Source organism: Telopea speciosissima, chromosome 8 (genome assembly GCF_018873765.1).
Source record: "Telopea speciosissima isolate NSW1024214 ecotype Mountain lineage chromosome 8, Tspe_v1, whole genome shotgun sequence".
Classification (NCBI taxonomy): domain Eukaryota; kingdom Viridiplantae; phylum Streptophyta; class Magnoliopsida; order Proteales; family Proteaceae; genus Telopea; species Telopea speciosissima.
The window spans coordinates 48,602,773-48,661,411 of NC_057923.1; the positions used below are offsets into that span (position 1 = coordinate 48,602,773).

The window sequence follows — 58,639 nt, forward strand, 5'->3', positions numbered from 1 at the left end:
TTAATTCTAATGTTTTAGTACAAGGATAAAATAGTCCTTTCACACCAATAACTAACAACATACTAACATCGTTATTGTAGAGGGGGATGGATGAGTATTTAAAAAAACCAGGGGATGACGTGTAATTTACCCAAACACCATTCCGGCCGATACCTGATGCCTAAAACTTTCTTTTTTCCGATAGAACTGATGCCTAAAACCATGCAGATTTTTTTTTCGTAAGAAAGAGAAAGAGAGAATCAAGGGAGAAAAAAAGTGTGAGAAGACGCATAATAGACATGAACACTGTCTTCACGTTCTTTCCTCTTTCTCCGCATGGGGTTAAATTCGTAAATTCAGGTAATTAACCGTCTCGACAGCCGACTCTCGAATAGTCGAATCTCGATCTCTCTCCCAAATCCCCTACCTTTTCCTGGCGTCGATAAAGAAAAACCGATATATAAATAAGGCGAGTGAACTCGCTCGATTTTTCCATTCATTCTCTCCCAGGTTCAATGGAGCCAACGAGCTTTGTCCACATAGAAGCTCTCTTCTCTTCCCCGCTGCACTCGTTTCGAATCGAATGCCATTCCTCTGTTCTCCAAATTACGGAGCTCAACTACTCTTCCGAGGGCCCAAATGCTCCTGTATCGATAGCCATGCTTTTTGACTCTATGTAATCTACTGTAATCGGAGATTCTAGGGTTTCGGATTCCTGAAATCCGTTCCCGATCAACTATAGGTTAAAAAGTTTCAATCTTTTTGTATTAGTTTCAGTTTTCTTCTTTATATTTATTATATACTTGTAACGCAAAGGGGGTTAGGGTTAGGGTTTTTGAGAAATTTCCTTGTTTGCTACCCCCCACCCTCTTCGGGTTGTTTTGGAGATGGAAATGGAGGGTTCTCGTAGATCCATTGATAGGTCGAGGGAACCAGGTTTAAAGAAACCTAGATTGTCTGAGGAGATCGAACGAGATCGTAGTTTGAACGGCGTTGTCGATCGTGATCGAGCGTTTCAGCAGAGAGTCTCTACTGTTGGAAGCGGCCCCGGAGCTGGACCGTTACTTTCAAGGTTTAGAACGAACGAGAGGGACAGGAATGTGGAGAGAGATGAGTCTGTACGAGGATCTTATCAGCAGCAGCAAGAGCTTGTCAGTCAGTATAAGACAGCTCTTGCAGAACTGACCTTCAATTCAAAGCCCATCATCACTAACCTCACTATTATCGCGGGGGAGAATCTCCATGCTGCCAAGGGAATCGCTGCCACTGTCTCTGCGAATATTCTTGAGGTGAACTGGTTTATGCCGTTCTTGCTTACTGTATCGACTGTAGCTGTTTATGTATTGATTGTGAAATTGTCTTCTGGTTGTGGTTCATGGCGATGTTTGAGTTGTAAAAGATAATGGAAGAAAAAAAAGGAAGGAAAACGAGAAAAGAACTTTTATTTACAGAATATTTATTTGATATGTGTTTGTAACTAGAATTCAAAGCGATGGATTAATGCAGTTCCAAACTAAACTAATTTCAGTCCATTGGGAAGAAAACAGCTGAAGAACCTTTTAGTTATGACGCTGGAATTTTTTATTCCCTAGATTTTGGCAAACTATGGTCTACTTGCCTGAGTGTCTCCATTGCTGGTGTGCTTTGCAACAAGTTCCTGTCTCTGGTATTGATGTGATTAGCAATTCATTGAGATTTAAAATGTATAAATTAGTTACTTGGTGAGCTATGAGATGGCTTTTTGGGAGTTTATATTTTGAAGTTGGCACATCGCTGAATAACATCTACACTTGGAATCTGACCCATTATCTGGATGTCATGATTCTGTGAGCTCTAGTCCTCGTGGGACTCTCTTTACTTTCAGGGCTTCTGCTTGTCACTATCCTGGCACTGCCCCACTTGGTACGATGACTGATCCAGTGAGGTTGCCTATTTTAGTTGCTTAGTATGGATCTGATCAAACCTCACTTATGTTTCCATTTGATGTGTGGAATTGTATGAGCTAATTGGTGTGTTATTCATTGGTTTGGAGATGGAACTTTGGGCATGTTATGGCCTTACCATCCTTTCAGATTAGCTTTGTTTAAGTGATTATAGTTCTACAATCTGACAATTCCCCTATGAATATTTAACCAATGTTCACTGCAGAATATCTGAGTAGCAACTTCAATTTTTCTTTGCCATCATTAGTTAGCAGAAGCAGTCAGTTTTTGTCATTCTTGACACAACAGGATGTATTAAGCATTTAAGGGGGGGGGGGGGGTTTGCTAGAGCTCCAATTATTTACTAAATGTGAGAATAGTTCCAAAACAGAGATTCTAGAACTGTCTAGCAGAACCAGGATCATGAAAACAGAGAATAGGACAGATTATAGGGAGAGATCTGATAACTCAAAACAGGGAATTCGGAAAAGCCTAATACCCTGGCTGAGTAACCTTCCTTAATAGCAGAATAGGTTGGCAAAGTTTCACTGGATTCCAATGGCTAGATTTGCATGCGTGCGCAAGTCCTAGTATCACTAGGAATGCTTGTTAGCAGTACAAGAACTAACATTTCAGCAGCTCAACTCAAGTTTAGAATAGAATTTCAGAGAAGAACAAATTTCAGGTACTTGTTTAAAGTAGAAGATAACTTGAAACTAGATAGAAAACAGGGGTGATGCTGGTTTCTGAAAGAAGTGGAAAACTAACCTGAAAGTTGAGCTAATATGAACTATAAGATAGAAGATATAGAATAGGATAGGAATCCACTTTACCCGTGTAGAGAATTGACTTTCCACTAAGGAATCCACCTCAGCACTGCTGGAAGTCCATCCTAGCACACCATGAATCCACATTGAAAATCTTGAAGAATACTTAAAAAATATTACTTATAATTCTTCTATCAGAATGGGTGGCTGCATGGATATAAATAAAATCCGACTCTTAACATGACAAGAAATAGCCTAAACCAACTAGTAATGAGTCTAGCTACTTAATTGACCAATAAAAGACTTGAAACAATCCCTATTCTAACTCGGACTCCAACCTAAACTATCTAATAAAGTAATTCCCTTATTCCTAACTCGTACCTTTATTTTAGGCACGTTAAAGTGGCCAAATACTATGGAAACTCATTGGACCAAAGGCCGAACATATATAGAACCCAACCCAAGGTTATTTCGACTAAAATAGGCCCATTTATGTAATCATCTGCTTTATTGCTTCTATAGTAAATTTGTGTTTCTATTAGTGAGTTATATGGGTACCTTTTGTGGGAGTCCTTGTGGATTCACTTCTTGTATAATGATCTATTGCTGAGGCATCAACCCTTTTAGAGCTTTTAACTGTAAGGCTTTATTAATCTCCCAACAGCTCAGATTATATATCTCGAAAAGAAACATACCTTTTTACTAGGATTTTAATGGGCCTTTCTTGGCTGCCTTGATTATATATTATGATGGCATTAATCTTGTGGAGACCTTCAACTTCTAAAGCTTTATCAGTCTTCAATCTGGAAGTGTACTTAACAGTCGGTGTGTAAAGCTTGCCTCATTGCCATGCACGTGAATGTGCAGATGCCATAACATGAATTAGATTCACAAGTATGTATTTAAAAGTACTGCAACGTTATAATGCAGCTTGCAGTGGATTCCTCATGTAATTTTAATATTTAGTTGTGGATTCTTTTATGCTGTGTTGCTTGTAACCTTGGTCATGGAAATTGTCAGAGGCAGATGGAACAGAGAATTCCTTTTCATGTTGATCAATAGAAAGTAGTTAGGAGTTGGATTGGTAGGGTCAGCTGATGATGTGTTCAGTAATTTTCCCTTTGTCCAAGTTAGTTTCCTTTATATTTATCAATATGATTCATGTTGAAGATAGAAATTGTATATACTTATTCTGCTGAAAAATTATCTTTGTTTACCTAGGAACATTATTGAATTGTGATTTAAGAGTTTCTCCACCAAATTCTGTTGATGTGCTTTTGGTTCTCATCAAACCAGTTCAAAATCGGTTTAGGTTAATCATTCCTGGTCCTACAGGCAACGGTGATTCTAGGAAACTGTAAATTTGGGATAGCCTTCGGAGACTTACTAACATGATGTGGTTTGATTGTGAACTACTTTCTTTCCCATTTGGTAAGGAGAGCGACGAATGGCTGGTTTTTTCAATGAGATCAGCCCAAACTTGTATCTCTCCTTGGTACTGAAACTTCTGGCAAAACCATACATGCATGGTACGCTATCAAAAGTAAAATCTGAAATAATAGGCTGTCTAGACAAATTATACTTTTCTCATTGTCAAAAAAAGTATCTTAAGCATTATATTTTACTCTATGACTTTTCTGGTTGGCTATTGTTAAGAGGCTGGTAGACAATGAATGACTAAATAGTCTCTTTTCTATTTCTTAAGATTATTGCTTTCTGATCCTGTCATGATATCCATCATTATGAATATTTTGTCACGTTAGATGGTGTAAGTAGTTTGCTGATCTCCCATTTCATCCTCTGGTTATATAATTTTTTTGCAGGTACCCAGTGAGCAAAAGCTACCATCTCTTTACCTTTTAGATAGTATTGTAAAGAACATTGGGAGAGATTACATCAAACACTTTGCTGCCAGACTACCTGAGGTTAGATTCTTCAGTCTACCTATAATCTATCTTGGTTTGTTGAACAATTCCTTATTAGGGATATGCATTTTTTTTAGTATTTTCTAAAGGAATTATGGAATGGTTTGTGCTGGTCATCTGATTTTGTAGGCATAATGTTCTTACTAATAAAGAGCAAAGAATTAAAAATTTTCCTACGCCCATGGTACATTGAAGTTTTAACTGCTGCCGTGTTTTCCCTCTTAAGAAATCAAACAAAAGTTTTCAGCAATCTGTTGTCTTGAAGTATCAACTGATAGCAGTTTTTATCCTATACCATCATATAATTTTTCCGAAGTGGTTTTCTAATTTTATGCTGTTTCAATAATCATGTGAAATATTGAGGATCTATTATCAAAATGATCCCTCAGGGTTAGCTCAGTTGGCAAAGACCCACATCTCACAATTAAGAGGTCTTGAGTTCAACTCCCCTTGAGGCCTACCTATCCCCCCCACCCCCCCCCAAAAAAAATAAAATAAAATAAAATCATTTGAATTGGTACTAAATGCTTTGCCATTTATTGTCACAAAAAATTGCCAATCTTTTCATTATTTTTTATAGGTATTCTGCAAGGCCTATAGACAGGTTGATTCTTCAATTCATTCTGGTATGCGTCATCTTTTTGGGACTTGGAAAGGTGTATTTCCGCCTACAACTCTTCAGAAAATAGAGAAAGAACTTGGTTTCCCACCTGCCGTGAATGGCTCATCTTCTGGCATAACAGAATCCAGGCCTGGTTCACAATCACCACGCCCACCGCATAGCATTCATGTGAATCCCAAGTATTTAGAGGCGAGGCAGCGCCTGCAACAGTCAAACAAGGTGAGCTGAGGAACATTTAGATCTGCAGTCATGTTTCTTTTGTAATTATATATATTCTCATGCTTATCTTTTTTTTCACTGGGATTGGTCTCGCTATATTATTTAGAACCAAGATTACTGCTACAGGGTGTTTTCGTATGTTTCCAGATCTCTTCATGGTGCATTTTTTCTGAAAAATTGATCCTGTTGTGGCTTAATCTTCTCATTATTATGTCTAAAGTATGATACAAGGGAAACACAAGTGCATGTGCATACTTAAGTGTTTGTAACTATTATATACATATAAATGCTTACATGTATATAGATTATTGCACGAGAAGACGTCACTCCACTGGAGTACGGCAGTTGAGAGCTAGATTAGGTTTCTCGGCATTTCTCCCCTGCATTGCATAATGATATAACTTGGTCTTGATTTGCTGAGGAAAGGTAGATTTTTTTCCTGGGGATTGGTGTTGGGGAGGAGGGGGAGACTTTACTTCAACCAAGAGATGCTTTTTTCGATAATATTTCTCATGGTAGCTATTCTTGTAGAAGGACATGGATGAGACAACTGAAAGTTAGACATGTTGGTGCTTGTGAAGGGAGCTCCTTGATAATTGGTCTGTCCTGGTTTTTTTTTTTTATCATGACTAACCCCCACTGCTTGTGGGGTCCCCGTTGGTCGGGGGTGGGATAAGGGGGAATATCTGGGATACTAACCGAGTAGATGGGGTGGAGTCGAACACACGACCCTGTAGGACTTGCCTCCACCATGCCAAAGGCGCTTCCCCTGCCTTTAGATTAGAGTTTCTCCTTCTGTACATAACATAAAGCAAGTGTAATGTAGAACTAATTTTGGTTAAAGTTAGTCCCAAATAAACCTGGAATATTCAGCAATCTCAAAACTCAAACTAGGAACTGAACCAGAAAATAGAAGGTTAAGAATTTTGTCAAACCAGCCAATAGAAGAGGCCTGAGTTCAGATCGAGTGGTGCTTGTATAGGGAGTAACCTCTGCAGAAAATTCAGCCTATTCTGATGGTGTGATTGTGAGAGCCAGAGGTTGATCCAAAATTAGAAGGTTAAGGTGAAACCTTCCAAATTAGGTTGGGATGGTCTCCAGCAGCAACCGAATGTGAAACTTGATCTGTAGAATCTGTCCTGTAGCTTTGACCCAGTTTTGATGGTGAGAATGTAAGATGGAAGGTCGAAGATAAAATAGAAAGTAATGGGAGAATGGAAGTTTCAGGCCTGGATTGGGGATGGAAGTGTGGATCGAGTGCAGGGATGTTATAAGGGAATCGGAGTTCCAAAACTCAGCAGGGTTGGTGGATGTTGGATGAAGGTTTGGAAATTAGAAACACAGCAGCAGGTCCACTCGATAGAACACCAAGCAGAAACAACAGCAGTGATTGAGGGTGTCTTCAATCTCGAACAATGAACTTCAGCAACAGCAGCAGCAGTCTGGGAATCGATCAGGGTAGGGAGAAGAGGGGGGGGTAGGGGGAATGGGCCTCTCACCCTGGGTCTCTCACCCACAGCTATCTCAGCTGTTGCAGCATAGGAGGAGCTCCCATACACGATGGCTAAAGTGGCCTCAATATTCTTTTCTTTAATAATCTTATCATTCCTTACAATTGGGGGGCCTATTAATAGCTTAGGCAAGCTTTACAAAATAGAAGGTAGAAAGTAGAAACTTCCTAAAACCAAAATAGAAGGTAGTAAAATAGCAACCAATGAAAAATAGAAACTACTAAGGCTTTATAGATCCAGCCTTCTAAACAAGCAAGGAAACAAACTGAAATTAGAAGCTACCTAAATGAAATAAAATAAACTTTCTAAAACTGAAAATAGAAACTTAACTTTGGCAGCATTAGGATGGGATCTTTCTCCACTGGATGGGCCCACAAAATCTTCTAAAAGATATCTCCACACAAGGAAAATATGGGCTGTGACACTGTTCAGATGAACAGTAATATGAACAGTGTTTTGGCCTCTTTTTCTTGGCCCTTCTAGAAGACCTGCTGGGCTTTCTCGATCTGATCCAGTTCTGGTCCATCTGGAGCTGGTTCGATGGGCCTTGGTTCTTCTTCTTCTTCTGGTCAGCCGCTGGATCTACATCAAAGTGCTTTTGGTGAGTGTACTGTTTGATTAATATTAATAATAAGGGGAAGGGATTCATGCACGGGAGATTCCTCTCATCGATTTCGTTTTATAGGGGGGGGTTGTCGGGGTGTTTTGGTTTATTTCAGATGGGCATTTAAAAATGCCCATCTAACTGTATTTAATGGCACATGCATGGCCACACATGAAACCTTTTACCTAATAATATAAAGGATGGGCGTGCCTCTAGGGTGCTCAGCATGTGCCATCCTCTCTCCTCCCCCTTTGGAAAAGACCCCCTTGCGCTTCTGTGTCCAGTCCTGTGATTGGTGTATGCTGCGAGTTACCGAAAGCTGGTGGTGTGCCCAACCCTCTCCCTAACAAGTAACAATAAAATAATGGATTCATGCATGGAAGATGACTCTCATCGATTTCGTTTTATGGGGGGTTGTTTTGGTTATATTTTAGATGGGCATTACTGTATTTAATGCTGGCCATGAACATGCACGGCTGCACATGAATCCTTTTGCCTAATAATAATAACAAGGGTAAAGGCTGGGCACAACAACAATAATTTTAATTTATGGGTATTGACTGCTGATCATTTGGGAACATGATTTTAAGAAATGATGAGTAACTGAATTTCGACGGTGTTCAGAGAGGATCTTTCAGTCTTTTTGGAAATTCATACCCTTACCCCTTGTTTTCTAAAATGTACAAAAAACTGAGGGTTTAACTGCTAATTGAGACACGAAAAAATGATATTTGCTGACTATTGTTCATAGAGGTCAATTAGTCCAATTTATCAAAACTGTGAGCATGGTGTTCATAAAATATACTGCATTAACAATTTATTCAATCTGTCATTTGTTGAACTCATATGGCCACTGAGGGGGGTGAATCAGTGGTTTCGAAAATCAAAACCAACTCGTTCCCTTAGGACCCCACAAGTGCAAGTGATCACTTCTCTTGTACTCAGTCACACAATCACAATGTCTAGCAGCCCTCAATCATGTTGACACACAGATCTCTCAAGAACTGATTGGTTGGTGCTGGCATTTTTACCAATCAAACACATACAGTCGTGTGACAGGTATGTGCACACCCATCCTGCAGAAAATGCACTCCATGTATCCACACATGTAATCCACAAGCAATCACCACAAGACGGAAATGTACGTGGTTTGGCAGTGAGTCCACAACCACAGTGCAAATGGCCTAACCTGGCCTTTGTATATTGCACAATACGATGATTTGACCGCACCCACAGTCGAGAGCTACAACCCCTAGTTTATGCAGCTACAATTGCAAGGGAGCACCTACCCCCGCTATCAAGCATCACTCGGTAGCCAAAGATTACAAACAATAGACTTATATAAGTTTCCCCAATTACAACCTCATTAATATGTACAAATCCCACCCAATGGCTTACAAGTAATGACCAACGTAAAAACACAAACACCTAGCCTATAGTTAGTTACGATAAAAAGGATTTGCAAAGGGGTTACCTATATAACCGGGTAACCTACGGAGATGCCGTAGATTGAACTTCAATCAATGAAGCACTCTTCTTCTCAAAATTCTTCTTTCTCTACTCAAACCCTAGCCAAATCTTCAATGGTTTCTTCAATCACTTTCTTGGAACAATCAATAGAATAATAACCCTCTCAAGAATGATGAATAGCAATATGGTAAAGACATGGAAGCTCTCCCAAGTTCTCCTTCTCTTGCTCCTCTTCAAAATGAGCTGCTTTCCTTCTCTTCTCAAATCACAGCTGAATTTGGTGGAGCTTTTTAGCATTCAAGAATGGTTGATAGCTTAGGATTTTCCCATTGAAGCCTTTCCTTGCTTTCTTTCATCTCTCCTCTTCTTCCCTTACTTCTATTCTGTTCTCTGCATCTTTCTCATTCATTTTTTCTCAGGAAACCCGCTTTAAACATGACAAAAACGAGGCCCATTTCCACCCTAGTCTAACCACGTGTGATTGGACCAATTTCTGCGCATTGCTGGAAAAATGGTTATAACTCTTCCGATATCAGATTGAGCTGATTCTGGCGGCATTGGAAATAAGACACAAAGCTCTACAACTTTCATGTTCTGAGCTTCAACGCAAGTAGTGAGGAACATCTCGAAAAGTGTGCTGCAAGTTGCTGTATGTGCAAACAAATTATTCTGGTCACACTGCACCATTCACATTTGAGATCAATACTCCTTCGATCGGACTCGGATTGAGCCGATTCTTGAGGCATATGAAAAGAGACTTGAAGCTCCCCAATTTTCATGATTTAAGCTTCAGCCCAGGAGGAGAGAAAGACCTCAAAAAACGTGTTGCAAAGTCGGAAAACAAACCCAGATTTCCCCCAGCCTTTAACAAAACCCGAGAGCAACACATCCTTCAACATTGACCAACTTCTCCCCCATACAAACCTCCATATCTCTCACATATGATCTCCAATTGATTCGATTCTTTTTCCTACGTAAAGCTAACTCAAAGGACTACATTTCTCATGATATGACCTTCAACTTAGGTGCAATGCACGGGTTCCAGAATCGATCTTGAAATTGATGCATATGTTGAAATGCTACCTGTAGCATACGCGCAATGCCTGAAGAGCAAGTCATAACTTCCCACTCCGATATCAGATTGATATGATCAAAGTTTCTTGGAAATCCAACTAAAAGATCTTCATTTCACATGTTTTGAGGTCCCACATATTCTCAATGGAGGACAGCTCAAAAAATCCATGAAGTTAATGCTACAACAGAAAATTGCAGACTTCCCCATTCAATAACAACCTTTACCTTCGGCAACACCTTCTCACCCTCGGTAACATTACCTCGTGCACACTAGGACTTGAACCTGCCTCCACCTGATGCCAAAAACATTTCTCAATGGCCACCCCATGATTGATGGCAACTGCCAGCTATCAACCAACTCACCAGCTATGCCAACTGAGACACTTTGCACTGATATTGTTTCCATGCACATCCCCAACTCCTCACCTACCAACTCAACTCTGAAGACTGCTAATCATGCCAAACCAACTGTCCAGCAATCAAGACTATCTGCCACTGCCTGTTATCTAGTCATGGCAGCCATGTCAACCCAAATGCTAGCTGCTCACTGTAGTCTCCAATTGTAACTGATGACAATCAATGCTTCCATTGGCTTCCAGCTGTGCTAAGTCTGCTCATCTTCAAACTAACCATCCATATGCCTACATCTCAGTTCAATTGAGTTCCTAACTTACTGTGTTGACAACAATGAAAATAACAATGCAATGCAAGCTGTGGTCAACATCATTGAATATTGGATAGAGTTGGGAGTTTTTTGCCTCTGTCATTTGCATTTATTGATGTTTCCAAGAGAGTAATTAGCTTCTTATAGAGGATGATGTTGCACATAGATTAAAGTAGGATGGATGAAGTGGAGAGGTGCATCCGGAGTGTTGTATGATCGACATATTCCTTTGAAGCTTAAAGCAAAATTCTATAGAACAGTTGTACGACTGGCTATGATGTGTGGGGCGGAATGTTGGGCAGTTAAGATGCGTCATATAGATAAACTAAGTGTAGCAGAGATGAGGTGATGTAGTATCACTTGGTTGGATGGACCGGCATGATAGGCTTTGGAGACCCAACCCCAAACAGAACTGGTCCAACAAGGTTTGGAATTAGTTATTTAGTAGGTTATTTATTTGTCTTTTATTTTTTTAGAGTTACATACGTTGGAGTTAGATAGAGTTAGAATTTGAGTTCCAAGTTATTTCAGTTTCATAGTCTAACTAGGAGTTTTGTTATTTTTCCCTTCAAATACTTGCATGTAACCCAATATTGGGATAGTGAATTGAATAGAAGTTTATTGAGTTTACTCTTTGAGAGTGTGTGATTGTGTGATCTCTTTCCTCATCCCCAGCAACTTTTCACTTCTCCCATCCGGCCCTTCACCAATTTGGTATCAGAGCCGAAGGATCCATCCCCTTCCATGTTAATCTCTCTCATTCCATTCTTCTTCTTCTTCTTTTCTTCCTTCCATTCTCTCTTATCTGTTTCTGCTTTGCCATTCGACCAGCAGAATTGAAAAAAAGAAACTTCTGTTTGATTCTGTTGAAACGGAAGTCGAATCAAAACCCTAACCCCATCTCATACCCTTCCCGCATCTCCAGCTGAAACCTTACCCCAGCCCATCCTTTCGATTCCCAGTTTCCCACCCAACAATAGTTCTGTCCAAAAAAAAAAAAAAGATTAGACTCTGTTGGAAACAGAGGAGTCAAACGAAAAACCGAGACCTAACCCTCCCATCGACTTCCACTAAAACCCCATGCCCTTAGATTCCCAACAGAATACTCCCACCGTCTTCCCTTCCCCTCTTAGGGCACCACCTCAGTGAAAAAAAGAGAGAAGAAGAGCAGAGAGAGTGAGAGGTATTGAACCGAAAAAAAAGAGAGTGAAGAGAAGCGAGAGCAAGAGACAGAACAGACCAAAAAAAAAGTACATACCTGTTTCAGAAGCTTCGTGCCACGATTCAACTCCCCGCCATTCATCAGCTCCCTTGCACCGACGTCGTCGATCGAAGTTGTGAAGCCATTCTACTTCCTCACAACAGCTCTGTGTGTTTCCTTCTCTGGTTCAAATCCTTATAGGATACGGTAACCCCAACTCCACGAATTCTCTTTATTCTCCTCTTTTTTAATTTTCCTAACTGCCCCTCTCTTTCTCTTGTATTCCTTTTGTCATTAGTTTTTCTTTTATTCCAAGTGAGTCCTTATCCTTCAATGTTTATTACTCGTCATCATACCCTTTCTCTAGTCTACCTTAGTAACCCTTCCGAATTACTTTTAATTACAATTCTGCCATCATCTTATAAATCTATACTTAGTTACTGTTTTGCCATTATTCTTTGAGTGTTACTTGTTTAGCTTAACCATGGTAGGCAACAATGAAGTTCTCCAACAGTTCAATTCCTATAAAGCTGAAACCGATGCAAAATTTGATACTTCTGTTGTCAATTCCATTAAGACAATTATGGAATCTATGCAAACAACTATTGACTGACTGGTGGCTTTAGATAAAGGAAAGGGTCCCATGCTATCTAGGGATTCTTCCAACTCTGTCCCACAGGACCCGCCTCATGTTACGTCACCACCACCACCACCACTACCACCCACCTTATGGAGTTGGTCAATATGATGATTATGGAGCTGAAGGAGCAGCAAAGCTGGATGTTCTTAATTTTTATAGGGATAATAATCCAAAACAATACCTTCACTGGATTCACAGTTTGGAGACCTTTTCAGATGGTATGGTTTAACTGAGACTAGGAAAGTATTATTTGCAGAGGCTAAACTAAAAGGCACAGCTCGAATTTGGTGGATCAAGCAACAACAACAGAATCGGATCCGGGGCATTGGTTTAGTTACTACTTGGGCTGAAATGCATGAAGTCCTGAACAAGGATTCTTACCTATTGACTACAAGCAAAACATGCACCTCAGGTTTTTACAGATGAAACCGGACAACTTGACAGTTGAGGAATTTGTTGCTAGATTCTATTATTACGCTACTCGATCTGATTTTGAGTGGATGAAGTATTGGTGGCACAGTTCCGCTATGGTTTATACCCTCAAATTAGTGTTGCACTAGCATCTAGTCGATTGCCTACAATAGAAGATGATGTACTGGTTGCATAACAGGTAGAAGAAAGTTTGAAACGACCATACAATCGAAACCAGATACTATCTTCATGACGATTCCAATCCAAATTATTCCAATATTTTTTTTATTAGTTATTTTTATTAATAATTTTTTCTTTTAATTAATATTTTTCAAATTTCAGAAAAATCTATATTATCATACATATACATTTTTATTTTTGGGTAACAATTACAATCAACAATAGTCTTCCCCCCCCCCCCCCAAAAGAAAAGTCATTCAGCAAACCACAACTTACTGGTTTATCTATGGCATTTTCAAAGCCTAATTGGCCATATTCTCCACCTCGACGTGATTTTGACAGGGCATTTTCATGACCTACCCGACCATATTCTCCGCCTCGGCGTGGTTTCAACAACTCTTTTGTGATGCCAAAGGCTTCCATTCAGTGTTTTACATGCAAAGGATACAGACATGTCATTGCTCAGTGTCCCAACCGTATGGTGGCTTATATGGATATGGATTCTTTTATTCCTTGTGTTCTAGAAGAACACCTTGGTGTTGAGACAATTGATTTACCACCAGAGCGTGCACCAGGGGAAGCCAATGGCAATGATAGTGATGAGGAGTGACATCCTTTTTATGTTCTTCGTTCTGTTCTAACCACTCACGAAGTCACTGAGGATGAAGATTGGCGCCGCAGCAGTATCTTTCAGACGCGTGTGAAGTGCAACGACCAGTTATGTAGTCTGATGATTGATGGAGGTAGTTGCACTAATGTCTTCTCTGAAGAAGCTGTTCGTAAACTGGGATTATAGACAACCACATTCCACCCCCTACAAAGTCGCATGGATGAACAACACTAACCTCAAGGTTATAGACAAATGTTTATTCACCTACTCTATTGATGGATTCGTGGATACAGTACAATGTGATGTCCTCCCGTTGAAGGTATGTCATATTCTTCTTGGTCGACCATGGTTGTTTGATAAGAAGGCACAACATTGCGGGTATGCGAATACCTACTCCTTCAAGCATGGCAACAAAACTATGAAGTTTCTTTCCGTTAAGGATTTCTGGACATTAAACTCATGAAAGTAGCGGGTTCTTTCCTCCTCCAGCGTTTTGCTTCAGATGGCCTCCTTGGTCCTTTTCCAAACTCGACAGAATCGAGTTCACTTCAGAGGAAGATAGTTTATTTAAGTCTTTTATTTGTTTTGAGTTACATACATAGGAGTTAGATAGAGTTAGAGTTTGAGTTCCAAGTTATTTTAGTTTCATTGTCCAACTAGGACTCTTGTTATTTTTCCCTTTAAATAGTTGCATGCAACCAAGGTTTAAAGTATCAATATCGGGTATCGTATCGTTCGGGTGATTTTAAGAGATGTATCGTATTGGAGATACGAACACTACAGATACACATGGAAATGGTTAAGGTATACATGTAAATACACTTTTGTAACAAAAAACAATATAAATAAGCAATATATAACATGTATTATGCATAAACACTAAAATGGAGAATAATCTATAACCAGACAAGTGCATTAAATTGAAATTGTTATAAAAGATGAGGTTTCTTACATGCTGTAATAGTTTATAGCCCTGAAGAGTTTAGATGATGCAAAGGATGATGTTGTAGCTATACTAGTTTATAGCCATGAAGAGTGTTGGATGTAGCTATAATAGTTTATAGCCATGAAGAGTGTTGGATGATGCAAATGATGATGTTGTAGCATCATTGGTTGGTTTTTTAGTCCAAAAGCGTGAAAAAGCCAAGATTAAATGCAAGATTTTAGACTCTCGGTTGAGAGTTTTCCTTCATTTTTCCGCGCCAGAACAACTGTATCAAATCTGTGAGTAAAAAGGGCTTTTTTTATGGAATGCATCGACCGTATCGATGGTATCGGTATGTATCGAGATGTATCAAGCCGTATCAGCCGATATATCTCGATACATAGTAATGCACCAACGAACCCATTTATCAATCGTATTGATGGTATCGATAAGTATTGATCGTATCATATCGTATTGGCCTGTATCGGCTGATACAATTTGATCCGATTCAATACAGTATATTAAAAAAAAGGGACGTATCTGTATATATATATGTATCAGCTGATACGATATGATACGATATAGACTGATACTTTAAATCCTGCATGTAAACCACATTGGGATAGTGAATTGAATAGAAGTTTATAGAGTTTACTCTTTGAGAGAGTATGATTGTGTGATCTCTTTTCCCTTCCCCTGCAACTGTTCCCTTCTCCCATCCGGCCCTCCACCATGAGAATGTTGAGATCGATGTGCAGCAAAACTAGGAAGGAAAAAGTCAGGAATGAACATATTAGAGTTGATTTGGGAGTTGCATTGATACACGTTGAGCTCCGTGAAAGTCGTTTGAGGTAGCATGGTCATGTTCAACGGAGGCCTTGGGATGCACCAATATGGAGAAGTAATTTGATTTAGATTGAAGGAACTAAAAGGGCTAGGGGCACGCCTAAAATGACCTTAGGAGAAGTGGTGAGGAAAGACTTGCATAGTTTAGGCCTTGCCTGAAGTATGACCTCGAATAGAGCTGATTGGAGGGCAAGGATCCATGTAGCCGACCCTATTTATGTGAGATATTGATGTTGTGTCCTTTTCCTTTTACTAACAATTGGTATTTCTTCGAAAAAAGTGTTATTTGGCTTCAATTTTTAATGACTTTGCATTGGTATTTTTTTATCTATAACATAGGTGAGTGTCATGTTTGGATTAGCAGGTGGATTAGTGTTGATGTTTGGTAGTAGAACTCCATCCTCTCCTTAATTTTTGGATTTTGCGATTATTACTTTTTATCACTGCATTACTGTTGGAGCATTGGCTGCGAGTAATGGAAGTCTGGTCCTGACCTCTAACCGTTTGGTCAAAAGGTTCCATCACAACCAGAAATTGGACTGTAGGACTCGACTGAGGCTCTTGCTGCTGTAACATTTCTACATAGTTTCTTCTTTTGTAAGGGAAACACATTTACATAGTTTCTTCTTTGTAAGGGAAACCCATCTTGATTCTGAAGCGAGATCGAACCTTGAGGCTCTTGCTTACACTGTCCAACCAGGGCAGTATGTCAGTTGACAGACAATTATTTATTTAAAGATATTTTGTTTTTTGCTCTTTTTTTACAGTCATGTTTCAAACTGTTTGGACCTATTGTTTGAGTGGGTCTAGGGCATAGTTATCAAGGTGGGAAAGCGACCATGACGTTTTAGAGGGGCAAAATTCAAGGCGACACCGCCATGGCGGCAAGGCGACATCCATGGCGCCCAAGGCGTCGAAATGTATTGTTTACTCTTAGCCATTTGTCATACACTTATGTCCTTTGGCACCAACATTCAGTTCCAATGCCATATCTAGTCAGTTCCTATCTTTGTAGCCTACTGTCCAAGAGCATGATATAAGTTGTATTATTACTGTTTTTCTATATGGAATTCCAGAATGCATCGACTTCTTGAATTAAGTATTCTCTTTCTCACTCTCTCACACACACATTCCCCTCCTCCGCCTCCTCAGGTTGTCCATGGGTACCCAGGTACCTGGTTTCGTGATGGAGCTGACTCATTTTGCATGGCGTGGGGTCCAAAATTCCTGGGATCAAATCCTGCCTTCATCCCCCTTCCCCCAACTTAACTATCAGATACATAAGAAATGGGTTGGCTGGGGTCAATGAATATATTCCATTAAATTAATGATTAAATTAAAATTGGGAAATCCCAGACTTTATTTAAACATTTTCTGTTATTTTGTTTGCTTTTATATTTTAAATTTAAACCTTTTCTTTTTAAAAGCTTTGGATGTCGGACTATAACAAACCAATTAGTAGAACCACCTGGCATTTTTGATGAGTCTCGAGTTATGGGTCTTGATGAGACCTGAGCCTAGGATGTACACAATGCTGCCTGCTACTATGATTGCCTCTGCTGAGAATGCAGCAAGGCTAGATAGAACAACTAATATTGGTATGAAAAGCCATGACAGATCTTCCTGTTTAGATGTAGGCAATGTTTCATTGTGTGCGCTTTTTTTTTAATTTTTAAATATGTTCTTTATATCTTTCTACTGGACCATAATTTGCAATTTTTTTGGCAGAACTCTCAGCGTCCCCAAAGAGAAGCATTAAGTGAGCCTGTTCATGAGAAGAACGCTGGTGCGGCTTATGGAGATTATGAATATGGTTCTGATCTTTCAAGGCATCCAGACATGGGACCAGAAAGTGGCAGTGAGAGGCTTACTGAGAGAGGACTTGACAAGACTTGGTATGGAGCCAGAAACAGTGCTGACGCAGATGTTAGCCTAAGCAATGGGTTTGATACACGACATGGATTTTCAAACTACCAAGTACCTAGATCTACTCAATCTGTTGCTCAGCTACAGCCAGCTCTGAGTACTGCAAACAGAAGTGGCAGAGGGATATCTAAGAATTGGAAGAACTCTGAGGAAGAGGAGTACATGTGGGATGATATGAATTTCAGATTGAGAGATCATGGGGCTCCTGATAGCTCAAGGAGAGATGGTTGGACTCCAGATGATTCAGAAAAGCTGGTAAGCATGCAAAGGTGAAAAATAAGTTCAAAAAAATCTTGAAACTGGATGAATTTAACCATCTGATGTCTTAGAGTCTTTTTTCTTTTTTGGAGAGGGATGGTGGTGTCCTCAACAATGCTCTATACAGGTAATCGTGTGCTGCATCGTCCCCCCCCCCCAAATCACTACAAAACACACACATAGCTCTTATTGTAAACAGGGCCCCCCTACCTGTACGCTTCATCTAACCTTGGAGTACCTGTGTCAACACAATAGCATCGCCTAGGGGTTGCTTGGTCGCCAAGACCAGGTTTGACCTAGGCAGGTGATATTTTGGGTTTTGCATTTACTGTTCATAATATTATTGGCCAACAGGTTGGCTGCATGGCCTGGTCACATAGGCTTGGCTGGGTGGTTCTGCCATGTGGAAGTAGGATGTGACTAGTCGGACCATTGGATATCCTAGGAATGGTCTGGATTGGCCATGTGTAATTCAATCATTAGCCTCCCATGTAATGGTATACCCTCCATGCACCCCTTTTTCTACCGTTGAATCAAAGGCTCCACTATAACTAAGGCTCCTATTGGAGTAAGGCATGCACAACCTATAAGTGTGGCTCGTCCACGCACCCTTTTTGCAGTCTCAGTTTTTTCAATGCCTGTTTGGCCTGAAACCTGACATGTGAGGAGGGGAGGGCTGGGTTCCACCTGTTCAAATTTCAGCCCCACCTGACGTGCTGTGTGAGAAATAGGTGACCCACCTGACTTGCAGTCTCCTATTGTATGCTTTATGGTTCTCTTTGTTGCATTTTATTGTATCTTTAAGGGGGTTAAAATTGGAAAAGGAGTAAAAATGAGATTAAAATTGGAAAAATGATTGTAACTAAGCCTACTTGATGTTTGTTGCTTATTTTGATGAATGTTGATGATCATTGTTTGATTGGTGAATGCTTCATGTCTCTTCTCTAGTTTGTATTTTATATCGATTGCCACTAGGTGGACTAATATTGGCATAACTTGTTCAGACAAAGCTTCATACATAACCTAAAAGGTCCTGTTTTATAAACACCTTTTATAAACACCTTGACCTTTAAGGCCCTCGCCTAGGTGCCTAGACTCCCTGGCTCTTAGTCAGCACGTTGTCGGCTTGACAACTATGGTCAACACATTTGGACATGGCCTGGAAGAAGAAGAAGAAGAGTAACCCCCTTGTTTCAACAGACTAATGCTTGTTTGTTGACACATTGACCACCCTTTGCAACACATTTTATCCCTGCACCCCTAACATAGTTGGATGCATATCCTTGTATCCTAGGTTTTGTCAGACAGGTTCGCTGCATTTGATTCACCTGGATGAATACAATGTGTGCTTCCATGAGTAGATCACCTGGATGAGTACAATGTGTTCTTCTATGAGTTGATTACTACCAAATGTAAAATACAGTAATGTACAAGATACCATTAGTAGATGAAAAATATAGGGAAGCCATTCCCATATTCTATTGGGCTTGACATGCATGTTCATTTTTTTTCCAGAAAAATTCTGTCCTCACCGTGTTTTGTTGTTCGAGACAATAATATAAAGTTATCTGCATGTTTAGCGATCATCTTTACCTAGCTTTGCACATTGAATTACCTTTGCCATGTGCAGGATGAAGAGCACCTTCTACAACCTCTGAGAGAACGTGATATTGGGAATAAAGTTAATAGAGAAACTTCCTCTGATTCAAAATCCATGACAAAGAGAGGACAAGCAACATTTGGGAATCGAACATCACCAGTGTGGTCATTGCAAGAGCCACACCCAGTAGATACCACCCATACAGGCCAAACTTTAAAGGTTTCAGGTGGTTCAGCTTCTCTGAGTGGTTCATCTTTCACTAGGGGGGCTGGGCTTCTTACTCAGATGGTTCCATCGTCGGGATCTGCTGGAGTTTTAGGGCAACAAAGACATCTTCTGGGATCTGCATCCCCATCCATCCAGTCTTCCATTCTCCAGGATTCTCATTCACCTATATCTTTAACGCTTCATCAGCATCAGCAATCACATAATTTGTCTGAGCAAGACCATCCCCATTCAGAGTCCATTGCTCAGCCTGGTTCGAAATCATCTCAGCTTGCAGGATCATTGAGTCGTGTACCTAAAGAATCTTCCCCCATCCCTTTTAATCAGCCTGGTACTCTGCAAAATTTGCAGTTGAATCAATCACAGCCTCCCCCACATCTACAAACTTCATCTCCTTTATTGCCTTTTCCTCAACTAAGGCCTCTTGCTCCCTGCCCACAGCCAGAGAAATTGCCGTCTCAAATATCCGGTCAGTCCCATAAGCTACTGCATCAAATCCCAAATTTTGGAACTTTAACAACAAGCTCTTCTGTGCCTAGCCATTCTAATAGTTCCACTGTGGAGCAAACTGGAGAATCAAACACTAGAAGTTTGTTGGATGCAATTTTTAAAAAGGGACTGCTTTCAAACAACATAGCTAGTGGTGGTTTCCCCAACCTTAATTTCCAGGAGTCAGGGTCGTTGCCATCTAATTTGAACATACAGCCCCCTCTGCCAAGTGGTCCTCCCCCTATCCAGCATGCTGGGTCATCTACTCCCATGGTTTCACCATCTTCTTTAGCTTCAGCTTCCCGGGGGAATGCATCAGCTGTAACGACACTCCCTCAGAGATCAACTGTACGGCCTCCTCTGCCTCCTGGACCTCCACCTTCCTCATCTATTATAGGTAGTACATCAACACAGTCATCAAGTGTAACCAGTGCTACTCCCAATCCTCTTTCAAGTCTTTTGAATTCATTAGTCGCACGGGGCTTGATATCTGCATCAACGACCGAGTCATCAACTATCACTGCTACCCAGGTGCCAAGTCAAAACCAAACCCTGAGCCCTGGTCCAAGTACCAGTAGCCCCATGTCAGTATCCTCGAGTCCAGCTGCTGCAACCATCCCTTCATGTCAGTATCCTGGTCCAAGTACCAGTAGCTCCATGTCAGTATCCTCAAGTCCAGCTGCTGCAACCATCCCTTTATCTTCTGGGAATGAACTTCCTTTTACAGAATCTGGCGTGAAGAGCACAACTAGCTTGCCTCAAGCCACTACAAGTGAATCAAAGGGTCTCATAGGGATGGAGTTTAAGCCAGAGATTATCCGGGAATCACATCCATCAGTTATCAGTGGTCTCTTTGATGACCTTTCCTATCATTGCAATATCTGTGGTCTTCGGCTTAGACTTAAAGAAAGATTTGATAGACATATGGAGTGGCATGCTTCAAAGAAGCCTGAACAAAGCAGTTCTAATATGGTTTCAAGGAGGTGGTATGCAAATCTGGGTGACTGGATTGCAGGGAATGTAGGGCATCCATCTGGATCTACATCCACTGCTTCAATTGAAGTCTCAGAGAAGGCATTGGAGGAGAGCGAACAGGCAGTAACTGCTGATGAAAGCCAGTGTGTGTGTGTCTTGTGTGGAGAGCTGTTTGAGGATTTCTACAATCACGAAAGAGACGTATGGATGTTCAAGGGGGCGGTGTATATGACCATCCCACCTGGGGACGATAATGGAGGAACTACTGGTGGGAGTGCTGTCCAGGGTCCTATTGTGCATGCAAGCTGTGTTTCACGAATTTCTGTTTTATGACTTGGTAGGGTTCTGGTTCCTTGAAAAGAAAAGATACCAACATATCTGACCTCTGTCTTGACATAGTTGTGTTGCATGCATGGAACTCATTGGAGGGATTTGTTCACTTTTGATGTGTTGCAGTAGATCTCAGCCAGATTTTCGACTTGATTGGATAAGCTTAATCCATCTACCTCTATACTTTCATCTGGATCTGTAATGCTCCTGTTATTTCCCTAAGAGTGAATGGAGTTGTTTGATCTTCTTGATGAGTCCCATTGCAAACAGAGGATCCTGATCCTCTGCATGTCTTAACCATCAAGCTGGTAGTTCTGGGCTGAAGGTCAGATCTGATGGGCTTAGTATCTCTCTTTTTCTTTTGTGGTAAATGGTGATGGGCTTAGTTTAAGTGCCTTATTTCATTCATTCGTTTCTCCCCTCCCCCTCCCAACTTTATTTGTTTCTCTACCCTTTTCTTTGTCTAGTTTATGATCTTAATATCCGTCGATTTTATGTTTGGACAGTTTTCTTTCATGCTTAAATTTTAAATCCCAGCTCCAAAAATAATTGTTCCGCATCGAGAATCCTGGACTGGAAACCTGTGAGGCCAGATTATTTTCCTTGGAGGGCTAGAATTTAGATTGTTACTTCAGTCCTAGGAAACCAAAAAGCCTTTAATAGAGTGGGATGGGGGGACATGATTCATGTAGCTCACCCCAAGTAGTTGGTATGAGCCTTCTTTAAGCTGGTTCTGGTTGAAAAATGATTATTTTCCTTCTCTTGCCCAAAATTGTCTTGTGGTAACTGGTAAATTGGTATCAAAATTATTAACACGTGTCAAGTTATCATTAAACTAGAAGTCATGTTATTATTTTACTGTAAAAGTTAAAGTATGTTACAATACTGGAAAGGGGGGCTACTGAACAGGGGCATCAGAACTCCAAAATTTGTTTACTTCCATTGTGAACATTTGGATTGTTTGTCTTGAAAACAAAAGATAGAAGTCGGTTACTTTGCTTTGGCTGCAATGATTACCCATCTTCTTGTTCTTTTGCAGCTTGGACAGTTACCATGTACGCCGCCTCCATTTTTCGCATCTCCATTGCATTCATGTGTAGCAGCAGCTTGGAAATTATTGTTTCTTGTTTGATGGATATTAGGTTCTAGATGTTGATGGTCTCATGTTTGGTTTTGTTTTGCAGGAAAAGGCAAATGAATGATGCTTTGAAGTTTTAAATCCACACCGTTCATTGTATTAAGGGTAATGATGAATGAACTGACACAGGATATGCAGTTTTACCCTTAGTCATCAGGCTAATTTGCTGGTGCTTGAAAATGGGATTGTGGGCTGAGCAGCGCCCCACTTGATATGTTTTCTTTTCCTTATCATTTCTTTTTCAAAGGAAATATATAAAATACAAATCCATAGATATTTTGCTGATTTTGGTCATTGTATTTCTTCTCTGATGTGGGTTTTGTGTATTGCTCCTTGAAATCTCCTTCCTTCTTCAAGCTGGCTTAAGTAGAATTGTGATTAATTCCGGCACACGATGTAGCTACCAAAGAATCCCATCCTGTGTAATAAGTTCTGCAGTATGGGTACATCACATTTTCGCCTTGAAGCAGATGAGAATGTAGAAATCGGTTGCTTTTGTTTTTGCCGTTTTCATAGATTGATTCATTTTATTCTCATCAGCTTCCTGGACTCGAAAATGTCACTTGTTGCTGTTGACATTCCGGTAGCAGTTGAGATTTGTATGCCAATGCTTTCCTTTTGGCGGAAGTTTCTTCTCTTCTTTTGTATCTTGTACTTCCCTGTCCTTTGAAGAATTTTTGGGGGTGGGTGGTCTGGTATTTGTTGGTGAAATCTTCTACTCACAATGCAGCTTTCCTTGGATCGTGCTCTTTATTTTAAGATGCTGCGGAGTTGAAAATTTCTGAATGGTAATGCTCAAGGAAAGTTATGAATGTGCTTTTTCTTCTCTCTCTCTTTCTCTTCCCCTGTGGAACCGAAAGATAACACAAGCAGTCCATTGGAAAGCAATCTCAATGGATGTGTACGATGGCATCAGTGCTGAATGAAGATAGAGGCGTGGGAGAAGCGTAATCCTTTGGTCTCCTCAGTAGTGCCCGAATGATTTGTAACTTGCATCCCTTGTATTCTTTTAATGATGGTGTTGTCAACAAGGGGCTTTCAATATGGCAATGGATTTTGCAACTTGAGGCAAAAGATTTTTGATGGGACTTGGAAAAAATAATTGGAAGCTTATTGTCCTGAATGAGAACGATGATGTATTGTCTGTTGGGATCTTTGTGGATTGATAGTCGAGCAGTGCTCAGATTAAAATCCTCTGCAATTCCTTCATCTTGCTGTTCAGGGCGGAGAGGATGTTTCACCCAACGGTCTGATTTCAATTGACACAATTTATTTTCGTCTTTCTTCTCATGCATGGCACTGTTGGATGTTGCATCCTCCACATGTAGAGCTCTCTGGCCAAAACTGCAAGTCACCACAAGATTAAGACACTGTAGAGGATATTTTTTCTTCCGTGGTGTTCTCTGTTGTGTTTTTGTTCCACTAACCTCAATTTATTAAAAAAATAAAACTACTCATTGCCTTTTGTTCTATTTGTGGAGGATCAGTTTTAAAAAACGGGATTGAATCGGGTGAATCGCCAGGGTTTGATTCAACTCCCGTTTTGAATTTGCCCCGTGTACAACTTTTCTAGGGGCTCCTGCGGTTTCCGAACTGAATCCTTCGGATTGTAGGAGACCAATTTTAGACTATGTTTGGTATGTATTCTCTGAATAGATTTCGAGTCTAAAACACATCCAGAAATGAGAAAATAGAGAAAAATATGGTTTCAGAATATGTTCTATACCCGTAATCTGTTCTGAAAATGCATATCAAACGCAGCTTTAATGTGCCTTCTTTACAAAGGAATGAGATATATGCCCTCTTCAAAGTTTCAAACAAGTACATGAATTTAGCACAAAAAACCATTACTGGACTCTTGGTTGGTTTTTTTTTGGTGAAATTGAAACTGAATATTGACCATGGTGCTCTTAAAATTCTGAATCATCATCTAAGGTCATTATCAATGTGAATTCCTTAGGAATATGTTGACCATAGTGCTCTTAAAATTCCAGATAAAGATTGCTGGAAAAGTAGCAAAGGTTGGACCAAAAGCTTCTTTTTTGTGTGAGGTACCATTCACTCAGGAAACCAACGTCATTGTGGGACTGAAAGAATCATCAAATGAGTCAGACTGGGTCATATCTCTCTTTTAACAGAGTTTATCTCTCCTGTTGAAAAGAGTTAGAACCGTGTAAGGCAATATCTATGGAATGGACTTTAGTTCAGAGTCAATTATATAAAGCTAAATGGTCACTCTGCGTCTAGCCTTGTATGGTCATAATCACTCTAAAATTTCCATTTCTCATGTTTCTTTGATTGGCCGACACCATTTAGTGGAATGTAAAATTTCCATTTCTCATGTTTCCATGAAGGTTTGGTATTGTTGCAGAGGTTTCCCTAGGAGTTTAACAAAGAAGAGATTCACTTTTTGGTTTCTTTCTGTACTAACTTGCATTTAATTCAAATGAAACGGCTTGGTTGACTCTTCTTTTTATGAGATTCCTATCCTCTAAACTTAAATTAAAGGGGTTCTGAACTTTAAAGTCTCTTTTCATCCGTTCCTCATATTAATGCTTGCATTAATTAGATGTCAAAGTATGACTTCCCAACTGAAATATTATTAAATTCTCAGATTTTTCATATTTTTCTGTCCACATCCACACCTGTGTCAATTAATAAAATTAATTAAAAAAAAAAAGGGGAAAAGATGCAGAGTTCATCTCTGTAACTCTGTTTGATGATTCTGGGAAATGGAAGCCTTTCTTTACTCTACCATCACAGGTTAGTAGAAAATCTAGATGACAATTTAAGATTTATTTAATACTTCAACATTCATATATTTCCTCCACAATCTGAACACGAACAAGGAAGAAGAAGAACCATCCCTTATTTTTAAGGACTAGCAAGTCAACCTATAGAGCTGTTACCTTCTTTTATATTAACTACATAGAGGAATACAAACACTCATTAACTCTGGTTCCATGGAAGAAGCCAAGAAGGTCTTCAAAGTATTCCAGTAGTTTTGAACTCTATGAGGACAAAGACTTGAGGAGAGACGATGATAGTAGTTGTAAAGGGAAGCTATGATATTATCACTATTTCTTCATTCTTTGTTCTGAAATATCATAATCTAAGGTTTATGATGCTGGGTGTAAATGTAATCCAAGTGGGCTTCTGCAACCATCCTTCTCTTCAGACATGCTTCATCTCCATTACCACAATCTTCCATCCCCATCAGCTGTGAAATTAAAAAAAAAAAAAATTTTAAACCCAATAGTATCAGAGAAAATATAAAAGAAAAGAAGAATCAGGAATGGAAGGACAGATACCAAGCAAATATACTTACATTTTTCCATGAATCATCATCCACTTCTTCTGTTTCCAGAACACCACTCTGAACAAGCTTATTATCAACCTTTACCATCTCTGCAACCATAACCAAAAAGTAAAGATCTTATTAAATAATTCAATTGGTGGTAAGGAAGAGAAGATATACAAAGAGAATTTCTTACCATGTTTTGCTGTTAAAGGACGAGCTGCTGCTACTGCTGAACGGGAGAAGACAAGAACAAGGAAGAGAAAGAGGAGGAGATGAGAGTGAAAGTGAAAGCTTTGCTTCATAGTTTCAGCTTCAGTTTCCAAGGGAGAGAGAGAGAGAAGCCAAGGTGGATAGCAGAAAGGAGAGGGTGCAAGTGACACATATAAATACATGTAAAATGTGGCAGCAAGCACTGTAAGCTGTAAGTCACATGAAGAGGCAGTTACAATACCACAGATAGTGGGCCCAACCCCAACCCCAACCCCAATCCCACCTCACCTCCCCACTATCAACTATACCCACCAGGCCACCATTTATCATGTGAGTGTGTAAAATGTGTAATGTGTTGTGACCACAGGTCTCTCTCTCTCTCTCTCTCTCTCTCTCTCTCTCTCTCTCTCTCTCTGTATCTATTTCTGTTTTGAAACAGAGAAAGAAAAGAGAGAGACAGAGAGGGGAAGGGAGAACCTACACGGCTCATCTCTGAAGGGAATGGTTGTCTTGTGACTTCTGTAGTTGACAGTGTCAACAAGTCAACCTCTGGACTTTAGTGCCGACAGCTGTGACCCATAATCACATGTTTCTCTCTTCATCTTACTCTGGTCACACATACCCAACTGAACTTTCCTTTCTTTCTTTAAAGATATTGATCATCTCATCCATTAATCCATTAATCCATTAATCCATTAAAGTAAAGGAAAAAACACTATAAGGAATGATAAAGGCAACTGTGTAGAAGACTACAGAGTGTACTTTACCCAATACCCAATAAGTATAAAGAAACCAACACCGACAGAGATTTAAAAAAATTGATTAAAATTTCTCTAATGAATTGAAGGAATGTGCTTCTCTGCTCATCTGTTCCCTTCTGCTTTTCTCAATTCTCATGAATTCTTCACATTCCACACTTAAATATACTTGTTTGTAGTGGGTATCTTGTTAAAGATGAAGTAGAAAATTTTGATTATGCTTCTCTTTTAGGGTTCTTGGGCATATACACAACCTCCATTCAATATAAAAATATTTCTGCTATTGTTGGGTTCTGTGAAGGATGTTTGTTCTTTTGACAGGATTCTCTAATTCTCTTTTGAGAGATGAGTTGGGAAGGAGGAAGGACATGTCTGCTAATCTCAGACAGATTTTATTCTTAATTCATCCAATGTCAAGGTTTTATTTAAACCATACTTATGTAATTGATCTGTAAGTACTACCCAATAATCTAGAATGTTCAAGGGTAACAAAAATTCTAAAATAAAAGAAATGACAGTTCTTTGAAGATTATCAAATTACTGATTTATCAGAGTAAAGGGTTGAGGAAAGAAGAATTCTAGATGGGATAGGGAGTTAGGGACATGGAATTTGATTTGTCAAAGCTCTTGAGTTAAGTTTTCTTTGAAGATATCACATTACTGATTATCTTGGTAAAGGACATGAGAGAGAGAATTCTATATGATAGGGACCTTTATTTCAATTAGTCAAAAGCTTGTCTAATCACTGATTGAGCCCTTCTCCCACATTGGTCACCTCTCATGTTCAAAGGGCATGTGTGTAGTCTGGACCTAATGGGTATGAGGTTAAGAAACTAGACTAATTTTTACCCTTAATTCATGAGGGGGGATGAATTTGTGGAGGCTATATATAGAATTATTAAAATCCTCTGCAGGATCGGTGGGGCGGCGATGCACATCTGGCGGTATAGCAGAGGCCATGTGTGCCATGTGTGCCACCTGGCCTCTACTGTGCCGTCGGATGTGCACTGCCGCCCCGCCGGTACTACAGAGGATCATGGTCCTAGAATGGAAAAGGGTTCTCTCAACCTACATTTCCTATACCTTCTTAATCATGTGAGAGGGCATAGGAAACACATTTGACTCAGAACCCTTTCTATATATAGAATTGCTTATATTTTCCCGCGATCAACCTCTCTCCAATTTTATTTTTTTGGGGCTTATACTTTGTAGGTTAAGGATACATGACGCTAGAGTGGAAAACCACACCAATGAGAAGTGGAAAGATGAATTCATTCGAGACCCCACATATTGATTGAGGAAAAAAAGTATCAGCGTAGACTCTATGAGCCATTATGTGAGAGTGCATGCAAATTCCTTCTCACTTTGGGGTCGTAAAGGTTTTTTTTTCCTACTTTATATAACAGTTGCTTGTAAAGCATCAAGTCAAATTATTGAATCTTAATCAATTATCAATCAGAAAAAAGAAGACATCTTTTTCTCTATATGCTTGTGTTTCATTTCATTTCAATTCACTAGAAAGATATTGTCCACACAAACATACTCACAAAAGATTTGGTTCAAAATAATTGCTCTTAATTATCAGCCGAAATTTGGAGAAGTGAGAAGAAGGGTTTGAAATTTAGGGGAAGAGGACAAGTTTAAAATGTTGAATCCATTGGATTTTTATGTTTTCATTTCATTCTCATAGGGGTTGGGGAATAGTGACTCTAAATCCTAATGGGATTTGATGTTTTTAGTGGTGAGTGGATGGGATTTTTAGCACTGAAGAGGGAAAGAAGAACCACTCTTCCCAACTCATCACCTTCAACTTTTGTTTTAGGCTTTTGTCATTTGTGGGACACACAAATAGTTTTTATGGAATCTATCCTAACTCCAATGCAATGGAATCTCCACAAATATGTTCCACCTTTTTTCTATCTTTCAAAGAAAAAAAAAGCTTAGTGGGGAGTTGATGTTTATTTTCATTTTTCCTACTATTTCCACTTCATCAATGCTTCTATCTTTTCTTGGTAAACACTTTATTCAATGTTTTGTCACTCTCACTATCATGTGAATTTAGAATTTAACAAGTGTTGGGATTTGTGGATGGGTAGTCCAAATCACTCTTAATTAGGAATCGTATTCTAAATTCATTTTGCATTCTCAGATGATAAAAATAGTTGTCCTAGAATTAGTTTCATACGTACTAAGTTGGAATCACCAAGTCAGTTCTCAATGAAGTTCAAATGAGAGGACCCCCAATTAGACATTTTTTTTTTCTTTCCACATTTTAGTGTATAGTTGTTACCAAGAGAAATAAGGAGAAACATTAATGAAAAAATTGGATTAATTTAGGTAGTTAGATGATAAGAAGGTGCATGCTTGCATTGGATGGTTTGAATAATGTCACTGAAATCAAAGCATGGTATTGAATTAATGAATTGATTTATGAAAAGATTAACAGGAGAGAGAGAGAGAGAGAGAGAGAGAGAGAGAGAGAGAGAGAGAGATTATTGACTCATATTTAAAGAAAATCTTGTTGGTTTTGATTTTGTTTATACACTATGAAATTACATTTTTAGCTCATTATTTATTGTAGTGAAATGTTATTTACATTTTTCTTGTGAAATAATCTTGTATTTGTTAGATTTTTAATGTATATTTACCAATTTTGTTAATAGTCTTTAAATGCTTTTTTCTATCATCTATAAGATGAAGTATTATCCCTAACTTTGTCTGTAATCTTTCATAAATTTTAGAGCAAATTATATGCACCTCCCTGGTATTTGAAACAATAACAAAACATCCCATTAGTTTGACATTTTACATGCACCCCCTAGATGATTGGGAAATTTACAAATAAATCTTTACTGTTAAGTTGAAACCGTTAGTTATAATTAAATTTTAAAAAATGGCCATATTACCCCTCATTACTATAGTTTTACCCTTTTACCCTTACCTTTCAAAACCCAAACCCATCTCTTCAACCTTCCATCTTTCCAACCTCATCTTCTTCCATCTCACCGCTTTCTTCTCCGACGAAAGTGAAGATCATCTCTTTCCGGCGGAACTCCTCTGTTGAGGGACACTGTTGAAGGATGTCATGTAGCTTTCATGGATTTCGGACACTGGTCTTTGGGTAATTACATCTTTTAATTCCTATGACTCGGTGAGCCAATATGACAGAATCGTGCAGTTGAAGCATCTTTTTTCCACCTGAAATAGGACATATTTTGCCTCCAAAAAGAAGGAAGGTTTAGTGGAACCCATTTTTTTTTTTATCCCAAGTAGATAAGGAGAAAATCCAAATCGATCTCGGGACATCCAAAGAAGCCCCTTTTCATGAGAGTCACCTCTCATTCATCACTGATAAAGAGAAGGAAATGAAGTAGGAGCAGGTGTTGGGCTACATAGATCAACATTTTTAATTTGCTTGGATTCACTCTGTACTGGTTACCACACATGTAAATCCCATACAAGTGGGGGAAAAAAAAAAAAGAGATTTGGAAATTTGTGCAAGTTATCAGATTCGTTAGACTAGAGAGAGAACATTGAGCAACATGAGCACGCTGAAATAAAATCGGATTTGACTCTATTTAAGATCTGATTTTATTCTACATAAATCCATCAAATCCACGTAATGTTTAGAGCTTTTTGTTAACCCTCATGGATACGAACCCCAAAACTGCGTCTAAGATCATCTAATTAGACTTCTCTTCATGCCATACGGTACTCTGTTTTTGGGTATTTATTCTTACATCGATACTTGGACAAGAACAACAGAGTAGACTGAGGGAGAGAGAAATGAGAAGGAAAATATAACAGAGTAGAGAGGAGAGGAGTTGGGAACTTGAAAATGGGGAAGAAAGCTGAAGAAGAGAACTGTGCCTGAATCTGTATTTACAAGAGCTTTCGACCGATTAGGGTTTCAATAGCAGGGTGAGGACAATAGAATAGAGTAGGGAGGAGAGGGAAAAGGAAGCTGGAGCCACAGTCAGTGAGGAAGGGGAGTGGGAGAGGGAGAGCTAGAGGCGGTAAGGAGAGAAAGCCGGAGTCGGAGCCGGAGAGGGAGAAGAAGGGGAGAAGTTGAGGAAAAGGGAGATGGAGAGAGGTGAAATTACAAAAAAACCATCCATTAGAAAATCTGAGTGATAAAATCATTAAGGGTAAAAATGAAAATAGAATAAGATTAATCCTTTAGATTTTATCATTTTGGTTTAAGATATAATAAGGGTCAAATGGTCTTTTCATTTTAAAAACTAACAGCTCACTAACGCCTTGAGCCATCAGGGACTTATACATAAAATGTCAAACTAGGGGGGTGTTCTGTTATTGTTTCAAATACCAGGGGGTGCATGTAATTTTCTCTTTAAAGTTTTTTCAAAGAAAAATATTATTGTACAATCCTTTGATTAGGGGTGTCAATAAAGCCCGGCTGGCTCGAACCTACCCTGAGCCCGGCCTAGACCCAACCCTGATTTTTCAACCCTGAGGGCAGGTTTGGGTTTAGTTATAGTCTGGCCCTGGCAGAGTCGGGTCGAGTCAGGGTTTAGATCCCGGGCTTAGCCCGGCCCGGCCCAACCCGACCCTGTATTAATTATAAGTATATAATATTACACATATATATATATATATATATATTTATTTATTTATTTATTTATATATATATGTATTTTTTTTTTTTGGTTTAATATTTATTTATATATATAGCCTATTAAGCCTAATAAAAAAATTAAAAAGCAAAAGACAAAAAAAGCCCTAAAGGCACATGGGATTACAGACAAAATCAGGGTCAGGGTCAGGGTCAATCAGGGCCGGGTCGGGTCAGGAAAAACCCTGGCAGGGTCGGGACTGGGTTGAGGGCTTCTTGGCCCTGGCTGGGTCGGGTCGGGTCAGGGTTTAGGCTAAGGCCTCTAGGGTTGGGTTAGGGTTTAGGGCAGGTCCGGCCCAACCCGACCCATTGACACCCCTACCTTTGATGCAATTTACAATAAAACCTTAGTCTACTAATGAAATCGATGAAGAAAAGGAAAACTATGCAAGTATGCATGGACAATCTAATCATGATATATATAAACAATATGATATGTAAATTTTTGTATGAGAAGATCTAGATCTAAACATAGACATGAACAAAATCCTAATCTATATGCATACATACAATGAAGAACATCACATACAATTAAGAAAAATATTATTATCTAACATCACATTATTCATTTTTAAACATAATTAAGGCATTTTAAAATGTTATGTGTTTAATTTTCTCACCAAAAAAAAACTCTCATTAAATTTTTATATTATATTCTACAAAATATTAAAAATTAATGTGTTTATTAGGATTTAAATGTGCACCACCTCTAGTTAACCACATAATTAGATTTCTTTCCAATAATTGTGCAATTTATGCCAATGATGATGAGGTTGCCTCTGGCCAAAGTACTTGATGATATTTTGAGCCCATGTTTCATATCTAATGGTTTAGACAAGATTCATAATTTCTAGCTCAATTGGTAGAGTACATATTCAACTCATGTCCTTTAGGACCATGAATGATATATATTTTTTGACCGAGTTTTTTTTAGCCATGGTGAATGGGAATTCATTCTCGATGGGACCAAAAAGGTATCAGAAGGGTATTTTGGGAACATACTAAAAATCCTATAGGAGTTTTATGAACCCTAGAATATTGACTAAACTTTTACACCGTGCAGTGAAGGAAAACAAGTCCTATATTTTTACATTGCCAAATTTTATTTATTTGTTTTTCTTATATATGATTATGTTAAAAAATAAAATAAAAATATTTAGTTTAAGAAGAAAAATGACCTTTGGTTGTAATTTCTTAAAGATTTATGGTACAACTAGTTTATATATAGGATTTAAATCCTCTCCAATTCTCCCATGGTACAGTGTGATGGAGTTCAGAGTGGAGAGATCGACACCTGGTAGGCACGACATCCAACAGTTGAAGTTGCACCGCCCCCCTTTTTTTTCTTTTGTTTTCGAGCTCGGCACCATTTCACGCCTATCAATTGTCGTCATCTTCACCCTGAACTACACACCATTGCACTTTTAGGAAATTGGAGAGGGTTTTTTTCCTTATATATATGGGCAGTTTTGATCAATGGTTGATGGAATCCTAGTATAAACTATAAAGAGTAAATCGAATTAATTATGACAGGTTTTTTGGTAGAAATTAATTAATTATGACAATTGCAACTACTTATTAATGGGGGAGAGAGAGAGAGGAATCTATTACTTCTAACTATGTCTCTTCCTCTTTTGAACCTATCAAGACCGAGTAATCTAATCAAGCAAGTAATCCCATTCTTCAGCTAGAAAATTAAAATGGTAAACAAGCAGTTTTAGTATATTCTGAAGGTGTTTGGAATTTTGGCACTAAGAAACCACTTATTTCTTTATTATGTGGAAAGTTAATCGCTTGGCTAAGAAGACAACCTCAAACCCAAGTTTGCTCTACGTAATGTTGTTTTATGTCAGCTATCCAATCATAAACCCATTTATAGGATGAGATTCTCTATTGGGTGGTAACCTTCTATTGTTATAAAAGGTGTAATTAAATGATAATCCAATATTTGTCTAATCGAATACTTAATTTGACTCTTTAATAGTCTTGTTTTTTTATTCCTTTCTTTTGAAGGGAGGGGAGGTGGAGGGTTGAATGGATTAAGGACAGTGGAGAGTTAGGTAGCAGATCAACTGAGGGACATCAATATCTTGTGATGAAATATTTGAGTTGGTTCCACATCAGTGTTTATTTTTACCCAAATTGGCAACTTCTTGGTTTGTAATAATGGATTATGTTGTCACACAATTTGATGGTTTGGAACATTTGATCCAACCTCTTATCCTCAAATCTATTCTTTTATAATATTTTATATTTAAAGTCTTTTTTTGAATCATGTAATTTCTTGTTTGTTTCAAGAGATCGAGTTTAACAGCTTAGCCGACTCTCTGATAAGGAGGGCTCTGTTCGTGACGTGTAGAACGGTTTGACCCGTTTTCAATCCATGGATCCAGGATCATTGTAATCCTTTATCCATGAGACTTTCACATTTTCTGAATAAATTCGTTTTCAACCAAAAGAAAACATTTGATTCAATTCCACTTAATATGGTATCTTGATCGAGGTGACAGAAAATATATTAGTAAGGGTTCTTTTAGACGTCACTATGCTTAGTAAAGTGTAACGCTTCACTATTTATCATTTGATAGCTCAAGAGGTTAGCCCATGTGATAGCATATGCCACGATCATCTCAATGATCAAATTTTAGCCCAAAATAAGTAAAGAAAGTAGCTCAAACTTTGATTCAATGTTATAATATAATTATAGAAATGCCTTCCGACGAAAATTAATATAAAATACAAAACGACATCTTTTATACTCTTAGTCATTTCCTCCACTCATTTTACATTGAATTATATCAATGAGATGCTTGTCCTTACTCACAAGGACTAACCCATGTACTTTCATTTAGCAAATAGTGAAAACATTATGACATCTAGAATTTCCAATAGTTTAACATTTCAATTTGAAAATTATAAACTTGAGCTTTGACTAGAACCTTTTGTAGAATTACAAATAATGAACTTGTAATTAACCATTATATTATTATTTTTTTAATTTCTTATTATGGTTGGCACTGTGGGATGGGTGATATTTCTATTTACATTTTACCCTTATCTAGCAAATGAGCATGTAATCTATACGCCACTTGCATGTAATGACATTTCACACGTCAAGCCAATAGACACATGGGAGGGAGTGTCTCATGATTTATATAAGGGGAGACCTACAAGAAGAAAAAGAAAATGAAAAATATATACCAATATTTGATTGCCATGGAATGTACTCAACTTTTTACTTGTAAACAATATGAAAATGGTTAAAGAGAGAACAAATAATTTTTGAAACACTGCCCAAATACTCAGGCCAAAGCTTTGGTAGAAGAAGTCTAGTAACTATGAGCTTGATGGCGTTGTAAATGTTGCTCTGTAGTGTCAATGGTGGATGTGAGTTGTGTTACGGCATTTGACGTTGTCCTTAAGACCATAGACGCTCACAATAGTGCTACTACTAGAACAATGCAAATTAATTAATCTCCAAGATAAAACAATTCTTCATTTCCATAAGCAATAGTTGATGTAGTGCACTCTCTTACTGTTCTCTTTGAGTTCTATAAAATTATGTTAAAACTAAAGGCTCCGTTTGGTTGCAAGGGGAATTAAAAGCAAGGGAAGTGAAATTTTCATACTTGAAAAAGAAATTTTTGTAATTATTACCCCATGTGACAATATCACTAACTTCAAATCATTCCATATTTGGTTATTAAATTCCACTTTACTTTGCATCCATTTACCTTTGATTTAAAATGTAAAATGTATCATTACTCAATATGGTAAGAAATATCAGTAGTTTATATAATCACATGGGGTAATGATTACAAATATTTTTTTTTTAAGTTTGAAAATTTCCCCTTCCCTTCCCTTTCGTTCCCCTTGCAATCAAATAGAGCCAAAAAAAAAACTTTCATAGAAAAACTGTTAAAAAAAAAGAAGAGAGATATGCTCTTTAGAAGTCCATACACCCAAGAAGATAGAGTGATAGAAGGTTTGTTTGGACTTTGATCAATCAGAATCCAAATGGATAGGAATTTCTTGATTTACACTAATTAGTGCTAAAGGTATATGAGAATGCATGATAGGGGGAATTGGATCTTCCTTCTAAGTGCTTGCTACAGTTCTTCTACTACCCACCCACCAATAAGAATGGAGACCTCCATTGAAGGTGAACTTCAAAGTTCAAAGGTGGGCCCCACATTCTATTTTAATTAACTTTTGTCATACAGAAGATATACCACAAGTCTGTGGGAAGTCTTGTCGTTATTATTGCTTGATTTTAAACTTTTTTTTTTTTAAAAAAAAACTGTTAAGTTTGCTTACCGCCAATTTATGTATGCACCACGTAATCAGAATTGGATGGGGCCCGCCCATATTTTTTTGATGAGAAAAAACGAAAAAAGTCATAAGAGAAGCCAATATTGTCTTGTGAGTTGGTCAATAAAGAATTGAAGAAGATACAAGTGATAAGAGAAGCCAAACATGGGATGACCTACCACTATCGTTTGGGTTCATTTACTGGTTTATTTCTTTTCTTCTTTTATTTATTTATTTTTTTTTGTAAGGCCCACCTATCAGGTAGACTAGATATACCCCGGGCCCATGTAAGAAGAGCCCATAACCCACATGATCAACAAAGACCCAAGACCTAAGGGTGTCAATCAATTGGTTTGGATTGGTTTTGGTTTGGTTTCATCAGTTTCGGTGTGAATGAATGAGTCCAAAACATGATCCAATAAAGATGCATTAGTTTGGTTTCAGTTTTGTATCAGTTTCTCTTATCGGTTTACTATCGGGTTGGTTTCGGTATGCTTTGTAAATATATTCACAGGTGTGAAGAAAAAGTATATTTTTAATGAATTTCGAGTTGGTAGTGGTTTCTTATCATATTATATTGGTTTTGGTCCAACTTTTTTAAGTTTGGTTCGGTGTCTAATCGATTTCAGTGCGATCCGATTTGATTTTGGTGTCATAAAACCCCAATCCAAAACATGATCAATTAAGCTCATGTCAGTTTTCTTCGGTTTGGGCTAGGTTTTGACACCCGTAATAGTTGAACTGGGGCTTAATTTGGTGGCTAAGCTCACTTGCACCCCTTAATTCTATTGCATGGATCGACTCTTTCCCCTTAATGAAGGGGAAAATTTTTTGGCAATCAAAGTATGGGAGAGATTTCTCCTTGACATTAGTGTGGAGAAGAATCTATGCACCACACCACCGCACCAATAGTAGTGTAAAGAAGGATATTATCTACGTGGGGCTCACATGGTCGAAGAAGAATAAAAAAAATAATTTAAAAAACCCCAAATAATATGGAAATAGTATCTAGACCTACACCTAGACCTACCACTATAAGTGATCATAATGGTTCCCCTAGTGCCTCTAATAAGAGGGGGGTGGACCCCACCTGGACAGAGTGTTCTATCAGGGTGGAATGGACATTGCGCTTCCCCTTGTTAGGGAATCGTAGGAACTGTGCCGGGCAGGGGAATTGCAGGGGATAAAGATCCATGTTGGGGGCGGTGTGTGGGGTTTAAATGTTTAACCTGATTGATAACACTTCCCTATTTGCCACATAGCAATACATGGGTTAGTCTATGTGATAGAGGAACATGTAAAGCATCACAATGGTACAATTTCTGCTTAAAATGAGTAGAGGAACAACAACAACAACAACAACTCAGCCTTATCCGAAGTGAATGGGGTCGGCTACAAGGATCCTTACAAAGACCGGAAGAAAAAAAAAGAGGGTAAAAGAACCCCCATAACATTGGTAGAAATGCCGGAAAATTGGGATAAAAATTTATGTGTAGTACATTCAAGACTGAACTTTTTTATTCACTTGGGTAGTTTTCGTATCAAATCGAACCAAATTTAGGTTCAATTTTGAACCAAAATTAGTAGAGCTGGGCTCAGGCTTTCTTTTTTCTTAAGAGGAACTTATGGCCCATCATCAGTTAGATCAGGTAAACCCTAGGTCCATAGGACACCCTGCAATTCATATGGACCAGGAATAACCACCAAGGCCCATGAGAACCATGAAAACCTCATGTTTAATTTGGTAGCTAAGCCCACTTGCACCCCCTATCCATAATCCATGTGTGTATTAGAGGGTTATGTCTCTTCTAGATACACTTAAGTGATCAATATGTGTGACTATTTAAAGATATATTTGACTGATCAATAGAAATGAATTAATGTAAAAGATATGATTTTTGAGAATATCTATAAGCTTGGTCCAAGAAACAGTTCTGAGAATGTTTTTGAATTTTTTTTTTTCGAATAGTTAGTTTTGCCCATATTCTTATTCTTTTGTTTTTTTGATAGACCGAGGCCTCAACCTAAGCCCAGCCCAACACGGCGAGTCTTGAAATCCTAATCCTATCTCAAAACCCAGTCTGCAGGGTTAAAAGCCCAGCCAGGCCTTGTCGCTCAGGGAGGGCTCCGGCTCACCGGGCCAAACTTGTACCCCTAGGATTCTCTCACAACTACCGTCCCATTGGACATTTTATGAAAAAATTTGTGGGTATTTTCGTAATTTGGCATTTTTTTTTTCAATTAAATATGGAGGTTATTTTCCATAAATTAAATCATTATTCAATTGAGATATCATTTACACATCGACCTTGTAAATCTACTTTTATTGTTTGCGGAGTTTGTTATAACCCCACCATTAATAATACTGCAAGTCTGCAACAGGGTCGAGTTGGGCTGAGGTTTTTAAAACCCCAGGCCCAACAACCCTGGATCTCCTTAGCTTAGCCCAGGTCCGCCTTGCTTGGGACGGGTCGGGCCGAATTGGCCCTGATTGACATTGATCCTGTTTTACCATTCAGGGCCAGACTGACCCTAATTGATCCTAACCATGGCTGATCTTAATACTTTCTAATTCTTGGTTAGAGTTATCTTTATCTCAAGTCAAGTCACCAGACTAAATTTATAAAAAAAAATAAAAAAAAAGATACAAATTCATTTGCCTCATGCCAAACATATTCAACACATTTTGAAACACATAATTATTCACAAATCCATTTGCGTCTTCTCATTTAGAGTTGGGTCTGAGTTAGCCTGAGGCCTCAACCTCGACCCGGCTTGACCCTAGCCTCAGGTCTGAAAAATCCAACCCTAACCCGCTCTGAGGGTTGAAAAATCCAACCAAGGCCCTATTTGGGCTAGGGAGGTCTGGGCTCACAGGGCCAAACTTGCACCCTTAATTAGTAATAGGAAAAACAATTCTTTGTGGGGGGAATGTCCGCATACACCCAGACACAGAAGGAGCGAAATGACTGCCCCACACCCCATTAATGGTGATAATGACCTCCCTACTAATACCACCGCATGGTCTTCCATTGCCCTGTACGTACAAGAGCCACGCTCTCCCATAGAGAACTCTTGCCCTTGATAATAATATGTTCTTGAAAAACTAAATTTAAGGATCAAAAGGAACATGCATGGATAATCATAAAGTCCGCATTTTATTAAAAATGTAAAAGTAAATAACAAAAATAAATTTTAATAAATAAATAAAAAGAAAGATCTCTTCACGTGCCATGTAAATTCCTTCTCCCCACAGGTAATCTCTTGCTCTTAGCCCATTATATATAAACAATAGAGCAATGCTAGGAGGACTCTAGGGTCGTTTGGGTAGCTCATACTTATTGTGATCTAACAATAGAAAACTTTCATTCAAAATAAGGCAGGGTTTGGTATGCATTATTGGAATACATTACTGGTTAAATTTTGGCTGCTTTTGGTATGCATTCATGGAATGCATTTCAGGTCGATTTCTCATTCTCAGATGATAAAAGTAACTATTATTATCACCCAAGAATGCGAAATTGACCTGAAATGCATTCCAAAAATACATACCAAACACAACACAAATTTCCATACCGAAAAACTACTTGATTATGATTTTTTCAAATACATCTAAGATTATAGGGAGAGGGTTCCCTACACTGTGTGAGTGCAATTTCAAACGAATAAGACATCCCCTTTTGAAATCTAACAAAAGAATGATAGACATTTATGACATATCACCCACTCACATGAACTGTGATATGTGAAGAAATATGAAATTTCAATTTTGGGCCGACATTTTACAAAAAATTTTCCCCCAAATTCGTACTATATTAAGTTTGAAACAAATCCCTTCAATAAGCAACAAAGTCAGAAGATGTGTGAAGAAGTGTTAGCTTTGATAAACTATATAGAATCAAGAAATATTTCCTCACTTTTTTTTACAAGAAGTCACTGAACTACTGAAGACCTAAAGATGGATCTTTGATACATATAATTCATAGATGGAATAGAATATACTTTTTAAGGATATGACTCTTGTTGGGGCAGCAAAAGGAATCCCTAGCTATTAAAAGAAAAACTTGACAAAATTAAAAGCTCCAAGATGGAGGGATGGACCCCTTCTCTTCAGTCTTCACATGGTTTTACTATCCCCACGACAAAAGAAGGAAAGAAAATTGAAATTTTACTTCTGACTTGTCTGATTAGCTCAAAACCCGATATGACACATTAATATTTTAATAATAAAGTTGTATATATAACATGAAGAAGTAATAATGAAAGTAAGAAACAAATTCGATTAGAGGTTCCACGACAGAAGGTACCAATAATGGAGGAGAAGGTGGTGGTGCACAAAGCCTTTGTAGCTAGAGAGATAGGAGATAGGAGATAGGAGATAGGAGATAGGAGAAGGGTCATCAGTGCTCTTTATCACCATCCTTAACTAAGAAAAGGAAAGAAATAAATAAATCAATCAAAAGAAAAGATATGAAGTGGAATGGAATGGAGAAGAGGGAGAAGGAAAATTATCTCCACCAGTTCTTCAGTGTCTCTAATAAAGGGAGAATGGTGGTGGACCCTACTCGGATAGAGTGTTCAGACATGGGTGGAATAATCATTATGCTTATATATTTATGATCTCTAATTTCCTGTCCGGCCACCAGGTCCCTAATGCTTTTAACAAGAGGAGGCTAGAATGATCACCCTACCCCTACCCAAACATTCTACCTAGGTGGCTAGGTGGGGTCAACCACCTCCTATTAGAGGAACTAGAGAACTGGGCCGGATAGTGAACTGGAGGAGATAATTTTCTGTGGTCATTGCATCCCCCCTCCCCTTGTTAGGGGCACTAGGCCAGGCAAGGAACTAGAGGGGATAAACATCCAGAGGTAGAAGAAGAAGTGATAAAATGACATTCCACACAAGACTGATGAGCAGAGGAGAAACTGTAAATTCAATTGTAGCCAATCATATGGGTCTTAGGTATGCAATATGCATATTTTCCTCCCTTTCTTCATTCCTTCTTCAATTATATATATGTATATAGTAGCCGGGTTAATCGGTCGCATAGCGTCTGCCAATGTAGGAATCAATAAGAATGCGTGTAGGTGCATTTAAGTGAATGAGATTTTTTAGTTAATCTCATGGAGAGATGCTAGATGTGCTCTCTCACTGTCCCATGATTTGAGTAACTCTTAGATTTTATGAGGGTTATATTACTCTAGTCCTGACTTGGTACTATCAAATAAAAGGCTGTTAAGATATTAGGGAGGTCACCATCTCCTTTTATATCCACTACACGGTGCTATACTCTTAATTTGGATCTTTGGAGTCCACACCTAGAATATAGTACAGGGGGTATGTTCTACCATTCGTAAATAGAGCAATATTTTAAGACTTTCGTACGGTGGCTGAACCCTTTTCGCACGGTGGAGGAAACCTTTTTTCTAAACCTTATTATTAGTAAAGTAGGAGTTGTGGTCTATTAAGGAAAAAGAATATTTCCTAGTCACATGTAGCCTGTGCCCAGACACAGCCCCTGAAATAACTGCCCCACACCCCTACAATATTAGAAATCCCCTAATCAATGTCCCTGTGCATGTCCCCTCATTAGGCGGCACTAGTGCAAGGACCATGCGACGAGGAAACATTTTTCTTCCCATTTCTTATTAGTAAAGTTGGAGTTCTATGTTTTTCTCTTACACATGAAATTCTTCAGACCATTAGATACCTTTGTACTATACCTGTATACCACGTTTAAACAATGGTTGGAAGTTGTAACTACCTCATAGTTGTAGGTAGGGTTGCAAGTTTGACCCTATTGGCTCGCTCTCACCTTGGCCTGCCCTAAACCTGAACAGGGCCTAGGCTGAGACACCTTGGCCCTGAGGGCAGGTTAGAACTAAGAATTTCTAGCCCTAAGTCAAGGTCAGGCTGAGCCAAGGTTGAAGCCTTGGGCTGAGCCTGCCCGACCCAGCTCTGTCTTCTTCTTCATCATCTTACTCTTTCTTTTTCTTCCTCTCCCTGGCCCATATACTGCATCTCTCTTCCCCTTCCCCACAGTTGGGGTGAATCAGAGTCAGTCTGGCCTGGCCCTAAAATTGGGTCAGATTTGAATTTTAAGCCCAGAATCAAGGCTGGGACGAACCAAACCGCGCCTAGCTAAGGGGAATCAAGGTTGGGCTTAGGTTTTAAAAGCCTGACTCAACTCTGATTGTAAGAGTCTCTAGACACCGATTCACTAAACATGTTTGGTCTATTATAGCTTTCAATAAGCTTTGGTCAATAACAAAAGCATATTCTAGAAAAAATTTATGCTTCTTTTCTCTCTCAGAGTACATTCGGAAAACAATCCCTTACCTGGGTTTTTTCTATTTTTATAATTACTTGCTATTTTATTTGGGATTCTAGGAATAAATTTGTTGCAGGAAAAGCTAAGGCTGATCCTTTTAAAACCATGAAATTGATAGACCGTTGGATCACTAATCTTAATCTTCAACCTCCCGTGCTTGAAAATAGTAATGGTGTAAACATGATAAACACGGATACACCAATTTCCATTACTGATTTGAAATTACCTAATCTCGAAATTCCCATCTTATTATGTGCAGGAGATGCTTCCACCCAGGCCTAGATTCGTTAGCTTGGGTTTTTTGCATTATGATCCAGGGACATCTGATCTCGGCTCATGCAGGTTTTTTGACAGCATATAATGCCTTAGAACTGGAGGCGTCAGCTTTACTTTTTGGCCTTCATCATATTACTAGGTTGAGCATTAAGGTCAAAGAAGTTTGAGTTTCAACAAAGGAAATCCTCCAGCATATTCCACAACCATCCAAATGCCCTTGGCCGTGGGATATGGTGTCTTTGTTGATGGATTTGAATGTTCTTATAGATAATTTGTATTTCTTGGAATACCCTGATAGCCACTTACTAGGATGGCTGAACAATTTTGCTCAAAGAGCTGTGACTTATCATCACCATTTTTTGTATGATTAGAATGCTCTAAATTCCCTGTTTATTCCTTAGTTTTAATATATATTTTCTTTCATCAAAAAATATTAACAAAAACATATTTAGAAAACACTGATCGAAGTGATTACAAATAAATCACGTCCCATTTTTTGAAAATTGAAATCTCCTCCTACAAATCTTGGAAGTGAAAACAAGAATCCCAACCTCCCTGAGTGCTGTGCAATTAGCTTTCTCTTTTTCTTTTTTCTTTTTTTTGTGGTACGAACTTTCTCAATATTTAATGACACAGGGAAGGGCAATCTATGTTCTTTTGTGGGTAGAATAAAGTATCACAGGGACCTTACGTACACATTAGGTCATATTTGTTTGACAATAAATAAATAATGGGGAATAGAACACTACCAGATTGTGCGTCTTATGTGGCAACCACGCTCAGACACAGAACTGCCTTAGTACATGTTTGGTTGAAGGGGTTGGACGGGTCAGATCCCATCGGACCCCGGTTCTGTATTTTTATTTTTTTATAAAAATCTGATTACAGAATACTTTCCAGCTTATTTTGTATTGAATGAATCTGAGAATATATACAGATTATAGAGATAGAATCTCATTCATACTGGGATCAGTTGTGAGAAGAGATATAGTTACAAAGGAAACTTAGAGTTACACTTTGAAAAGGAAACAAAAGAGAAAAAAATAGAGGGAAGATATGGGAGTTGAGCGTGACTTGGGTGCCACCCATTGTACGCGATAATATTTTTCGTGTTTGGTTTCTTGGAATACAGTTTTGTATTGGAATCCGCAAATCCATAAGAATCCACATTTAAGACTATATTGAGAATCCAATAATATTCACCCATTGGGGTAAATTCAGCAATGAATCCACGCGAATCCACTTTCTCTGTTTCTCTCTCTCGTTCTCTCGATTCTTGTTCTCCATTCTAGAGCAAATTGTTAAAACCAAAAAACCACTCACAAACCCGACTTTGAAGTGTTAACCTCTAGTCAAGCCAAAGATGCGCTTCATTGTCCTTCCCAACTATTTGGGATAATTTTGGTAATTATTCCAGAGCAGCTGTGCCTTCTCTCTTCTTCTTCTACTTCTTCTCGGTTCTACAATTTCTTCACATATTTCCATTCTCCCTCCCTTTCTTCTTTCTTCTTCTTCTCTTTGGTCTGCAACTCCCTTTCTTCTACTTCTTCTTCTTCTTCTCTTTGATCTGACTCGTCCCAATTTTACATGGAGGCAAGGCGATCATTTTTAAGCACCCCAAGGCGGTTCTGTGTCTAGGCGTAATCGCCATGCTAAGCATAGGATCAGATAACATTTTTTCTCCCATAAATAATAATAATAATAAAGAAAATATTTTTTATTTTTTTATTTATTTAAAAAATAATATAATATTTTTAAAATTTTGAAATTGTTTTTAATAATTATAATAAACATTTATTGAATTAGATTCTAAAATTTGACCTATGTCTAATCTAAACTATTTCTCAGTTCGATTATCGAAATATACACATCAATGTCCAAGTGACAAAATACGTGTCTTCAAATTAAATTTAGAAAAGTAACAAACCCTTGTGACCAATAATATTTCGCCTTTGGCTTTTCGCTTTTCGCCTTTTGTCTTTTGTGTTTTTTTCTCTTTTAATTTTTATTATTTTTTCCAATAGATTAAGTTTTTCTTCATCAATTTTTCCTTCTTACACCTTAGTACTATAAAAACCATTTTAGTATATTAAAAACGTACATGGCGAACATGTAGGACCTTTGTCCCAACTCCCAAGTCCAAACCATGCATGATTCATGGATGCCTTATCATCCACGTATCCCCTTGAAAGGACATCACTGATTTATATTAATTACTCTTTTAAATCATTCTAGTTTTTCTTTTTTCCTTTTTTTCAATTTTTATAGTAAAAAATATTGGATCTTGTTTGGCAGGTGGTGAGTGGCAGGCATGGTTGTAAGTATCGGTATCAGATCATCCGTATCAGACGATCTGTATTGATTTTGAACCTTGCCAATACCAATATTTGATCGATACTAATGCGGTTGCACGAATCAGGTCTAGTATTGGATTGTAACGTGGTATCGTCCGTTCCAATGATACGCTATCTCAATTCCCAAACACGTTTCCCAATAAATAGTCACAGACTGTGACCCTCTTAGAAAATGTTAAGAAAAATATATTTTATCCTAAAACAATTTAATTTTCACATTGAATAGATTTTTTGGAATTTAATCCATTTTTTAAATTTTTTTACAAACTTATGGTAATATTTGTTTCATTTTTTTTAATATTTCACACAAATAAAATTTTTATTTATGGGTTTTTTTGGAACTTATTTTATAAATTAAAATTAAAAAAAAAATTCGGCCGATACCTAGTCCAATATCAAAAAGATATGCTAACTCAGCATTTTAATCGATACCAAATTACCAATTCGATACAACCGATACCAATTCGATACCGTATCATTTTTTTAGTTACCGATACCCGTTCCAATACCGTGCACTAGAACCATGGTGGCCAATCGTTCCTTTTCAATTGTGGTACAAATGGTTAATAATCCAACTCACCAAACAAAATAACAATTGGTCTAAAATTGCCACTTAGGCAAGTGGGTTGAGGTGGTGAACACGTGGATGTCTCTTAAACCACCACCCAATTCACCTAACAAAGTAACAATTATCTTGAAAATTCTTTTTTACCCGTGACTACTAACTTTTGAGAATAAGATAATGATAAAAAAATAAAATTATAATCTTGTTGTAACTAACTTTGATTGCATTAAGATATACCTACATCATAAGGGGAGGGGGGAAGGAGAGGCAATGAGAAGATACAGGACACCTAATAGGGATGAGATTTTTCATTTCACAAGAGATGGTCATTCCACCCTTATGATGTCTAGATGCAGGCCCCACATAGTCTAGCGGTATTCTTTTTCCCATTTATATAATATGGGAGGGGGATAGGTGTTAGGTGGCATGGCCCTTGCACTAGAGCGGGTGCCAAAGAGAGAACACGCACGGGTTCATTCTATAGGAGTGATTTTTATTTTTAATTTTACCAAGGGCAAGATGATCATTTTGCCCTTTCTGTGTTCGCAAGCAGGCACCATGTAGCTTGGCAACCTTCCTTTTCCCATATAATATAAAAAGGGAATTGTGAAGGAGCCATGGCTGCATCAACTCCCTATCACCTACCAACCAATACAGTAAATGTAGAATTAATGCACTAGATCTCCTTCATTTCAAGTCTACAACACTACTCAGCCATTAAAATGATTCTCTTGGGTTCCCTATATTCACATTGTTCATGTTTCTGAATTATTGTTGGGAAAAAGTCTCTCAACCTAGGTGTTTTCTTTGCCACCTCACATAGATTATTTTATTTTTTTACCATAGGTTGAGAGAACCCTTATCCTTTTCTTCGTTTTTCTTTCTCTAGTTCACTTTATTTGTTTACTATTTTTTTAAAATAAATGAATATTAATTAAAAAAAATTTCTTACGACACTAATGTGGGAAGAATCTCCTATGCCACACCAATGGTGACATGAAGAACAGTATCATCTACATGAGACCCATCACATGTGCTCAAGATAGAATAAAAAATACAACAAAAAAAAACCATGTAAGAGAACAATAGTCAGCGATAAGATTTTTTTTTTGCTATTAAAGGTAAGCATAAATAGAGATATTTTTCGATCAACCAAGCAAAGATGTTGGCGTTTTTGTCCAAAAAAGAAAAAAATCTATATGTATATTGATTAGTCAAAGAAATATGAAAAGTCTTCCTTAACAATGATCTTTTCCTCACTTTTAAAATAACTTTGTTAACATAATGTTTGGTTCCAAGTAGAGATTTTTGTGGATGTCAATTATGGAAGTTTCATGCCTTTTTCTTACAAACCAAACTAATGACAATCTATAAATCACCACCACATCCATGATCCATGTAAGAGTTGTGTAATCTTTTTAATTATAAAAGCTTTTAGAACTGATAACCCTAACCTTAATTACATTGATTGTTAAGGGGGGGGAAAAAAAAAACCTAATAAAATTAAGCTAAAATAAAATTTTCAAGAATATAAACTTTGTTGACTTGTGAGGGGTTATATCCATCTATTTCAAAATGTATGATTCAGGAAGTGAAGAAACATAGCTAGGATTCTAGATAGAAAGGAAAAAAATAAATCTTACCTAATTCACCTAATTATTAAGAAGAGTAGAATTCTAGCATCAGCTAGCACAACAAACTTTAAAGTCAAAGTTACAAACCTGACTTTGCCTCATACCCATCAAACCTCAAGGCATACATGACATTTTAGGTGAGCAAGGGAGGGATATTAAATTTGAGTGGGTTATGTGGACAGGCATGTCCATAAGGTTCTTTGAATGGGCACCTACTCTTGTACTCTTGTTAGGTGATAAGTAGGAATTGGAATTTTGTGGATGTGGAGTTCCACTGGGGTTGGCTAAGTTACAAAATAAAGTGTTACGAAATCTCGAATTATTAAGAGAATGAATGTCAATATATGGGAGAGTTGATGATTTAATTTGAATATGAAATATGATATAGAATCAATCCTTACCATTCTCTAGATATCTAACAGTCAGAATAACCACATCACCCTTCAACATGCGTGACACATGTTTATAGATGTCCATGTTTATAGTAATTTAAAATTATAAGAGCAATTATTTCCTATACTTATCCAAGCAGATTTAATTCTACCACATAACAAATTGGATAGGCTAAAATTTTGTGAGTAGGTAGACCCCAAAGTCTCTATCTCTACGTAGAATTTGGTGTACGATAAAATAAAGCATTGAAAAACTAGGGATTATAGGATCCATAATTGTAAAGTTACTTTTGGATCTACAGAGGCTACTAAAGATAGAAGTTGTACAATAGAAGGGCAAGAAGATCGGGGATAAAAAGAGAGGCAGTTTGAAGAAAAACAAGGAGGGAAGATTGAGAAAGAAAAAGCTGTTGGAGGGAGGAGGATTCCACCACTGTAACTCTCATTGGAGATATTTACTATACCATCATTGCTTCTACCACACAACTAGTGTGTGAGAGAGAGAGAGAGAGAGAGAGATATGTGCTTGCAGTTTCAAGGTTAATTGCGAAAATAGTGAGGGTAAAAAGTATCTTGTTATATCAAGTAAAATCACATACCTTTGCAACTCTAAGCTAGGGAGTGTTTGGTATGCATTCTGTAATCCATTCTAGGTCGATTTCATATTCTCGGATGATAAAAATAGGTTTTTATTGTCCAAGAATGCAAAATTGACCTAGAATGCATACCAAACACAACCTAAGATTTTGCTATTTCTTAAATAAAAAGCCTAAAAAGCAAGACAGATACCAATTAACATGAAAGAAAATACATGCTATGGCAACTATGCTAGGTAACGTTCCGAGCACACATGAGAGAAAGATGTGCTTGCAGTCAAATGACAAATTTACCCATATTTTCAAGGTTAATGGAGAAAATAGTGAGGGTAAATATGTCTTGTTATATTAGGGAAAATAAGATACCTTTTGTGACACTAAGATTTGAATCGAGTTTTCTGAGTGAAGGATGAATTCCTTCAACCACTTTTTAAGGGTTTGTCAAATTAGAATCATTAAATCTATGCTATTGAAATAAAGTACATGTACTTATCTAAGATATAGCGTAAGCATATCCTATATTTTATATTATATATATCTATAGTATATATTTTTGCAAAAAAATAGTTTGGACCACAATATGGTATTTATAGTTATGTTTTATATTGGATAAATTATGGGGAAAATTTCTCATTATTTATTGTTTTTTTTGCCTAAAAAAAAGTAATAATACTTAATGAAGAGTAATTGCAAGCCACGACAACAATTGATGATTATAGTCTTCAATAAAAGTATACATGGAAAGTAGAAATTATAGTTTACTAATAAACAAGAGGAGTGTTTCTTTATGGATTCACAAATTTTAATACATGATGAATGGCTATCAACCTAACCACTGGCAAAATAAACCTAAAGATGGAAGCATCTCATATTGTGTGCATCTATTGCTACCTTGGATGGTTCATATAACCCTAAAATATGAACTGTCTATTCAATTTTGGAATAATGGCATATTATGTAATTATTTTAAATAATTTTGTGATAAAATAAATAAAAAATAAATATTGAAAAATTTTGCGGTAACATTTTACTTCGTATTTACCTCCTGAAAACAAACATTGAAAAATGTTTCAATATGGAAAATTTTACATGCAATTTTTTTTAATGTAATATTTTACCTATGAAAATTTTACATCAAAACAAACAGAACCTAAATGAAAAGGATAAAAAGACAAGACAAATGCTTTTATGATAGAAAGAAAAGAGCCATGCAAATATGCCATATAACAATCGAGAAAGAGAGAGAGGCATTCCGCTTTCTCTCTACTTGATTGTTCCATTATGCTCTCTCTTTTTTTCATCAGAAAAGTTACTCTTTTTTTTTTTTTTTTTGGGTACAAACCAGAATGTTACTAAAGCATTGAAAATCACAAGAATATCAAATATATTCTCTTGGGAGTGCTTCTTTCATTTACATTCTCCAACAATAAAAAGAATGCTGCATATAGCAACATGTATACATGCTTCTAAAGGATTTAGTCATTCTTAACCAAAAAAAAAAATGGATTTTGTCATTTGCTTGATTAGTTAATTGCTCAACACACATCTAAAAAGCAATTATGTACTAAATATTGTCTTATAGTATTATTTAAGCTAGGGAATTTATTTGTTATTTAATTATTCTTGATAATAATTAGAAGAAGGAAAAAAAATCGGTTTCACGTAATATCTAAGCAAACGGAGCGTAAGTGAATCACTCACTTAAGCCCAACACAAATTATCCAATGCCTTACTGTGACGAATCAAACGGTTATTCTCCAGTAATAGCAAAGATATAGGGACTATATATTTCATATTTGGTGTCATTGCTAGAGTGATGAGCAAATTTGAAGTAAAATTTAATTATCATATTTAATATATTATTGAGTTGATTATAGAATTATTTTTTGTAATAATTGCCAAGTTTTCCATTTTGCTTTTGGTGTAAGGGATTGCTAGTTTAATTGATCATGGTGAGCGAAGGGCATTCGTAAACAAAAATTATGAGCCTGATGGTATTTCAAATACAAATGTTGTATATAGGAAGACTTAATCATTCTATTTAACATGGTTTATTGCTCCAGAGCAGATTCCCTTAGCTCCGTTTGTTTCAATATAAAATTTTACCTGAAAATTTTTCCGCGGTAAATTTTACTTCATGTTGAGAAGTTTTTCAATGTCTGTTTTCATCAAAAAACAAGCATTGGAAAATTTTTATACATGTAAAATTTTATAAGTCAAATTTTTTGAAGTGAAAATTTTCAACCGAAACAAACAAAACCAAAGTACATTGTCGAGTAATGAATCTTTGGCTTAGTTTTTGTCCTACTTTTATTTTTACAAAAATATTAATCATGTTATCGATCTCATACAACTTATCACACTGTTCTTCTTGACATGAGAGTTTCCATTTATCCATGTTGTATGCTTAACATCAGAGATTCCATCTTACAATGATCCCTTGCCCTTTATTTCCTTTCACTTCACATCACACCTAAATTGGTCACTCCAACGTAAATTTAATGAATTTAATTTCGTTATATTGCTCAAAGATCCCTCTTCAAAAAAAAATATTGATTTGCATGACTGGTCGAACTAGCAAGTCCAAGGTATTGGGCAAAATATATATATATATATCAAATCCTTGGAGAAGATCGGACATGAAAATCCCAAATGCATCCGAATGTAAGAATGTGTTTCAATATTTGTTTTAAAAAAACCAAAAAAAGTCACGTGACTAAATAAGTCTCGTGTGGGACCTACAGTCATCCTTCCACCCTTTGATTAGCATCAACATTCAAAGCTCACCACAAACTAATCTGCAACGGTTAAAAGCTTCAAAGGAATGTTAAAAAACTCAAAAGCTTCACCACGCATATCACACGCGCTCACGGCCAGAGATAGGGGTAGGTGTGAGTGTGAGAGATTGACCGACACACGCGCGCACGACGCACCACCCTCCTCCTTTCTCACACTCCCACACCCCGACCGACTGCTTTCTCCTCCCTCCAAATTCTCGTACTGTCTCACCTATTGTGTCTCTCACCTAATATAAAGCCCATTAATCCCCCCCTTAGAGATTTCTCAGCCCTACAAGGTTTCCTTCTCCTCTCTTCCACCAACCCAACTCTCTCTCTCTCTCTCTCTCTCTCTGAAAAAGGAAAAAAAATTGGTTACTTCGTACAACTTCTTCGTAATTCAAAATCGAACACCCCCGCCGGCGAATATGCAGACAGTCTCACCATCTCCCAACTCATCTTTCAAATCTCTCTTCTCAGACCCTCACAAGCCCTTGAGCAGATCACCGAAACCCTTCAATCCCAACAATTGGATCCCAAATCGTCTCATCGTCCAATGCGTCTCCCGACCTGACTCCTCCACCAACCTGGCGGGCAGCTCAGGTTCAGGCTCAAATCGCCGCTCTGATTGGCAGAGCTCCTGCTCTATCCTCGCTAGCAAAGTCGTCTCTCAGCAGGGAAACACCGAGACCACCGGAAATACCAGTATCACTGCCGTTAATGGCCACAATACTCTAGATCTGATCCCTCTCGGCAATCTTCCCAAACCCTTAACCATCGCAGATCTCTCCCCTGCTCCTATGCACGGTTCCCAGCTCCGCGTAGCTTACCAAGGCGTCCCCGGTGCCTACAGTGAAGCCGCCGCCGGCAAAGCTTACCCGAACTGTGAAGCCATCCCTTGCGACCAATTCGAAGTAGCTTTCCAAGCAGTCGAACTCTGGATTGCAGATAGAGCTGTTCTCCCAATAGAAAACTCTCTCGGTGGTAGCATCCACCGGAACTACGATCTCCTCCTCCGTCACCGCCTCCACATCGTCGGAGAAGTTCAACTTCCAGTTCATCACTGCCTCTTAGCGATGCCTGGAGTCAGAAAAGAGTACCTGACACGTGTCATCAGCCACCCACAAGCTTTAGCACAGTGTGAGCTCACCCTCACCAAAATGGGCTTAAACGTCGCTCGTGAAGCTGTCGATGACACCGCAGGTGCGGCAGAATACGTTGCGGCTAACGACTTGAGAGACACCGCAGCGATCGCTAGCGCCCGTGCGGCGGAGCTGTACGGTTTGCAGATTCTAGCTGATGGGATTCAAGATGACTCGGGGAATGTGACCCGGTTCGTTATGTTGGCTCGTGAACCAATTATTCCCCGGACGGACCGGCCATTTAAGACCAATATCGTGTTCGCTCATGATAAGGGGACTTCGGTTTTGTTTAAGGTGTTGTCGGCGTTTGCTTTCAGGAATATAAGTTTGACGAAGATCGAGAGTAGGCCGCATAGGAACCGTCCGATTAGGTTGGTGGATGATGCGAATGATGGGACAGCGAAGCATTTTGAGTATTTGTTTTACGTTGATTTTGAAGCGTCGATGGCTGATGTGAGGGCCCAGAATGCGTTGGCTGAAGTACAGGAGTTTACATCGTTTCTTAGGGTGTTGGGAAGTTTTCCAATGGATATGACTCCTTGGTGCCCTTCTCGTGTAGATTCCATTTGATTGGTGGATCATCATTATCATCTTGGAGATCTTTCTCTATTTGTAATCTCTGTCTATTTCAGCCCTTTTTGGAAAAAAACAAACAATTTGGAAAAATGAATTCACCATGTAAAATCTAAATCCTAGTAAGAAAGGATTGGATTTGAGAGAATCTTCTATTCATTTAATTTTCTTTAATCAAGAAATATTGTTGATCTTATATATAAGGGAGAGGGTTCTCTGAGCAAACGTCATAGAGGAGCACACCAATAAGGTGTTGTGAAATGGTATAATGAAGGGCAATGTGATCATTTCATACGAGAAGGAAAGAGATAGACACAGAGATGTTGCTGGCAAATATTACTCCAACCTTTTCGAGAACTTTTTCCCATAAATAAATATCTGTTACATGAAAGATGTAAATATTTTGTTACATCTCTCGAAGGTCAACCAACCAAACATTTCTCCTCTAATCTCGTTGTGTCTTGTTTATTCTAGATCAAGGTATAGTGATTGTCATCTTATAGTTTTTATTAACACTATGTAAATATTAGGAATTATTGAATCAACCACTCTAAGAAGATATTTTTATTGGCACTACGTAAATATTAGGAATAATTATTTCCATTTTCTCCATCTATTGAAATGTGTTGAGAGAACATAAAACAAATAGCAAATTTCAATTTTTATGTTTGGTTGGCAAGAAATGAATAGAAAAGACAATAAACAATTTGTTTTTTTTATTTTTTTGAATTTTAGGAGAGAGTTAGACACATAAATCAATCTAAGGGTTTCATTCACCCAAAGGTGATGGGGTTTCAAAAAATTATTGATCTTTTTATGGAAAAGGCAGTTGTGTTCACACAAAGATAGTATTATTAGAGTATTTGGGATACATGACCTAAGGTTTTTCTTATCACCCGGAGGTGAAGGAAAAATTTACGAAAGTCATTTTTGTCTCGCGATATTTGATGTGCAAAAAGAGCGTGTACATTATATTTGGGATCCACGTTCTTTCCCTACAAGGATACCTGCAACTCATCTTCCCCAAATCCGTTTTTTTTTTTTTTCTTTCTCTTGTAAGCTCATTTTTATCAATTCAACCCTTGATTTTAACACTGTTAGACCTAGACTAACAGAATGGGGGTATCTATTAACTGTTAAAAACCTCAAGGGGGGCATGTAGAATTTTTCAAAATTGAGGGATTTTTTTATAATTATGTCAAACCTCAGGGGGGGTACGTGAAAAAAAAACACTTTATATTATTAGATGAAGATTTGAATCACTTTTTGTCATGGAAGTAGTTAAAGAGAGTCATCACAAGCAAGTACCATGAAGCCTGAGTAGTTTTCACTAATGTAACAAAGATTAGGCCTTTCATGGCAGTTTGGATTTTTGCCAGTCCATAAGCCACATTAGGGAAATATTAGGGCCAAAGGTGGGCTTTGATGAATGACATAAGTATCATTTTCAAATGAACATTTTTTAACAAAAGGAATTAAAAATCATTTTAGATATGAATTTTTTTTATTAAAAATGGTATTAATTAATTATCTAAATGACCTTAGAAAAGACCCAAGGAGGGGAAAAATAAGGTGGGGAAGGGGGCTTTCATGGATAGTTTTCAAATTTATGTTTTCCTCTCTCTCATTTAAGAGAGAAGGAACGATACACCAGTGGTGTTTATTGGCATCACGCAGACTAAGTCAATGGGTTCATGAGGGAGAATGCATTATGGCACAAAGAAACCCATATGGTCAAGGTGAAGAGAGAGTATCAGAGAGTGAGAGAATGTATACCATGGTTTTAGGTATTGGTATTAGATCTGTCATGATAGATATCAATATTTGACTAATATCATATCAGTGGTATTGAAACAACGATGATCAAACAAATTTTTTTTTCAAAAAACCCTATACTAATTTCTTGAGTGGTGAAATGGTCTAATCCAACTCAATATCCCCAATCCGATTCGATGCACGAAAACCATGGTGTGCCCTACCAGTAATGTGCACATCATTTTACCTTAATTTAATCATGATACTTAATAGGGAAAAAGTGAAAAGAACTATTAATTAAATGAGATACTACGGTAATTAAAATAAGGGAGAAAGAATGCTAACCGATGTTGTGCCTCAGTGTGTACCTGCACCCAGACACAACCTAGCACGAAGTGAGCGGTGCACCCCTGATCCTTTTTGCCTTTCCAGGTGCACTGGTCTTTTCACGCTTGGTTGTTTCTGATATGCCACACCCAATGCCGGTTAGGGTTCTTTTTCCCTTCAAATATTATTGTATTATGATATGATTATAATGAATTACTATTATATAAAAGTTAAAAAAAATAATAAACAAATTTAATAGGAAGGTTGGGGAAAGCCAAAAGCTACATTAGCCTTTTGGTTTTTCGTTTTTTGGTTAGGAGTGGTGGTGGGTCGTGGATGTGTTTGATGGGTGAGTGAGAGGCAGAGGGGAAGAGGGGTTGGTGGAGGAGAAAGGGGAGAGTGTATATGAGGAAAGTGGTGGATTTGGTGGTAGGTGGGGGGTTGTATGGTCAGCATTATCCGGTCGAAAGCTACCCTTCTCTTTGATGACCTCAACACACCCTTGATATGACGTGGGTGGTTCATTCCTGGCCCGTCCAACGATCGGTTTTTTTCTTTATTTTTTACCCGCTATTTAAACCATGGGCTCATGTTCTCTGCGCCGCAACGCAGGCTGTGCCCAGACATATGGACCTGTCACTCAAGGGGGCAGGGTGGTCATTGTGCCCACCCCCATGTGTCTTGGCGCAGCCTACACCCTCGACACAGAGAACATTCTCCCTTAAACCATTTTGAAATCCCTTGACCTGTTGACCATGGCTTTCAAAAGGATGATAGAGGGTATCACGCAACAGTGAGGGGCCATAAGAAGATGATTTAAGACCCTAAGATGATGGCAGAACCTTTCCCACACAGTGGAGGAAAACTTTCTCTGTAATATTTGAGGCATTATTAGTAAATAGAATTAATGAGGGAAAGCAAAAATAGTAGGCAAAGAAGATCGAATTACATCCTTAACACGAACGTGTACAGCTGGTGGATGCAAAGTGACCTCTTTTACATCCATAAGTAACCCTGTATAAAGGGTGTCAATCCAGTGCCTAAATCGTTTACCGAACTGGTAATATAATATATTTCATATTATATATATATATAATATAAAAAATCATATAGCGAATATCGTACACCGTATCAAATACATATCGAATAAAATCATATACCGAATCGATACCATACGGTATCGATATGGGAAAATGGTACCTTACTCAGTACGATATGGTATTGGTATAGAGTGTTTGGCTTTGGTATCGTACCGAATTGACACCCCTTACCTATACACCTTAAATGGTAGTGAATATGACATTTGGTATCCTCTGTTTGTATGTGCAGCTTACACGTACCTATACAGGAACTTAACTCAAGATGATCCTAATTCAATTATTTATAAATACAGTTGGTTTGGTTTGAAATGGCTTGGCTGCTCCGGTCTGTTCTCAGCACAATGCGAGACAAATAATACTAATTTGAATAGAGCTTCAAAAAATTCAGAAGCTAGAAGAGCGCATTCCAATGGGAAGAACTAATAGACAAGTGTGAATATATATATATATATATATATATGTTCAAGGGTATCAAAATTGCGCGTTATACACCTAGGGGCTAAAGATCTCACATTTAATTTTTGCAGATGATAACTTTATTTTCTGTCAAATCACCTTAGAAGATATCCTAACAATCAAATCCATCCTAGATCTCTTCTCTGATTTATCTAATCAATATACTAATCTTGACAAAAATGGTGTTTGTTGTAGTTCTAATGTTTATGCAGAAGACTGCAAAAGATTCTTTCAAGTTCATGGAATCAAAGAAATGTCTCAGGATGCGCGACCTATCTTAGTACCAAGCTTTTTCATCCTAGGTCAAATATGTGGATTTATAACATATTGTTAATCGTGTTAAATGCAGATTATCTCATTAGAAAGCTAATCTATTGTCATATGCAGGGTGCAAAATTTTTGACTCAATATGTGCTTTTAGCTATTCCAGTTTATCTTATGTCTTGCTTTGTTTTCTCTAATTCCATTTGTCGTAGTATTGATTTAATCTATTTAAGATTTTGAAATGGTGACAAAGAAGGAACTAGTACACTTCATCTTATTTCATGGAACAAAGTGTGCTCACCCAAAAACCAAGGTGGTTTGGGATTGAGATCCTCAGCTACTCCAAATAAAGCTCTTCTTCTCAAGTTGGGGTGGAGACTCATCAATGACAATCATTCTTTATGGGCAAGAACATTGCGTGCTAAATATTTTCTATAACAGATCTTTCTTTGATCAAGTCACATTAAAGAAAAGGGGGGTCTTGGACCTGGAATAGTATTGCAGGTATACTTCCTCATCTCAAACTTATGGTCACTCGAAGAATTGGTTCCGGTGAAAACACTTTTTCTAGTCTGATCCCTGGGCTCCTCAAAATCTGTTATCTTCATTCCAAGAATCCCAGGTATCTCTAAATCCATATTTAAAGGTTCAGCACTTTATTGGCTCTTCCTCCCGGAATCATTCCCTTCTCATTTCTTACTTTCCCCAATCCATGGTTGATAAAATTATTAAGATCCTGATTTTCAATGAATATGATCATGATCAATGGTGGTCTCTCTCGATCTAGCCATTTCTCAACCAAGTTGGCTACTAAATATTTGTTCAATCTCACTTGTCCATGTTCCCCGAGTACTTCTAATTCTATTTATGAAACTCAATCTTCCAAATGGTGGATTTTCTTATGAAAATTGGGTATCCACATCAAATTCAAAATGTTCATTTGGAGGGTGATTAACAATGGAATTCCTGTTAGAACCACTCTATCAAAATGGTTTGATTTGAACACCAACTTCCCCTTTAGTAACCACCCGGAATCAGATTATCACATTCTATTCACTTGTTCTTTCACCAAGCGGATTTGGGCTGTTGACCCTTTAAGCCTTCTCATTGAAAGATTTCCAGTGAGTTGTGTCAAGCTTTTCTTCATCTATCTCTTTGATTCCCTAGCATCAGATAAAGCTACCCGGAAACAGGTGTTTAGTGTGATGGCTATCATGACTTACTTCATTTGGAGACACAAGAATCAAGTTATCTTATCGGATATAGCCCCACTTCCCAACAGATTATTGACAATGTTAATCGATGGATTTCAGATCTGAAATTGTCTCTTTTCTTGGAGAATAGATTGATTGAGATACCAAATCAATTTGGTAATGAATATTTATCTTCCTTAGAATTTGATATTCCATATCTAACTGATCCTATTTTAATCTGTGCAGGATACACTAACACAGTTCTGAACAAATCTGACTGGAATTTTGGTGTTTTGATTCAATGTAATTTTGCTTAAGTGACCTCAGACAATATTCTAACAAACAATTTCATAGAGGCTGAAGTGAGAAGCCTCTTTAATGGTTTAAGATTTGTAAATAGGCTAAAGCACTTTTGCTATTCTTTTGGACTTTAGATGGATGTTTTGTTTCAACATTCAAGCAAACTGGTTAAGACTAAGATCTTGTGGAATAAGGGTCCAGCCACAAGAATTCTCTCTCTCTCTCCCCCGGTGTCTATATCCTCCAACAATAGAGGATAGATATATCATTTCATATGAGGGGAGCAAAGAGATAAACACAGAGAGACACTAGTGTACACTACACAGTGTTCTTTTCCCATAATAATGTCAGGGCAAGAAATCGTTGTACGGTCATGTAGCGCATCACACACACACACAAACCCAAAAAAAACACTCGTCTTTCATTGTAGAACTGGTTTTATACTTGTCCGAATAAACCAACAAAAAAAAAGAACAGGGTTGCTTTGAAACTGACATTCAAGAAAGATTCGTAATAACCAGTGTCAGCAGACCGGCAACGGAACGTATCAGTTCAGTAACAGCTTGTTTTGTCATTTTCCATCGAAAATGGCTATTCCACTTTAGTTAACTTTTGATCGCTTCCCTGTAGAAATGACCATATTCCACTCGCAAATTCAGGGATTTTCGTAACCTAGGCGACGCCTAATCGTCCAGGCGCCTTGGGTCGCCTGGACACCGTGACAACTATGTCAACAACCTGTATTGGTACCGATCTGGATTGGCCCGTGTCAGTATCCAGCCAGGTTTACCCTCTTTTTTTTTTTTTTCAAAAAAATCAGAATTGTTTACATTTTTAACCTCAGTCCATACCAATCCATCGATTTCAGGATCGACCA

General features: G+C 38.0%; 3 protein-coding genes across 4 annotated transcripts; 2 read left to right on the forward strand and 1 right to left on the reverse strand.

Moving 5' to 3' along the window:
• Positions 1-437: 437 nt before the first annotated feature.
• On the forward strand, positions 438-23,014 carry LOC122670830 (polyadenylation and cleavage factor homolog 4-like). Of its 2 annotated transcripts, XR_006334257.1 has the most exons (7): positions 438-1,268; positions 4,492-4,593; positions 5,174-5,434; positions 17,299-17,751; positions 19,385-21,380; positions 21,500-21,698; positions 22,558-23,014. XR_006334257.1 is itself a non-coding variant. In XM_043867835.1 (6 exons), the coding sequence occupies exons 1-5, from the start codon at positions 867-869 to the stop codon at positions 21,374-21,376; spliced, it is 3,210 nt and encodes a 1,069-aa protein (XP_043723770.1). In that variant the 5' UTR covers positions 438-866; the 3' UTR covers positions 21,377-21,380; positions 22,558-23,014. The 2 variants fall into 2 exon arrangements, 1 of the variants encoding a protein (XP_043723770.1); XM_043867835.1 differs by lacking the exon at positions 21,500-21,698.
• Positions 23,015-25,566: 2,552 nt separating this feature from the next.
• On the reverse strand, positions 25,567-26,170 carry LOC122670831 (putative phytosulfokines 6). The gene is made up of 3 exons (XM_043867836.1): positions 26,001-26,170; positions 25,840-25,929; positions 25,567-25,731 (listed from the first exon to the last, which is right to left on the reverse strand). Exons 1-3 carry the CDS (start codon positions 26,112-26,114, stop codon positions 25,624-25,626), a joined length of 312 nt encoding a protein of 103 aa, XP_043723771.1. The 5' UTR covers positions 26,115-26,170; the 3' UTR covers positions 25,567-25,623.
• A 24,820-nt stretch (positions 26,171-50,990) lies between these two features.
• On the forward strand, positions 50,991-52,538 carry LOC122671541 (arogenate dehydratase 1-like). Its single transcript, XM_043868821.1, has 2 exons — positions 50,991-52,446; positions 52,479-52,538. The coding sequence occupies exon 1, from the start codon at positions 51,081-51,083 to the stop codon at positions 52,362-52,364; it is 1,284 nt and encodes a 427-aa protein (XP_043724756.1). The 5' UTR covers positions 50,991-51,080; the 3' UTR covers positions 52,365-52,446; positions 52,479-52,538.
• Positions 52,539-58,639: the final 6,101 nt, after the last annotated feature.

Excerpts from the sequence above, each read along its gene's own strand:
- LOC122670831 (XM_043867836.1), bottom strand. The coding sequence starts at position 26,114 with ATGAAGCAAAGCTTTCACTTTCACTCTCATCTCCTCCTCTTTCTCTTC. Across the intron at positions 25,930-26,000 it reads TAACAGCAAAACATGGTAAG|ATGGTTGCAGAGATGGTAAA; the intron begins AAATTCTCTTTG and ends TACTTTTTGGTT. Across the intron at positions 25,732-25,839 it reads ATGATGATTCATGGAAAAAT|CTGATGGGGATGGAAGATTG; the intron begins GTAAGTATATTT and ends TTAATTTCACAG.
- LOC122671541 (XM_043868821.1), top strand. The coding sequence starts at position 51,081 with ATGCAGACAGTCTCACCATCTCCCAACTCATCTTTCAAATCTCTCTTC.
- LOC122670830 (XM_043867835.1), top strand. The coding sequence starts at position 867 with ATGGAAATGGAGGGTTCTCGTAGATCCATTGATAGGTCGAGGGAACCA. Across the intron at positions 1,269-4,491 it reads TCTCTGCGAATATTCTTGAG|GTACCCAGTGAGCAAAAGCT; the intron begins GTGAACTGGTTT and ends ATTTTTTTGCAG. Across the intron at positions 17,752-19,384 it reads CAGATGATTCAGAAAAGCTG|GATGAAGAGCACCTTCTACA; the intron begins GTAAGCATGCAA and ends TGCCATGTGCAG.